Here is a 71,531-nt window from a genome sequence, read left to right on the forward strand (position 1 = left end):
TTGAACCCAGGTCTGCAAGCAGAGGATATATAAAGCAAAAAAGAGAAGGTCAAGGTTTGAAAGCTATGCTTCCACCAGGATTGGAACCCAGTACCTTGAGAGGCTTGTGAAAGGTTTGTGAAATCAACTATGAGTGTGAATTGCAAGTAACTGTGATATGTATGTGTAATAAATAATTGTGACAGGTGAGTAGATGGATGATGGGAGCCAGATGGCATGAGGGAGGAAACAACTGGCAGGAAGAGGACTCCTTATATAGTAAACTGAGAAGGGGTCTAACTTCTAGGGGGTTACATGAGTTTCATATGTATGCAATATCAAAACAGTGGCCAACTTGTGGTTGAGTGGAATAAAAGGAAGGAAATAAAAGAAACAAAGGAATTCAATATGAGGTATTCGGTATCCTATGCAAAGTATCCTAGAGCTGATTTGTGTGTGAAATCATATGTGAAATACTCTGTGAACTGTCCCGGACTAGCATGTGAAAGGTGTGATCCGTGTATCTTCTGATCCAGTAGAGATATGAAGGTGGTTCCAGTTGGTGACTAGGGGTTATTTTGGCCGTAGATTCCATTTCTGCCGTCCATTTGTTCCTATCTTGAGGCGTTTAGAGAGTACCAATAAAAGTTTTAATTTTTCTCCTACAAACACAGGAATAACGACTACAACGTCAACCACGAACAACATATCTAATATGGCCCGCCAGCGGCGCAACAACCCCACATCCTACTCCAACACTGTGGATCATACAGGGACCTCACAAAGACGCCGTGCCCGAAGGCGACGCAGCAGGGAGTCCTCCTTAGAGCAAGTGGAGCGAGAGGTGTACCTCACGGAGGTTTCTGTTGCTCAACAACTTGGATTTATAGATAGACCAACAGCCCAGCAACCAGACAAAAGGCCTCTCAAGAACCAAGATACCCTCTTCGAGCCGCAGATTGGAAGCTACGCAGACCACGAAATTCACGAGAATCCAGAGATACTTCCGAGCGCTGCCCACGCGGCATATTTCCAAAGTCGTTGTTATGCAGAAGATCGTGAACGGATTAGTCAACAATGGAGTGAAATCAAGGAGAAAACAGCCTTGGCTTTCACCGAATCCCAGGAAACTTGTCAGAATTCTGGCTCATCTTCTCCGCTCACAATCTCTTCTCTTTTTCCATCACTTTTAGTGATGTTAAACCCCCCCTTCTTTTTCTCATTATTTCCATCACATTGTGTGATGTCTCTCCTCATTCCATCAATAATATTTGATGTATTCCATTACAGTTATGTAATGTCTTGTCCTTCCATATGATTAGAACTGTTCTACATATGTTACTGTGTTTCCATCTCTTTGAGATGCTTATTTTGTTTGTTTTTGTCACTTAGGCCCCCTTTGGATCTTGCAAGGGGGCTCTCTAGTTGTGACTACTTGTTTCCGCTCTCTTGATTTGAAATTCAGTATCAAGTCAGAGCATTTCAACCCTTGACCCACATCTTAAAGCTCCTTGGTCCAATCCAAGCTCCCCTGTGATTGTCCCTCTCTTTGTCGTACCTTTTTCTTTGAATGAAAATTTGACAAAACTTACCACAACTGGACCACCCTTCCTAATAGCTACAACTTACCCCCCGGCACTTGCAGTTGTGCAGCAACCAATACTCGAAAGCTTGATCTTATTGACATCACCAGTGAGCAAACAAGTAAAGATTTTAGTGACATACATACCCTCATACTTACATCAGTTTTGGTGTAGGCCGAAGTGCCGCTTATGTACCTTTTTGCAAATGCATTCCAGATGTTGTTCGGCTGGTTTACTACGGATACATTGCAAGCTTGCCAAAAAAGCCTTGTACTGCATTTTCAATCCGGCTCATTCAATTTCATCACATGCTTTGGGAGTCAGCTGTCCTATCAGCTTCATCATTTGTGAAGGCACTTTCCAACTTTCTCAATAGTCAAAGCAAGTCCCCCTTATACGCCCGCGGCCTCAAGCACAAAAAACGAGACCTTTGAATACCCTTCTCTTACAGTGTTGATCTATATGCTCAAATCAGTTTGATCCAAAAAACAATCCAGGACGATGGTTTGAATAGCTCCGCATCCGACCGCTGGGCAAGCAAGTGTCCTCGCTATTTTGGACCAAAAGAGGGTGAAATAAAGGCACACCCTCATGAACTGGACATAATTGTGGCCTTGGATGCCAATTTCCAACAGCGCCACTATGCCTATGCCAGCAAGGACAATCCTGCCAAACATCAATACCCAGACAGTTTCATCAGGCCTTCACAGATAGCTGCCGACGCTGTATTGTTCACTGCGACTAACTCAGCAGCTGCCAGGATTGATGTAAGCTCACCGCATTAATTGCTAGTCATCATGATTCATCCATCACTCCCAGCTGAATGAATTGTTTTTTGATATTTATGATTCCACTGCTACTCAGCCGCCATGCTCAGACTCTCACAAAGCAGCCAACAATACACGAAATGAAACTACATGGGAAAAGTGTGATGACAACGGTCTTTTTGCAAGCACGTGCCGTCACGACATTCCCTTAGTCTTTGTCAACATCTATAAAACCGGAGAAAAGTCAGTTAATCCATAACAGACACTCAAAAGAAATATGTGCAACGTATTAAAAAGAATTTGTGCAACATATTAACACTGCATTTCATCAAGGCTTTACTACCCAATTTCTATTATTCAACACCTACTGGCGGAGTTTCCACAAAGTTGCCTTGGAATTCTATATGACCTTGGCTGTCATTTGGAGGCCCACATTCGGAAGGTAAGAGCTCGTCACATTCATTCATAAAAGCTGTTGCTTTACAAATATATTGATCAATCAATGGATGTTTGGATCCCCCCACTACAAAAGAGGGAATTGATGAGGGATTGGATAGGTGACCTGACTTTTGGCACATCCGTATTTCATGCCTATATGCATGAATGGTCATGCCAGGTAAAATACAACCCACGCCTCAATAGCTGGTGAGGCCTCTCTGATGGCGAGGGCCTTGGAAGGATGTGGTCTTTCCACTTCCCCCTCATTTCCACTCTCCATGTTTCTACTCGATTACATCGACTTACTTCCCTGCAGTCTCGAGCAGAATATTACTCTATTCTTTTGAACGAGATGGCAGGCAAGATATTTTTTCTACCATGTGGAATGTATTTTGTATTCAAACAGCTAATCCTGCTAATTGTTTGGCACACTGTAGCTTACTGGCTATCAAAAAAGTTACATCACTCAAAGGATGTTGCTGACACAGCTTTGGCCGCACTTGCAAAGCTCCATGCAACACCAAACCAACATACCCCTGGGCAAAACTATACCAACCAATTCCTCGAAGAACAGTGGCAGCTGGAAAAATCTTACCACCTCAACACTGACACAACGGAGCGACACGAAGTTGAACTTGGCCGTCTGCTCTGCCTTGAAGAGGAACTCAACCTTGCTTGGTATGTGTTCCTGTTCAGACATCCCCAAGTCCATATTCTGATAAAATTCAACTTATCATAACAGGAACACTCTCCTGATGACCCCGGAGCAAGTACTTGTCCAAACCAACACACTTGTCAGAGTACTGAGGTTGCTCGAGGAACAAAGATCTGTTGTAGGTACCGCTGGCGTAGCTGATGACTTGTTGGGTAGGTTGAATTTATATCTTCTTTGAAAATTTATTCCTGACTGATGTTCCCAATTGACACTAGCTGAACAACGCGATGAAATGAAGAAAATCTGGTATCTAAAAACCAAACTCCGCAAGTTATTCTTGGCTCTTGTGGAAGAGAAGAAGCCCTTGCTGCGAGTTTGCCGGGCAGGTGAAAGTTCAACACTAGGTCTGTGATGACTCAGAAGCGCAACACTTCTCTCTTTGCCCAGCTGACAACTTTCATTTCTCAATATCCACTCTTAGGGACGCGTGGACAGCAAAAGCTGCAAGATGCTCTCCGCAAACGGGCTGGAAAACTTTGCACAGTGCTTGAAAGCTACAACAGCCATGTAGCTGCCTTTCAAACAACCAACCCCAATCGACCAGTCCCACCCACTATGGAGTATGGCAAACTACTTGGCTTACAACCAGACGATACGTTCTGGAACGATGGGCTCTTCACCAACGCCAATGAACCGTGGGCAGTGGACCCACTTACCCAGCAAGGGATACAGCACCTGGCTTCTTATCAGCGAGCTAAAGAGGAGAAAAGGCGGCTTGGATGGGAGGTGAGAAGAGCAATGCGATGGGCAATTAATCAGCATAATCTTCACATTACCATTTTGATACACCTGTTTTGGTTTGATCAGAACTTGCAAGCAGAAATTCCGACCTGTTTGCAACCCTTTTTCAACCACCAACATCTTTCTAGTCAATCAACGGTATCTAAGATCAAGTCAATCAAAGTCATGATTCATCGAAGCTTAATTCTGATCTGCAATTTGCAGTTAGACTGGAATCGTAATATCATAGGTGTCTTTGAGGGTACTCAAACCCAAACAGGCGATCAGATTCTTGTATCGGATTGGAACACTCAGATTGAACAAATTAAATCCACAATGGCGCAAGGGTGTCTTTCGCAAATTCCTGGCGACCTTGACGAAACCCACGTTCAATTACTTGCAGGTGGCCAAGTATCCAACCCGCAACAACCGGCTGGCGGACTGCAACAGAACCGAACCAATGTCCTATTCTATGTAAACAATCTAAACACACACCAACCCTTAGATCGTGGAGACATTGATGTGGATGGCGATGAAGATGCGGAAGGGGAAGATTATGTGGAAGGGGAAGATAATCTTGAGGATAACTACCTAGCTGACATCGAGGGTATCCTTGCCAAGACAATGCGTGCTAATCTGGAGCAAGAGCATCACATGGGCCAGAATTCTACTTAAACTGATTTTTTTCACATCACATGTTTTAAATGAAGTAATCTGAAAATGAATGAACATCTAACCAAGGTTGTTTGCTTGCTTAAAATGTTGATTTTGAGTGCCATCATTTCTTTGCAATTGTTTCTTTTTTTCTTGAAGTTGCAGAACAGTTTGCATTTCCACACCAAGCTCTCCTGATTATGCAGGATGTGGTGCACACATATTTCTTTTGACTTTCTGGAAACCACACAGATTATATAGGGGCTTGATTAATTTACCACAGAAATTAAAATTCTGATTCCCAAAAGTAACAGACATTGAGAGGACTTATTTTTTACATCCTAATAGTGCCTCTGGGACTGTTAAAAGTGCCTCTGAGTGCCTCTGGGACTGTTAACAGTGCCTCCGGGACTTCCAGGACTGTTAACAGGGCCTCCGGGACTGTTAACAGGGCCTCCGGGACTGTTAACAGGGCCTCCGGGACTGTTAACAGGGCCTCCGGGACTGTTAACAGGGCCTCCGGGACTGTTAACAGGGCCTCCGGGACTGTTAACAGGGCCTCCGGGACTGTTGACAGGGCCTCCGGGACTGTTGACAGGGCCTCCGGGACTGTTAACAGGGCCTCCGGGACTGTTAACAGGGCCTCCGGGACTGTTAACAGGGCCTCCGGGACTGTTAACAGGGCCTCCGGGACTGTTAACAGGGCCTCCGGGACTGTTAACAGGGCCTCCGGGACTGTTAACAGGGCCTCCGGGACTGTTAACAGGGCCTCCGGGACTGTTAACAGGGCCTCCGGGACTGTTAGCAGTGCCTCCAGGTCTAACAGTGCCTCCGGGACTGTCAGCTATTGACAGTCCTGGATGCACAATTAACAGTCCCGGATGCACTGTTAACAGTCCTGGATGCACAATTAACAGTCCCAGATGCACTGTTAACAGTCCTGGATGCAAAATTAACAGTCCTGGAGGCACTGTTATCAGTCCCGGAGTAAAAGTCCCAGAGGCACTATGAACAGTCATGGAGGGCCAAGGCATTTGTGAAACTGGAGCTCCAAATCCCAAATTTCTTTTCAAAATCCAACTGACAACTCCCATAAAATCCCCAGACCAATTTTTGCTTCAGGGGACTGGGGAAGGAAATCAGAAACAAATCTTCCCAATTTCTACTTCATTTGGGAGTCAGAATTTTAATTTTGATGAGTAAACTAATCAAGCTCCTAATGGGTAACAACACACATGTATATTTTTTGATGTTGTTTGGAAAATAAGGTCAAAGTGAGCAATCATCTTTCTTATCCCACAAAACAATATTGTTAAATATGGAATTTGAATTTCCCAATTGTATCAACACAGATATGTATCTGACATGTAACAGTTGAGCAAAAAAATATATATCTTTTGATATTGTGGGTCAAATTAGGCCCACATGAATAATCAACCATTCATTTTTTTATCCAAAAAATATCTTTCATTGATTCAAGAAAAGGGATTGATTGGTTTGGAATGACTTGATTTGATTACCAACATCAAAACATGTGTGCAACATCAAAACATATGTGCAACATCAAAAAATCAGTGTGTGTATGTGCATATGTGCATATAATACTTTAGCAAACACAGATATATATAACTGGTCAAAGTAGGTCATTCAAAATTGATCCATCATATTTTTTATCCCACAAAGGAGCATTGTTCAATTTTGAATGGCCTAACTTGATCAACAACATCAAAAGATATTTATGTGACAATGTGTGCATATAATGGTTTAGAAAACACACATATATCTTACAATGTTATTGGTACAATTATGCCATCAAAAAAGTGAACATCAATATTTCTGATCCCACAAGAGAACATTGTTCAATTTTGAATGGCCAACTTTACTATTCTACATCCCATGTCTTACAAGAATTTAATGAGATAGAGCAAATGGGTTCAAGTGACTAGCAGGCCTTGTTTTTGGGAAGACATGATATATTGATACCAATCTTTGTGTTTAGCCAGCAGTTGGTTGAGGACCTCATTTGCTTTGACCAACACTTAGTGCAGCCAGAATTGTTTTCCAAAATTCCCTCCCCTGCCCCCTGTTAGACCCACTGTGGAAAAAAGCTGTAGTTTGTAGAACAGAGACTCTTGGAACTATGTGTTCTTTCAAGGTGACATTCAGTAGTATTTTTGGCCAATACATATTTATGTGACAAGTCTTTGAATTCTCCAAGCATCTCGGCTTGCTGAGTCCCTCAATCGGAGGCGCGGGGGGAAGCTCCCCTGACTCATATCGAGGGACTCGGCTTCAAACTCGCTCTACAAACTGATTAAGGAGCCAATTCCTTTAACCTGTCAGGTTTCGGGCTCGGGCTCCCCTGACCCGCCAACAAACGGGTTAACAGGGTCGTCGCCCTGTATCACTGGACTGATCAGCAAGGCAACAACTCCCGCACTCATGCTCAGCGACCAGCCTCAAATCACGCCTCCTCATAAGTAACCTTCTCAAGCCATCACGCTGAAGCCAAACCAGCCAGACCAAACTAACTAGTCCCTTGACAAATACCATCTGTTTCAGACGACGACAACATGGACCAACCGGGCGCGCACACCGTCTCGTAAGAAACCAATTGGACCCTGTGTTTCAACCAGCCCAGCCACACTTGGTACGTGTCATGCAGAGTCTCACCTGTGCGACGCAAGAGCTTAAAAAGCTGACCTTCATTCCCTCTCTTTGTTGTTCTTTAGCTGAATCCCACTACTCGCTCACCTTTGACCACACACTTTCTTCATTCACCCAACATCACCCCTCCGGCTCTATTGTTTTTTCTTTTTTACTTGATTCATCCATTGTTTTCGACGACCTTGTTCCGAACTCAGTCATTCTCAGACTTGTCCTTTTCTTTTATCTCTACTTCTTTGTTCTCATAACGCTCTACCACTGCCCTTAAGGTACATAAGCCTATTCACATGTTTTCTTTTCTCACTTCTTTCTCATGATGGTCACCATGAGCTGACTAAGATGCAATTGAACCTTAAGTCCTCCAATTCTCACATAACCTCCTGCTGGATATTCTGATCACGGTATCAATCAGTTGCGCAATCGATCGTCACAGGATAGATAACGGTACTGATCGCTTTTCTGATCTCAATTGCTGACTGTGGCGATAGGTCATGGGATCGATCGCTCACAAGCCTGTTTGATTGATCACAGGGTTGATTGCACAGGGTATTGCTTGCTCACAGGATCGATCGCTCACAAATCCCACGGTACTGCTTAATCGTTTCTCATCTCAATAGCTCATGGGATCAATCGCTCACAAGCCTGTTTGATCGCTCACAGGGTTGCACAGGGTATTGCTTGCTCACAGGATCGATCGTTCACAGTACTTATTGCTTGCGGAATCGATCGCTCACGGGATAGATTGCTCGCTCATGGTACTATTTAATCGCATCTCAATTGCTTCGCTCCCAAATCAAAACAGAATGATGCTGATTAAGGCCATCTGTCGATCTAGTCAAGAAGAAAATCAGATTGAGAACAATGCCTGCAACCCCAAGTGAATCCAGCCTCTCAGAGTTGGATTCAAGCCTATCTGCACTCAGCCTCCTCTCCGACTCTGATAACGAGCCCCTGATTAACCGGCACCCTGTGCACCCCCAACCTCCAGAAGAACCAATGAAGGCTACCTTGGTTCCACACTCTGACTCAGACGATGAGCCCCTGATTAAATGGCGCACAGCGCAACCCCTACCGCTGGAACCTACGCAGGCCACCCTGGTTGATTCCGACAATGAGCCCCTGATAAACCGGCACCCAGTAGCTGGGAAATCATCTGTTCGGAACATTCCTGCTAAGAAGAAACGGATAAGGAAAAAAACTTTGTATGTCCTCCAATCCTATGCTCAGTTAGCAAAGACCTCAATTTTATGCTTTTGCTAATCCTCATTCCACGCTGTTTCCTTATGATACCTCCCTGACCGCTCTTGCTGGGTCTTTTTTAATGCTTGATCTGCACTCTTGGGCTATACTAAACATGTGATTGAATTGACGTACTATACTATGGCAAATCTTTCCGGTGGACGTAAAGTTATCAGCATAGAAGGTCCCAACAGCAGAGGCCGGGGAGACGTACCAAAAGGAAGCAGCATGGTATAAGCAGCACACTCACTACAAACGTGATCAACGGAACGCTTTGTAAAACAACTCGATTTCCGGAACCATGCGACCTTTTCCCCAAAATCAGTTCCGAATATGTTCAAATGAAGAAAGATAGGCAGCTTGCCAGATATCTATATGAGTGCGGTAAAGGACCGGAACCATCAAAGAAAACAATTTACAAGCAAAAGCCAACTGCAGCAGAAATCGATTTCGCCTACAACTATGTCAACAACCCATCCTTTACACTTTACCATTACGGACACATCCGTGTATTCGAGGGCACTAAAAATGACCAGCTCATAGCCGATATCCACTTCACTAATCTCAATACGCTATCCGAATCTAGAAGGGATGAATTGAACTTCTTGTGTTTGTTTCTCCATATGGCCAAAAAATTCGTCAACCCAGTAAACTCGCCTGGCCGTTCTTGTCAATGGCGGCACTGGAGATTTTGGGGATCTATTGCAATCAGAAGGCCATCGATGACAACCCTGAAGAATACGCTCAGCAAAGAGAGCGGGCCAGATCCTTTGGTCACTTTTTCATCCTTTTGCCAATTTGGCTCTTCAACACAATCAAGATTTCATGATCAAGCACAACATTCCAGCATTTTATGATTCTGCTTTCCCTGGTCAGAATGAATCGACACCTGATTCTTTTTTCTCTTCCAACTTAACCTTCACGGCAAACGGCTTCTTCAACCTTCCACATGTTGACAATAAGGATGAACCATCTCTCCCCTTTGCCTTCCTCCTCTCTCTTCCAACCTGCCGAAAAACTGGGAAACTCACATTCAAGTCTGGGTACGATGTCACCGACGGCCCATTTATTTTTCCAGAGTGCAAGTTTGGAATCAAATTTCAACCTGATGTTATGTGTCAAGCCACTTTTTGACAACGAGAATATCTACATGGAACTCTCCCACCCTTAGACCCTGGGAATGGAAACTTCATGCGAACTAGCATGTCAATGCAGATTGCAGCAAAGGTAACAAAAGTATCCAATAGAGTTACACATGGAGAATTTGAAGAAAAGACCGACATGCATTTCGGGGATGTGGAATTCCTTTCAAATAATGATAAAAAATAGCTTCTCTGCTCACCTAATTGGTTCGTAACAGTTTCATGTTTTCCTTCTTATACACATTACTAACAATTATCATCTCCACTCATTTCATTGTCCAGACCACTCATGTCTTCATCCAGAAATGCCTGTTTTCCTGCTTATGCACTTTGCTAACAATATTCATTTCCACTCAATTGCCGAGAAATGAATGTTTTCCAGTTTTCCTCATTATCTGCTTTTCAAATGACACTAAATAGCTTCGGTCCTTTTACTTGTTTTCTAAATGTCTCGTGATCTGCTCAATGAAACTTGGAAGGTGTGTGCTGCTAGGTGACAAGAGACTGCAAACATTATCATCTCACAGTTTGCTGTTTTGGCGATGTGAACAGCCTGCCAATAATGCAAGTAAAGCAATCAACAATTGTGCAAGGATTGACAATCAATAAGCAATCAAAAAACCACTTGCCTTGCAAAATCAATCATCCAGAAAGCTCGGGACTTGTTCAGAGGCCCTCTTGAATGACATCGACTTGCGAATCCCATCATTGACAGGTGTTTCATCATCGTCTGTCTTGTAATCATCATCTGGTACACCATTTTGATAGGCAGCTTGCGCCTCAGGGTTAGCTTGTTCCACAATAGTGACGCATCCTTCATACTGTTCTTGTTCTTCACACCCTTTCGTGCTGAAACAAGAATCAAGGAAGGATAGATGATCAATTCATACATGTAGTTATGAAAAATGAAGGGAAAAACTTACTGCCACGGAAAACAGCTCTTGCCCGCTTTGTTCTCATGAAGTGGTTAAATCGGTTTGGCTTCTTCACCGGCATCTGTTTACCACTGCAATCAAAGTGAATATATCAATAAGCTGGTTGGTAAATGAAGGGATCAAATTGGAAAAACCCGTACAGATAGGCATCTACCATGGGAAGTGAAACACCTCGCTCAATCGCTTGGACACAGAGCTCCTTTCGCTGCTTGTGATAGAATTCAGCAAAAAAGGCTCTATCGGCGTCGGACATTGCCTTCTTTGAGTATTTCTTGGCATCAATGGCCAGCTGCGCTTCAGTTAGATTCATCAGCTCCTCATGTGAACAAGGTTGGGGTGCTGGCTGATTGCTCTCTTGAATCTTTTTCCGCTTGCGCGATCTGGTTTGGTTGAGGGAAGCAAGGGGAGCAGTAGATGCAGGTTGGTCTTGACGGGTAGTACTATGGGCTGGTAAGGCTGGATGAGTGGTCAAAGATGGTGTGCTACTGGTGCTGGATGAAGCAACACGGGGGGCTCGCTTGGCTCTAGGCTTAGCAATATTGACTTGGGAAGACAAGGGGCTAGCAATGTGAGGAGTGGGGGATAGACGCACAGATGGAGAATAGTAGGTTGAAGGAGTACGAGCATCAGATGGGTTTAATGGGGAGCTGTTGTAGTGGGGCAAGTGGTCGTGACGCTGATGCGCATAATTGGAGGAGTGGAACTCAGAAGGTGAAGCAAGCTGATCAAAAAGCTCAGACAATTGGGGGATGTGAGGCGTAAAGTTAGGATCCATACAATTGAGCTGTGGACCTTGTTGACGTCGAGCGTAAAGGAGTGATTGCTGGGAACCAGAGGTGGGGGGATGATGTGAACGTGAGTGGAGTGGAGACTGATGCTGCAAGTGAGGGTGAAAGCCGGTGGGAAAACCAGAATGCGTGGATTGATGGGGTGAGGATTGATAACCGGATGAATGGGAAGGGGACTGGCCATAACCGTGCGACTGGTCGTAGTTAATATTGTTATATGTACCAGATGGGGTGTTGAGGTTGTAGGACATCTTTGAGGAAGCGGATGGAGAGTTGATGCTGGGATGAACGGAGTGAAGTGGTGTCGCCGTTGGCCGGCCGGGTGGGACATGTCAATAGATTATAGCAGCGTACCCATTCCACAACAAATGTGGTTGCTGCAATGGCTGCGGCACTGCTGCACAGCATGTAGGGTATTGGTAACAAGTGATATGTAAGTACATGAAGGTCTTTACATGTACAAATAGCAGGAGGGGGAGTGAGATGTAGCAAGGGCGCGCGAGAGGCCGAAAACACCTGTCCGCTAGCCTCGGCAACGCAGTCCCATAGACTACACAGTAGTACGTAGGGTACCAACAGGGGTGGCTGGAATAGAACAATACACTGCAAAAAAAAATATGTCAACTGCGTGCAGTTGACATGCAGGGAGTTCATTTCTGACTCTAACTCGAACTCAGGTTGTGGCTTTGGGTAGTGGTACAACCTGCCCCTTGCATCACAATGCCAAGACAAATACATATGTACATATGGCCCTGAGCCTTGAGGCCAATGCTCAACCAGCGGCAAATCCTCAACCTCCCTGAGCCTTGTGATGTATCAAGCAGCTGAGGAGCTCCCATTGAGTCCCTCAACGGCCACTGGTCATTTCAAGTCGGCTACACTTTTGATGACCAGCACTGGTCAATTATAGCTGGATCTGCACAGACAGACACAGTTTCTAACCTTGTTGGTGACAGGCACCGCATTGATCCCTGTCACTGACAGGCACCTCCAGTTCCGGCACTCTCTTGCCCGGGCTCCTCTTTGATAGCGTCTGATTCTGTAGTATGTTAGGGATCCCAGGTGCAGGCGGAGGGATCTTGCCACCTGTCAATGATGGTGGGCGGGACACCCTTGATGTTGAATCGATTCAAATGGGAGGGCCGGGCTCCAAGATGATGAGCTATCCACTCGGATCCCACATGCAGCTGCAGTGGGGGCGGCTGGCGCAACCGAGAGAGCCAGCCAGCTGTTGGTCCAGAACCTCAGTGCCAATCCGTCCAACGACCAGGTCATCAAAACATTCAGGATCTATCTCTCCCGACAGGACCTTAGGAAGATGACCAAACGATCCGACCGCGACGCGCTCAACTATTGGTTCCTGTGAGCCTGAGTCTCTATAGTGACAGCAGGACACAAGAAATGGGGGGGCAATTGTTGGATTTCTTGGGATAAAGAAATTACAACTATAATAGAAAAAGAGAAAGAGAGAGAGAAACCAAGCAGGATAAGAAGGAAGAGAAGTACTAGGTTATTCTAGTGGGAATGCACGTCCACTGGCAATGCTACTCTTCAGAAGAGTGCTGCTAATCTGTGCAAGAAGTGCTACAGCTTCCTCTCAGGAGGGTATCTGGATTAGATAAGTCTTAATCCAGCCACAGTTTTTTAGACTTCTCTCTGGACAGTCAAGGTTCTTAATGGGAAACCTGAGGGACAGCCCTGAACCTAGATTTTGAGGCAAAGGCCTGATGATAAGAAGGGACAGCCCTATGATCAAGATGGAGGCAAAGGCCTATAGATATGGAGGGACAGCCCTGTGATCAAGGAGAAAGCAAAGCAAGAAGAAAAGGCAGATCCAGCAAGACACAGAGTTGTACCTCTGAGATAAACAAGGTTCAGTGAAAGAGGTTACTTACTGTCAATATCCTAGGCGCCTGTGACGGTAGGTATACTGGGAGTATAGTAGGCTCTTTGGTGGTGATCCTGGAGTTATCTGGGTGGTGGTTCTGGTGTGCTGAAGTCTGTGGATCCGCCTCAGGCAAGGGGGATCCTGACTACGAAAATTTTCACAGTTTGCTTATGTAATTTACATATGTACATGTGGTTTGGCGCGCCTAGTAGCGCTGACACGTCACAACTGCGCAAGGGCGCTACAACTCAGTAACTCAGGGAAGGAGTATAGTTACAATGAATTGGTAAGTTGTAACTAGGGTTAAAATTGCATGAGGAAACAGAATATGAAGTCAAAACAGGGATATCTCTTAAGATGAAAAAGATATAAAGTAATTTATATGTAACAAAGGTAGAACAGGCAGCTTTTAGGTCAGCTGTGATGACTCTAAGGCTGACAGTTCCCTTAAGTCCATCTCTTCTCCCACTTTCCCCCACCCAAAAGCTGCTGACGGCTTCACTTACTTCAGTCTTTTTTGTTTTGATCCTCTTTGTTAATCCACCCCCACCTTTCAATCCTATAAAAATCAAGGTAATACAACGGCTAGCGCCCCGGCCGGTTGCTGCAGATCACTCAGAAGCAGCCATGCCTTCTATATTGCCAAATTTGTCCAAGAGTAAATCAAAGATGGAGAAAAGCCCAAAGTCAAACAGTAAATCGAAAAGGGCTCAAAGATTGACTGTTCCTACTAAAACTCATCTGGAAAGTCTCTTGCCCAATTCAGTCGACTCCCCAGGAAAGGCAGTCACCTCATCTTCCCCACCTACCAAGGAGTCAAAAACTAAAAAGTCAATTTTACCCAAGTACATCAACCAAAGCTCAAGAAATTGATCTCCTCCACCCGCGCTGCCCAAAACACCAGACTTAGGTGCTTCCGGGTCCCCTAGTCATATATCAAGAAGTCCATCCGCCTCCACTGCCGCCGGCAGATCAGTCACATTGGCTCATCCGCACATCTATTCTCAGCAAGCCTGTCAAAGCGGCCAGCCCAGTAGTCGATGATCTACTGAACTCAAAGAAAGCCAAAGTGATCATCCGGAAGATGGTGGAACATCTGCAGGGTGTTTGTTTTTGAATTCCAGTGGACCCGATTGCCGTTGGCGCACCAACCTACCTGGACAAAATCAAGAATCCCATGGACCTCTTGACAATGGTCAAGAAGCTCAATAAAGGCATCTACAAACGCCACTCTGAACTGATGGCTGACTTTGAGTTGATCGTCTCGAACTGCGTCCAATTCAATGGCGCTGAGAGTCAGTTGGGATTGGAGGCTAAGGCCCTCAAGAAAGTCTGGGACCTCGAATGGGAAAAGGCCGCTAAAATGTCTTATACCAATAAACAATCGCTCTTGGGTTTATTCAATAAATTAAACCAAGCACCTAGGTAAGCTTTTATTACTCTCTAAGTGTTGAACTTTGTATGTGGCTGCCGGGATCTGATGATGCTTGATGTTATTATTAGTGTTGAGCTGTTTAATGAGCCAGTTGACCCGGTCAAATACCAAATACCAACTTGCTACGCGGTGATTGGAGGCCAACAGAGCGCGCAAGATCTGGGGACAATCAAAGCGAACCTGGTCGCGGATCAATACAACAGCATCGGCGAGTTCGAGGCGGACGTGCGGCTAATGCTGAAGAACTGCTTCACATTCAATGCGCCGACTACCCCGGTGGAGGTGATTGGACGGGACCTTGAGAAGGCCTTTGACATTGCTATGGTCAAGGTTTGCAAAGACGCCGGGTTGCCCCCTACCGCTGGATCATCATCCACCCCTGGAGACAAACGCAAGGGCGTTGAGCCCTCCGCGTCTTCGAAAAGATCTCGCGTCGGGTGATTCAATAACTAACTTTTGCTTGTATGCTTGAACTCAAATCTTGAAATCATGTTTCCAAAAAAAACCCACCCTCCCCTCCCGGATCTGCCACTCTCTTCATTTATTGTCCAAAATAGTAGGTCAAAGAATATCATGATTACTTCTGCCTTCTTGTTAATTCTCCATTTACTCTCCTTCCCAATTTTCTATATTTCTGCAAACACTTGACAAAAGAAACCCAATCTTGTTCTCCATGATCTTCTAATGAATAGTATACATGTACAATGTATCTTTTCTTCTCCTTTTTTGGGTGGTCTTGTGTGTGTATCTGAAGTTCTTTTGGCTTTCTGTGCAACATGTTCAGGCCCCATCTAGAGAGGGGATGAGTTTTCCTCAGGGGGAGGGGATGATTTGCGCTGAGGCACTATTCACTGTGGCAAGGCATCCCACTGTACCTTTTTTTTCTGGGTCAGGACAGTTTTTGGTCAATTTTTTGGTAAAAAAATTTGGCAGTTGAAAAATCGACTTTTATATTGCACAGACCAGGTCACAAAATCCACAATTGGACCCACATGGTTTTTGGGAGTCAGAAAATCAACTCCCCCCTTGGGAATGGGAGCCAAAAAATTAATTTCACAAAAAATCCATGAATTTAAAGAAAAACTAGAGATCAAGGCGGCTGCGCCGCTGTACTTTTAAGGGTACATATATATAGTAATACCACAATGAGGCTGTTTGTTGGGTTAATATGAGGGATCAAACCAGAATACAAAGTGGAAATGAGCCACAATTGTCCTCAATTACATGAATTCAATTAAACCCTCTGGTCAACAATGCCTTTCCCACTATGACATGCCCTGCCAGCCTCCCAAGAGGAACAAGTTCCACCAATAAACAAATAATTTTATTATTATTCACAATTACTCCTATCAGACTTCAAATTCATATTAGCCATTCTTGGTTTTACACTTTGAATTCAGTACAAATATTTGAGATATTTGGATTCAAGTGTTCTAATGATTTTTTTTTCAGTGTCCAATACATTTAGCCCAATCATACTCAATAAAATTTCCTAGGCATGGATATTGGGCGGGCTGGGGCCATCAGCAGGCCAGCCCAAGTTGGACCCCAACATTATTGGGCAGGCCAGGCCGGGCCAATTTCTCTCAAGTAGTTGCCCGGCCAAATATAGCTTTTTCCACAATCATCAAAACTTTATAATCCACTCAAGTCTATTGTAAATACTGTTCACCATGAAATTCAAATAGTACATACCTCACAATATCCAGCAAGCTCAACCAGTAACAAAGCCAACACTTCATCCAAGCTACAATTACAATTTCAAGATGTTCATTTCCCTATACTCTTGCCCCTGTCATCATTTGATGACAGTTGATGATTTTAGTTCAAAGTTCAAACCACCTGCCAAATCACAGGAAGATTGCAGGGTCTAAGATACCTGGCCCCTGTGTACCCCTTTCTGGCGAAATGGCCTGACCTCCACCCTCCCTGATTTGCACTTGCCATCCCGTGATTAAAATCAACCCCAAGTTGTCTACTCTGCTTGCTGCATTCTAATCTTGAGTTTTCAAGGCAGTTGCATTTCATGTCTAATATTGCAGGAAATGTTAAACATACCTTCTCCACAAATTAGTGTCTTTATTCAGAGATTTGAGTCACAATTCAAATTCTTGTGCAGTGTGAACTGTGTTGCAAAGTCAGAATATTAGCTGTTGTGTTTTGGTGTTAACTGTGGTAAAGAACATTGTGATTGATACCTCCTGAGCCTCCAAGGAAGATCAATTCAATTTCACCATTGCACACTATAAATTCCAGGAATTGGAGAACTTTTGCTTGAAAATGACATCACATTTCCCTGTCATTGAATCCCAATTTCACTAAACAGTCCAGATGAGGAATACATACAAGCATTTAATTAATCAGAAAGAAACTGAGAACCCAACCAGTCAAGAGATGTCACAAGCAAAGATTCATGCTGACCAAAAATTAAAAGAAATAATATTTTCCTGCTGTCCTTTTTCTAATTTCTCAGAGCCTGAAGATAATCAAAAATGTACTTGGAGACTCTAAAATAAATGTTCTTCACTCTGATTGTTACCTCAGGCCCATCAGATGTACCACCTTACCTCACATTCATCGTGGTGTCCTGGTCTAGTCAGGGTTTGATAACAACAGATCACAGTTGAAGCCTGTTCAAGGTTGAACAGGCTGAATGGCAAGGGCATGTTCCATCTGCTGAATCACCAGATAAGATAGGTGGGAGGGGGGGAGGCTGGGGGATGAGGAGGCGGGCGGTCGGCGACATCAACAAGGGTGACAAAAACCTTCAAGAGATTGGGTCAGATGGGCAGGTCGTTTTCTATAAGCAACTTCTTTTGGATAATTTTGAGCGCCCCACGTGCTCGCCGGCCAGTTTGCGCGAGAGCTAGAAAGAGTGCAAGTCGAGAGAGAGGGCGGTCTCCGGAGCAGTGGGCCCGCGGCCAACAAAAACACTCGCCGAGCTGGAGAGCAGACTCGGCTGCGAGCTAGTTGTAAACCAGTTGAGTCAACAAACTGAGATGAGGGAGCGGGGATGCAACACCGGTCTGAATGAGTAGCCTGCCAAACATCTTGCAAAGCGCGAGTTTGCCAACACAGTCGTCGAGATTAGAGACGCGGGCGCCGCCGAAAGTGGCTGCATAGACGAGTTTGTCAATTTTAGCTGTTTGGGAGGCGTATCATTGGCTGGAGTGAAATGTGGTAGGGAAAGCCAAGCGGCGGCGGACGCTGCGTCCCCGATCCTGCTCAGGATCCCTATGTCCTATCCCCCCAAATTGTCGGTGCCGAGGCTGAGCTTTTGGAGCCCGTCGGCGATGAGCCACTGGACCTGGGAGATCATCAAGCTTGGGTTGTAGTTCGATGTGGGACACTCGATTAGGCCGCATCATCTCTGCGCAAGTGACTTCACTTTGCTCCGCTTGAGATGGATGCACTGGGTGAGAATCTTCCGGTCGGTCAACACCCAGAGGTGTCGTAAGTCTCGGAATCTCGCTGTACGTCCAGTTCGCCGGAAAAACTTTCCTGGTATAGCCTATCTCCGAGAGCAGCTTTCTCGAAAGAACCTTCTTGAACAATGTAAGGTATTTTCAATTGCTTGGCGTCGAAGGGGTTGTCGGTCTCTGCAAAAGCGCCGCTGAAAGATCTGGAAAAGAAAACACCCAGAGAGAAAGTTTGTGAACGATGCTTGCTGGACTACATGCCAACCTCACTCGAGCAGAATCTATCGGTCATGATTAGTTGCCGTTTGAAAGACCTATATTCAAATCCCCCTGTGATTGGCGTACGTCTTGGATCCGGGTCGGTGAAGGTCACAGAGCTAACAGAGTGGAAAGCAAGGGGGAGCAGATTCATTCAGTTGGATGGTAGATCAGGGTATGGACAGTCTGGACTTACAATGTGAGTCATACCAGCCTCGTAGCCAAGCATTGTGGTGAGGTGGACGGGCTAGTCAGTCAGCACTTTGGGTAAACCAACCGTGAGCCAGGAAGGTGTGTCGTTGTTAGTTATCTGTGGCGGTGGCATTTTTATGCGGCGGTGGCGTTTTTTGCCATGGCGGTGTTGGTGGCGCTGTTGCTGTGGAGTTGGTTGTGAACCCAGAGGTAAGTTGAACTCAAAGCATATAACCCGCGGGTGGGACTCGGATATATAAACACCAGCTGGCCAAGCTGCTTTCCCCCCCAGGCGCATCCGTTTTTGTTGTACTTCCAGCTGGCGGTGCGTCCTCAAGACCCCCCCCGCTGTTGCAATTGCATATGCGCGGGGGGTAAAGTACTGGGCCCCATGATGCATTCTGCCTTTGGCGCTGCAGGGGGCCCTTGATTACATATTGTTTGTCCCTTCCGGTGAGTTGGGCGGCAATGTGAGCCTGGGTGCAGCAGCTTTGGCTGGTGTTGGGCTGGGTTGCTGGTTGTGATTTTTTCTCATCTTGAATGGAAAAAAAAAACATTTTTTTCTTTTGTATTTTGTGAGCTTAGTATAATAGCATAAGTTTGATGTTCTTTTCTATTTTTTTGAGCTTGTGGGGTAAATCATGTATTTTTTTTCTTAAATGGGTCTATTATATGGGGAAACCCTTGAATTTTTTTTCTACAAATCTCTGGTTTTAATAAACTTGGATTCATATCTCCTCACTTTGGCACCTCAGCCCCCAAAGATTTTACAGTGGGCAGAAATATATCTTTAAAGCACCTGGTTAGCTGCTTGGCAGTAGCAAACCCCAGGAAAGAGGTGGGCTACCGTGGGTGCAATTTGGTGAATTTCCTTAGCAGGAAAGCTACCAAATTGTTAGCCATGGTGCCCCAAAGTGCACCAAAATTTTGTATCATGAATTTAAATACTCTGTAAACAAATGTCTAGCTGCAAGGCAGTGACCCATCAAAAGAAAATGATTTTGAGGCATCCCTTCACCACAGTTAATAGCACCTCCACCACAGTCATTAGTCCCTCCACCACAGTTCTTAGTCCCTCTGCCAAAATTATTATTCCCTCCACAACAGTTATTATTCCCTAAAAAACAATTATTAGTCCCTCAGCTACAGTTATTAGTCCTCAGCTACAGTTATTAGTCCTCAGCTACAGTTATTAGTGCCAGCTGCAGTTATTAGTCCCTCCCCCACGGTTAATAGTGCCCCTGCCACAGGTATTGGTCCCTCCGCCACTGTTATTAGTCCGCCAACATATAAACTGTAGCTCAGGCACTATTAACTTTGGCTGAGGGACTAATGACTGTGGTGGAGGCACTATTAACTGTAGCAGAGGCACTAATAACTTGGGCGGAGGCATGCCTCAAAATCATTTTCTGTTGGTGTTTTACTGCCTTGCAGCTAGACATTTGGTTACAGAGTATTTAAATTCATGATACAAAATTTTGATGCACTTTGGGGCACTGTGCCTAAGGATTTGGCAGCTTCCCTCAGAAGAATATTCACCAAATTGCACCCATGGTAGCCCACCTCTTTCCTGGGGTTTTCTACTGCCAACCAGCTCACCAGGTGCTTTCCACAAGTCTTTCTGCCCACTGTAAAACTTTTGGGCGCTTTGGGGCACTGTAGCTAGGGCTTTGGTGGATTTCCTTAGTAGGAAATCCGTCAAATTAGACCCCCAGTTGCACATGACTTTCCTGGTGTGTGCTACTGCCAAGAAGCTCAACAGGTGCTTTAAAGACATCTTTGTTCCCACTGTAAAAACTTTGGGGGTTTGGGTGCCCCAGCAAGGAGATATGATTCTTTCTTTAAATTCATGGATTTTTTTGCGAAATTGAATCTTCCACTCCCATTCCCAAGGGCGGAATTAATTTTCTGACTCCCAAAATCCACGAGGGTAAAATTTTGGTCCTCCAGACTGGGGGTGGAAGTTGTGACTGGGTCTGCGTGACGTAAACACATTTTGGGAGTCAATTTTTCAACTCCCAAAAATTTCAAGGGCAGGCTTTTTTGGGTGAGGATACCCCTCAACCAACACTTTTTGATTGGATTATGGGTTTTCCAACAGCATCTGTTATTGTGTAGTGGTTAGGTTTTCCCTTTGGTCAGTTTGAGTGGTCACGAGTTTGACCCTGTGTGTTGATGTCTGGGTTTAGAACATCCATCTATGGGTTGATGGCAATTTATACAGGCCACATGCCAACCAATAAGTCTATAACTATGGGTATACACAGGTGGGTCCAATCAGACCAGGTGAAATTTCAAAAAAACAGAACCACTGGGCAGAAACCTTTGCCACAATATTTCTGGACTGCCCTCCATCTGAAAAGCACAAAAATGTGTTCATGTTGTGGTTTGAGCCCATGGTCTTGACAGCTTAAGGGCCCGCTTGCAAAATGTAAATCCTTCAGGCGCGCCAGTACAGCTTATTGCCTTGTGCAACTGTAGTGGCAGAGTGATGCAAGGGTGGCATTGCCCCCAGCAGCCATGGGGCACTAGTGTCTTGCACTTTGCTCAAGGAGGGGCCACCTTTCAATTAAGTTAGCCTCCTTTGGAGGCTTGCCCCTTGCCAGGCTTTGCCCAAGTGGGGCCGCATTCCAAATCAGATTAAAGTTTGACATTGGACAAGTCCAGAGCACAACCCTGTTAAAATCAACCCAACCAGACCAATAAGCACCAGCTTTGGGTAAAGAACAGAAACGGGTAAGTAAATATTTCAACTATTTTTCCTTTGGAAAAACTTCTAGTACTCATCGAGAGATCAATTTTCAAGATTTAGCATGGGTGTCAAATACGTGACCTGGACCTGTATTGAACTTGGCTGTAATAAGCTGAACCATCCAGACACTGGAGTCGTCAAAACAGGATTTCAAATGTCCCAGTCGGCGTATACCAACCATCAAAATAAAATCAAGGAAAAATTAAAGCAGACTGGCCCATCAAACACCCTTGACAACTCATTGAAAGAAAGACAGGAAAGTTATTTTTATAATCTGATAAATAGTTCATTTTATTCCTTCTTCTTCAGTCTAATACTCAGTCCAGCCATGATATTGAAGTTTCTTCTGTCATTCTGATCAATCTGTGCCAAAATTAAAATAGGTGTCTCAAAATGAATCCGGATCAACAGACCAGGTGATTTTTTCAATATGGGGACTTGGGAGCCAAAGACTTGAATAATAAGTTAATTTTGCTTGATTTAGGTCAGTACATCCACGGCTGCGGTTCCCCCAAGAAAGGATGATAGGATTCCTTTGGCACTTCTCCAATCATCAAGCTCTAGCAACAAACATGCAAATACCGTCCCCGCTGTGTCTGTTAAATCATTCGATTTCTACAAAACTCATGCTCTGGTTGTGATGATTCAAGCAGCCAAACTTTCGCTAGTGGAACGTCTTAGTGAGGATGCTGTCAACCGCTTTTTAAGGATGGAAATTGAAAAATGGCTATTGAGCAATCCCAATACTCCAAACTACCACATCACCTTTGACCAAATACCAAAAAAAATTGACACAGTTTTTAACCGTCTTGGCCTATTGCAAATCATTATACATGCCACCTGTTGCCCGTCTTTTTTTTCAATCTATCCAGCACCAGTCCGCCCCACAGCCCACTCGCTTCGCAAAAAAAAACAATTCAACCCACCATCAATCACGCATTGCACCTCAAAATTTTGCTTGACTAGCAAGCATTTTGTGAATTCTTTGGGTGGGAACTGCCCTTCTTGCGGTGAAGCGTTGTTCAAGAGCCCTCCACCCATTTGCAATTATCCTTACAGACCTGTCAAGACATTCCCGTACCACACACTAGCCAACTGGATTGCAATCAAGATTCTCTGGCACTATTCATAGTGCCAGAGGCACTATTCATAGTGCCAGAGGCACTATTCATAGTGCCAGAGGCACTATTCATAGTGCCAGAGGCACTATTCATAGTGCCAGAGGCACTATTCATAGTGCCAGAGGCACTATTCATAGTGCCAGAGGCACTATTCATAGTGCCAGAGGCACTATTCATAGTGCCAGAGGCACTATTCATAGTGCCAGAGGCACTATTCATAGTGCCAGAGGCACTATTCATAGTGCCAGAGGCACTATTCAGAGTGCCAGAGGCACTATTCAGAGTGCCGATTTGGTCAGCAAATGTCATTTCTGCAAGAAGCACTGCGGAAACTTAGCCGGTGCCTGCCCGTGGCCCCAAGAACAACGAATCGTTGTTCCGCCCTCATTCGTAGTCCCGCCAAAGCCGGCAAACTATGTCACACCTTGAGCTTGGAAGAATTCCCAGGGACCATTGACCTCGTCCGCTGGCAAAGCAACAGGGCAACCAGCAGGAGTGGCTGCAACAAGCGTGCAGGCCCCAGCCTTTGATGAAGCTGGCATATCCACCGTCGCTGTGATTGAAGGTCACATGGAGGCCAAAGCGCTTAACTATGGCAATGATCCATTAACCTTTATCGAACGAGACAGGGAAGATTCGGAACCCTCAGACACCGAAGACATCCCAGTCAAGGCCAAAACTCTTTCACTGGCCAACATACAGATGGCCGACGCCTCGCAGTTGGAATTTCGAGAAGAGCTCCTTGACTTCATAGATGACTCCTCCACAACGGGGACAGACGATAAGTACGTCTCAGCCGGTCACACACTCCCTTCCCCCGGCGCCATCCATTTCTTTCACGCAGGGAGACGCTTACGCGCCCCCTTCCCTGTAGTTTGTAAACCACGGTCCCTTTATCGCCGTCCTCCATTGCCAACCCCGTACCAGCAATCCCACTCAGAATCCCCAATATTCATTCCCTTACATTCCTCGGTTCCTACATACTTAGTCTGTTTCAACTCGCCAACCCCGACTCAGCTGACCCCTGTTCCACAAGCCTGCAAACGGCCTATCGACTGCAACCCTGCCGGGGACGTAGGCATCTACGACAAGCCAGCACCTCATCAATCTTCAGCCTCGACTTCCTATAAATACACATTTCTCTCAACACACCCCCCCCCCCCCCCCAACATCCCCCTGTTCCGTATTCTCGACCGCCCCACTCGCACTCGACCTCAGCCGACCGCTCCCTCCCTCTTATAGGGGGGGAGACTGTGAAGACCCCCGCGACATTGGGTCTTCACACAAGGGGTTACGGGATCACCTAACCCTAAACCCCCTGCGAGACTCATACATAGACTCGACCCCGCTCTCCCCTAGTCAAGCAGAGATCTGATCTCTCTCGACTAGGTGAGCACCCTTTCTTTCTTCTGCTTTTTCTATGTATCTAGCCAGAGAGATCTGATCTCTCTCGACTAGTCTTTGAAATACTAGCTACACCGTTTGGAACTAGAACTCAAACGGCTCTCGCCTCGTCATCTGCGCTTCTTCTTTGTCGTTGTCAGTGAGGGTTCATAGAACCCTTACAGGTTGTGCCCACTGAAGTCCCCTCTATAAATAGAGGCCTATTTGGCCCTCAGGAAAAGATCCCCCAGACCTTTCACCACCCATAAACCGTGAGTTTACCGTGAATATTCTCCCCAGCTACTACTGTAGCCCCCTTTCCTTTTAAACCATCCCCAGCACGCAAAATCCACTGGATTAAACCCTTCAAATCATCAAAAATCCCTTATTAGCATATTTAAAGATTTATCCTTATAAGTAGTTGCCGCAAGACCTCTGCCTCTGTCAAGCAGCCAATCAGTTTAAGCGCTTACCACCTACTATTACGCCAACTGTAATTAATAATTTCATATTATTAATTTCATATTATTAATTTCATAATTAATCCTTCCTCTGTTACAGAGTGTTTAAACCCTTGTAGTGGCCATATTTGCCACGTAACAAGCTTGGTAATTTAAATTACCAGTGTTTACATCAGCATAGTTATAGTGCTAGGGCCCAAAACCCTTATTTTTGATGGGTTTTTGCCCTAAGCTTCATAAACAGCTTCCTGTCCCAGCGCATCACCGAACCGCAGCTCTGAACAAAAGACCAAGCTAAAAGTGAGAGCAAGAGTGCCCCGACCAGAACTCTGGCTTGTCAGATGCTGACTTCAACAAATGTTGTTCATTAGCGCTTTATTTCTTGCCCTTTTCCATCTTTACCTCAACAACTAGCACAGCTGCTCAACAGCTGTTTGCCAACTCTCTCAACCTTTCTATACTTAAACTATAAGGAGCTGGATAACAACTTGCTCCTAGGTACACAATCTATTCTCACTTTTCTTATATCATGGTTGCGTATTTTGTATATATACATGGTTAGCTAATAGGCAATCAATCCTAGTTACTCCATTTCTTTCACAGAGGGCTTGGTAGGAAAATGACTGCTAACAGTATAATTTTTCTTTTACATGTTACATCAGTCTCAAACCTTCAGGTAACTTACATGTATGCATATTATATGTACCATAAAATTTCTGGCCATATTCTAAATTCATGACATGGGATATAAGGTGTGCACAGTAGTCATAGTACCTACTAGTGCAAATCCCCATATATCTCATGTCCTGATGCCACCACATTGCTAAGAATTACATGGCATGAAGAGTTTGCAACATTAAAGTATTCCTGAAATTATTGGACTTCTTTGGTATCTAACCAATAAGTTATATAGTTGACAGTCATTTTCCCACTAATTCCGCCACACACCCCTTATATCTCATGTTCTCATGAAACCCTGTTGCCAAAATTTTCATAGCACAGATAATTATATGCAAAATTAAAGATTAGATGAAGTTTTTATACTTTTTGGGTGTGTCATAATAATGATGCACGGTTAGCAGTAACTTTCCCACTAAACCCATCACACACCCCTGATCTTTCTCATGTTCTGATGACAAAATATTTCCAAAAAAGTGATAGCACAGATAATAATCAACTTGGAAAGTTCCCTGAAAGTTTTATACTGTTTAGCTGTGTAGTAAAAAAGCAGGCAAAACCGCGGGTCTCGCGGACCACCGCCAGATGGGGCTGCCTCTCTGCGCCTGTTCGACAGGACCATACCATATCTGGAGCGCGGCCATCATGGGGCATGGCGTGGATTCTGGGCCGCAATCCCGCTGCACGTGGCTCCTTGTCCTCTTGGGTGGCACTGGACTTGATCTACAGACAAAAAAGGCAGGGGCAAGGCGGTGGAGTTGTTTCTTTTTGGGGGGGAAAGCAGACCTGAGAATGCACATGATGGAGCACCCACAACCGGGCGAGTATGTAAGCAGTAGAAAAAACAAGCGCAGGGCTTCAGGAGGGCTTGAGGCGGTCGAGGGCCAGCAACAGGCCGTCGATGCGTTGGTTGACGAGGGCGTGGTTAGCATTCGCGTTATTTTAGATAGTACTGAGGAGCTTGGAGAGGTGAGCAGTGCGGTCGGAGGTAGCGCGGAGGCCATTGAGGGCGTTGTCGAGTCTAGCGCGGAAGGAGTCGGCGCTGGCGTGGAGGTGGGCGAGGGAGCGGAGTCTGCTGAGGAGGTGGGGGACGAGCGGGAGCAGGGGGTCAAGCCGGGGCAGGAGGCTGTAAAGCCGGTCGAGCTTGTGCAGGGCGTCTGGGGGCAGAAGCGGGGCGCGGTCGGGAGAAGGCGCGGGGGTGATGACGCCGGGGACGTTGGTGAGGGCGGGGGAGAGGGCGGAGAAGCTTGGTTGCTGGTGACAACGGTGATACCGCTGGCGAGGGCGATGGAGAGGGGCTGGGAGTCGGTGAGCTTGCGGCGGTCACGATCAACTTCACTCGGCGGGAGATCGAGTCCAGATGGCGCGGCTGGGTGAGCAGCGAGAGCTGGTGCTCGAGCTTGGCGATGGTCACCAGCAGAGGCGGGGGAAGACTAACCTCTCCGCCACCGGCTGTCGACGCCGCCTGCAGGAGACTGCGCGAGCCCAGGAGGTCCTCCAGCACGCTTAGCCGGCCGTCCAGCTGGACCACCCGTTGTCTCCCTCAACACCGTCGGCTCGAAAGGCGTCGAGGACGCGGCGGCCTCTGTTCGGACCATCGGAGGCAGATCAGTGGCGGGCAGCATTGTATCTGAGCCAGGTTTGCCTTCGATACTCCGGATCGGACCACGTTTGGCGTGTTGAGGGTGTGTAGATTATAGAAGGAGGGAAAAACGGGGGAAACAATCAGATCCAGAGCAAACTACAGGTTAGATTGAAGGGGTAGAGAGACGAACTGAATCAGATTTAAAGCAGCCAGACAAGCTTTTCGTAGATTCCCTATCCCATCAAGACCGGGTCGGATGATGGGCAGGCGGGTGAAGCGTGGCTTTCGAGACAATCACAATCCAGTAGATGATTGGGCTGTGCTTGAGGCCTGGCGCCGACGGGTGTAGATGTTTGATCAGCTGGCCGCTGGCAATTGACACGGCGAGTTGGAGAGGTTGGCGGCCAAGGTGAGTTAGGATGGCCGCAGGGGTAGCGCGGAGAGAAGGGTACAGATGATGAGTCGACCTGCAGATGTGACTCGGGATTGGGTTAGGCCGGTGTGATGGGGGATGTGATGTGAGCCGGTAGTCAGTGATGTAGCAGTCAAACAAACATCAAGCGAGAATTAATCAAGGGAAACAAGATCACATACGGGAAGGACGGTTACTGCAAACCACCAGAGCTTAAGGATCTCATCAACTTCAGTGAAATGGAAATGAAGGCCGGGGCCCAGGACACATTTGGATACGGAGGCGCCTTTACCAAAGCTAATTGTGTGATGCAAAAGTCACTAGATGCAAAGAAAGGATCTGAACAAGGCAAAATCCTCCGTCAGAAGATGATTTCAGAGAACCCTGCTGGTGCTCTGGAAGAAAAGGTTGAAGATATTGCCAAGGGTATCCTATCTCTAGCCCAGAAACTGGAGAAAATTCCGACAACTGCTGGCAGAGAATTCAATCGAGATGCGGGACCATCCGGAAAAGCCTTATATGAATCTAGGTCTCCTATTTGCTATTACTGTAGCAAAGAAGGGCACACACTTCCCAAATGTTTCTTATTAGCAGAGGATGAAAAACAAGGACTGGTACGGCGAATTGGACGTGATTTCCACTTACCAAATGGGGACAAAATTCCATATGACCCAGCTCGCCCCATCCGAACGGTAGTTGCCTGTGCTTCAGTTGACCCAAAAATGAAGCAATTATCTGCTCAGTTAGCCTCTTTTGGACCAGCCACTTTTCCAAATAACATTCCGGTACCCGAAGCTAAAACAATATTAAAGAAGGAAAAAGAATCCCAACCTTCTCGAGACATTGTTTCCTCTGTTGGGATTATTCACTGGAAAGACTGGAAAGCACCAACCACCGGAGCCGAAAACTTCATAAGCCAGCTTCCTTTAAGTTCAAATGGGGTACAAAGCCGAGGTGGAGGGTTCTCTGGACGGAAGGAGCCTGAAATAATCCCCAAATCTGGTGGACCCTTCGAGATTCTGACAAAGCATATGGAAGATAACCGAATGGATGTGGACCGCATAGAAACTCCGGAAGTGGCCACCAAGAAGCCTAAACCAAGAGCAGGAGCATCAAAAACCGAAAATGCTGTTGCAAATGAAATTGATAATGCTCAGTTTTCAGTCACATTTTCTCAGCTCAGTAATATGGCTCCTAGATTTACAGAGGAAATGATCAAACGGCTATCAGAACGGTTACCACAAAAATCTGGTACTACAACCTATCTATCTTCAGAACCCCAAACAGAAGCAGAAAAAAACCTTTTGTCGGCATCTATGAAGCTAAATGAGGATAAACAGGGACTTGATGGTTCCAGTTTTTACAGTTGCGCCCTGGGCTTTATCAACACTAAATTAGGAAACCAGAATATAAATTTCTTGGTTGACTCGGGGTCTATGGTCAACATGATCCCAGAAGGTTTGGCATTTCATTTAGGTCTAGAAATTACTCACATAGAGATTCCTTTGTCTGGTGTAGGAGGAGAACAGTGCAATATCACTGGAGTTGTGGAATTCTGCCCAATAACCATTGGGAGCTTTTCAGGACCTATCCACCTCTTTACAGCAATCAAGGCAACCTTGCCTATTCTTGGAAGACCTTTTTTGTTTGACAATAAATGTCAGCTGGAGTATTATTCACAAGGAGAGGTACTCACCTTCCAAGGCCATAAGGAAAGAAGAGTGCAAATCACTTTGGCAAAGGCATTTGAAGGATACGGGTGGGAAAAGAGGAAACAGTGTCTTGACGAACCCCTGACCACCGGCTGTCTTTCCAAGTTGGAAAATCCTCAAACTACAGGTGAACTTTCGAGCAAATTTAGTGAGACAGCCTGTGACGCTCTTGAAAAACTCAAGAGTCAGCCTTTTTTATAAATAAGGGTACTCCCTTAAAAGGAGTAACCTCAATACCAACCGTTGAGATTAATTCTGGAGTACCTGCTTGCAAAGGTTGGACACACAATATTTCATCTAAATTATCTTCTCTATATAATTCTACAAAACAAAAATTAACAAAAACAGAAAATAAAACTATTAATCACTTGAGTTGTTTCAGAAGCTTTCTTTCCTTTGGAAATGTACTAACACAAGAAATAAAAGAAGATTTTCAATTCTCTGGATCTGACAAGAGTTTCAAAGACTTACTTGGAAGGGGTTTTGGAGCTAATGCACAGGCGGAAATATGCAAAAACTGGCAGGACGGACGAGTATGGTGTATGACTAAATACAAACCAGTTGGAAAAAAAGTCAAGCCTGTAAACAAACCAATGCCTCAAGCAATAAACCCACCTCTCAAACGCCCACCACTTTCAAGAGACCCGTACAAAACACCACTTACTCCATTTCCACCAGAATTCCAGGAAACCACCAAGATAACAGAAGAAAGACTCAAAGTTGTAAACTTTGGACCAGTAGGATGGCTGTATCCAGAAGAGCTAAAGCTTTTTAAAAATGTTATAGTCATCCGTGAAAAAGCTTTAGCATTCAATGAAGCTGAGCGCGGTCTTCTGAAGCACTCATATGGACTACCTTATGTTATCCCAGTAGTAGAACATATTCCTTGGCAGAAAAAACCTATTCCCATTCCTGCAGCAATAAAAGAAGAGTTCACAGAATTAGTTCGTGAAAGAGTTGAGACGGGTCTATATGAGCAGTCCACTTCCAGTTATTCAAGTCCTGTATTTTGTGTTGCCAAACACGATGGCCGCTTGCGGATTGTCCACGACCTTCAAGAAATGAACCGAGTCACAATACGCGATGCAGGGCTCCCACCAGCTACGGAAGAATTTGTAGAGTCTTTCTCGGGACGTGCATGCTACGGCTTGGGCGACATTATGGGTGGCTATGATGAGCGGGAATTAGCTGAAGAATCTCGACCTCTCACAACTTTTGACACCCCACTAGGACGTTTTCAACTTACACGTCTACCTCAAGGGGCAACAAATTCAGTTGCAGTATACCAAGCTCAGATGATGTGGATCCTCCAAGACGAAATCCCAGAGAGTGTTGGAGTTTTCATTGATGATGGCGGCATCAAAGGCCCACGGACAGACTATGGCGGTGAAGTTCTTAAGGAAAATCCAGGAATACGGCGCTTTATTTGGGAATATGCCATTCTTTTAGAACGTGTATTGTTCAGAATTGAAGAAGCTGGCCTCACAATATCAGGAAAGAAATTTGCCTGTTGCGTACCAGCCTTGGATATTGTTGGTCATGTAGTCTGCAAGGAAGGACGTAAAGTATCTGCAAAAAAGAAAAATAAGGTACTAACCTGGCCAACCCCAGCAAATGTAACTGATCTTAGAGGATTTCTGGGGATTGTCACCTACGTCAGAATGTTCATTCAAAACCTATCCGAAATAGCAGCACCCCTCCGAAAGCTTACACACAAGAGCCAAGAATGGGAATGGACTGACCAATGTGAGGAGGCTTTCCAGAAGCTAAAATGGAAAGTAGGAGAAGATATTGTCCTCAAAAAGCTTGACTACTCAAAAGATGCAGGCATAGTCATTTTGGCGGTGGACTCAAGTTTCATTGCTGCAGGAGCAGTACTCAGCCAACAAGAGTTAGTAACAGGTCTGAACAGACCAGTATTATACGAATCTATTGTATTTTCTCCTGTAGAATCTAGATACTCCCAGCCCAAGTTAGAACTCTGTGGAGTTGCTCGAATTCTCAAAAAGCTACAAACGGTTCTCTGGGGTCAACACTTTGAGCTGCAAGTAGATGCTAAGTCCTTAATTGAGATGATCAACTCACCATCTTTGCCCAATGCTCCAATGACACGATGGGTAGCATTCATTCAATTATTTTCCTTTGAGCTGGTACACAAGCCTGGGAAAACCTTCACAATGCCGGATGGACTTTCTCGCCGACCTTTAGGACCCGATGAGGACAAATACTACAAGGACACAGATGACTTTGATGAGGACGAACCCGTAATCAGGGCCTGCTTTCAAACCTTGACAGCACATTTTGCTACAGAAGAGATCAAAGATTGGGAAAGCCCAGGATACTGGTTAGACATGAAGCGTTACTTACAAACTCTTAGAAAACCAGAATCTATGGAGAAGGACCAGTTTCTGAAACTCCGGAGGAAGTCAATCAATTACTTTGTAAAGGATTCAAAGCTCATGAAAAGAAATTCACCCACAGCTCAAATGGTGATCTTCAACTCTTATTTTCAATCACGCCTTCTGAAGATGGTCCATGAAGATCTAGGTCATAGAGGAGTGGAAGAAACATATCAACGCCTTGTATGCCGGTTTTGGTGGCCCAGCTTAAAGAAGCAAGTTAAGAAATGGGTTAAGAGCTGTGACGCCTGTCAAAAACGTGACCCCACAATACCCCGTGAAGTCAGAAATCCCACTGGAGAAAGTTTCCTTTTTGGAAGAGTTGCCCTGGACGCCTGTCATATCAAAGCCGGAAGATTTAAATACTTAATTGTAGCTCGTGATGATCTTTCTGGTTGGGTAGAGGCAACAGCACTTGTAAACCTTACATCAGCATCTGTTTCCAAGTTCCTCCTGGAGAATTGGGTCTATAAGTTTGGCTCGATAAAGACAGTTACCACTGACAATGGTCCAGAATTCAAAGATGAGTTTATTGAAGCAGTCAAGCAAATTGGGGCAACCCTTCGACCAACTACCCCATATTATCCAGAAGGGAACGGGATGATTGAAAGGGGACACAGACCAATTAAAGATGCCCTTGTCAAAATGTGTGGCGAGTCTGGTGGAAAATGGAAAGATCTTTTACCCTTAGTTTTGTTTGCAGACCGTATTTCCACAAAGCGGTCAACCGGTTATTCACCCTACGAGATAGTCTTTGGCAAGAAAGCAGTTTTACCTGTGGATATAGAAGCGGAAACTTGTCTTGGAGTTGATTGGTCGGAAGTCAACACCACAGCAGAATTACTGGAGGCCAGGACCAGGCAACTAGAACAGCGGGATGAGATGCTTCAAGAAACCCATCAGAAGTTATTGAAGTCACGTGAAGATTCGGTACGGTACTGGGACAGAAGACTGGCATCAAAATTAAGGGATCCTTTGGAGCCAGGCACATTAGTCCTTACCTATAACAAAAGTCTGGAAGATCAGTGGGGAAAATTATTTTCACACCGTTGGAATGGGCCCTATAGGATCATAAGACAGGTTGAAAAAGGTGCTTACGTCTTAGAAGAATTGGATGGTACTGAATTAAAGAGGAAGTATGCGGCATCCCACATCAAAAGATATTTTCCTTGGGGCAGATCGCTACAAGAGCTAGAGGAAGATGCAATGGATGTAGACGAGGAAGAGTCTACAGAAATTTCTGATAATGATGAATAGACCTTTGCTCCTGAGTAGGAGGGTAAACTGCTTACAATTGCATACATTGCTCAGTTTCCATTGGTCTCTCATTTATACATACCTGGCCAAGATTATAAATATTCTATATGCATATTGATCCCCATCACAGTTTTTTTTAAGTTAGGGGAGGTTCCTAGTCATTTCTGAAACACTGTTTTGAGTCAAGATATTTTTTATGACTTACATATGCACTTTTATATATAAAAGACAAAAATTTTGATGCAGAGTAGGCTGCAGTTTCTTTTGTATGCTGAGGGTATGGGTGGGCACATCAAAGTTCAAATTATTTTTTTTCTCTTCAATGACAAGACTTACTTAAGTATATAATTTTATCTCACTTGAAACTCTCACTTGGGTTCAAATTAGGAGAAAAACTAAAACTTAATTGCTTAATAAAAGAAAAAAAAAAAACTCCTTTTTTTTCGTCACCAAAGCTGACAATTGGTTGGGGACAACCAATAAGTTGGGGGAGGGGAGAGAGAAAAAGAGAATACAATTTTTTTTTTTTTTTTTTTTTTTTTTTTGGATTTTTTTGTTTAGTTGATAAGACAGAAGAGAATCATTTTTTTCGTTCAGAGGTCCGTTTCGCGGGTCGTGACAAAGAAGAAAAGAAAAAGTTTTTTGGGCTAAACATTCAGTACATAGTGTCGTATGGGTATTGACTAAAAAATGAGAAGAAAAGACACTGGTGATCAGTCAATAGCAACAAGGGATCAATGAAAGTCAAGAAAATAAACTTACTTGTGTCCATAAAAGACCCAGAACCAATCACCTGCAAAAGCAAGAGCCTCATCGATCTCGTTTGCGGCTTCGAAGTCCGGATGTCCGACCGGGAATGTCGCGAGAAATCGAGTAAGAACCTGACAGAGACGGTTGAATGCGTCCCCAAACGCGTTGAGTGGATCGAGCATCGGAAGTGGAGGTTCTGGACGAAACTGCATCCGGGGAGCATCTGGAATGACTGGAATATCTTCGACTAAAAGTGAAAACGATAAAAAAAAAGGGATGTTAATAAGCATCAGTTGAGTAAAAAGATGTTCATATATGATGTTTAGCAATGGAAAGGGTACGTACCAGGAGGAAGGCGATGGTTCGCATCAATATCCATCAGGATCGACCCTCGATCCTCCGACATTTCTTCATCGGTGTCGTCGATCCCAGATTCACTCCCAAGCAGGTAGACCATGTGCGAAAGAGGGATCCCCTCGTCGCTTCCAACGGAGCCTTCGTTGACAGCCATTGTAGGAAGGTATACAGGAGAACCCCCTCCAAAGATCTCGCGCTCGAGGATGCATGGCGAGCTAGGCGATTGATCTTCAACAGATGCGTCTCCTTCTTCGTAGTCAGGAAGAGAGTACTGAGGAGAGGGGTTCGAGTCAGCTGGCGAAGCGGGAGGATCGGACGAGGATGACGATGAAAGGGATGAAAGAGGAGAAGATAGGATCTCAATACTATCAGTCGGGCTAGCGCTGTTGGACGAAATTGAGATTACGGACTGATGGGCCATGTTTATTCCAGCTCGTAGTGATGAGAACGAGGTGGTTGGCTGAGGGAAAGAGCTGAGAGGCGGGACGGACCTGCTCCTTAAATACTCTGGCTGGGCGGCCGCGATCAAGACCGAGCTGCGCAGATCGAGATCCGATCGGAGGTCAGCGCTCCCTGGGCAGTCAATACAGATCAAACCTTAGCTTCATACAGGCAACAGAGCACCGTATGGATCTTCAAATTAAGAAGATTCGAGAAGAATCGGAGGCTTACTGGCAACCGATGAGCACAGACTCAATCCTTCAGTATCAAGACTCTACATCCCCGTTTTTCAGCGTTCCGACCTACTAAACACCCGTCGCGATAAAATAACTTGAATCAATCATGTTCTTTAGCTCTCAAACATACCTGAAGCTCACAAGACTCACGCGCATGCAGGTTGAGTTTTCTTTTTTGCTTGTAGTAATGCCAGCGCAAGTGGTATGCCGAATGACCTTCGATCGGCACGATGACAGTCAAACGGTGCCTGTATGTTGTACGGTCTGCTTACCTGATGATCGAAGCTTCTTCAGCGATCTGTACACCTACCACGACCCCCATAAGCTGTTTAAACATAATACATAGATGTATAAAAAGAAAAGAAGGAGTACTTGATTCAGTCAGGCCGGTCACAAGAGGACTGCAGATCAAATTAATTGAACCTCAAAAGCAAATACTTACAAAGAGCGAGACCAATTTCCATACGGCAAGGTTGATTGTGATCGAAGCAGAGTTGTATTCGAGGTGTATAGTTGTTCGGCAGAAGGGAGGCCGAGCACGTTACTGTGCTGGCTGAGACCCACCAGGGCCGGACAACTCAAGCCCGAACGCGTGTTTAGGCCCGCGCCCGCACCTGTAATTATGTAAACCCTCAACTTTCAATGCACTAGACCCCCCGCGCGACTTGACCAAGCAAACCGACGCGCGCGAGTCCAAATGAGAGCAACATGGCGCTGCGCGCTCCGCCCTCCGCGATTTTATCAAGATTTCACAGACAAAGAACATGAGGACGTACCGCGGATCTGCGCACCTCTCAGAGACACTGTAAATAACTTCAAGACCACAGTATACATGAAATATCCCGGCCAGTTACATGAAAATAAAAACTTTACACCGGAACCTCACTGCCTACATGATGATGAGAAGGCAGGGGTTGATTTCAGCCAACTCACAGGGATTAAAATGTTTGAATTAAATACAAGCTCAATTATTTTGAGAATAATTTGGAAAGCTAGCCACTTTTGGATTAAATATATCTTGTTTGGATTTCTTTCTCACATACTTTTTATCCCACAGGATATTCTTCACATTGCTATATTTTATTAGGAGTTGTGAGGACTGGAACCCTGAAACAAAGATTCCAGACTGGAATATCAGGCTTAAAAGTCCAAGATAAACACCAACATTATTGATATGAATTTTATCAACCAAGTTTTTTTTTAGGTTTACTTACCATAACAAAACCTATTTTTTATGGCGTTTGGGCGCAAAATTTTTATGGCAGGAGTTGCACAATCTTTTTATCATCTAGCCCTGGCTATTGAAAGCCAGAGAGCAATAAAGAATATAAGGTAAAGGAATGTGTGAACTAGTCATTTCAGATAGTATATATTTATGAAGAAACTGGGCAAGTTGGAAAAAGCATCATCAATAAAAATCACTGTTTGGATATACTTCAACATTTTTGACCAAGTAAAGAGGCGGGAAAATCAGCAGCTCTTCAATCCATTACGCACAACTCTGGCACATTGTCTGGGGACAGACAATAAGTTGGGGGAGGATGTGGTAGACGCTTTAGTTCTGGATGGAAAAATTCAAAAATTTCTAGTTTACATATGTAGTGTTACATTACACCATCTTTTGATACACACACTCCCTTCAGTTTACATACACAGTTTTACAAAACTGCATGTATATAGCTTACATACTACCCTTTTACATATATATGTGGCTGCGTAGCAACCAGCCAGCCTCATATGCAGCTGTGTAGCAACCACAAGCCACTTATTACAGTAACCCAGCAACCACAAGCCACTTATTACAGTAACCCAGCAACCACAAGCCACATTAATAAAGCGGCATAGTAACCATGGGGCTGTGCAAGTCAATCAAGCAGACTACACAGCAATACAGAAAGCTGTGCAGGTCACTTGAGAAGACTCCATAGCAACCAGAGGGCTGTGTAAGCCACACTTGTAACTAGATCACCAGCTAAATTTGCTCATGTATACACTGCCACACTGTACATAGCTGTATTTGCACAGCACTTGTAAAGGCACACCAGCCAAAACCCCTCATGTACATAGACCACCAGCATAAATGCCTCACATTTTCCTATATAAGGAGGGGCTCTCTCTTCCTTTTTCCCCCATCCATCCACGGAAGGAGATCATTCCCCCCACGAGATTCAAATAAATTGTCACCCTCACACTCTCCGCCACATACTAAAATACTAGCTTTATATTTTGAAATACACAGTCCATTGTGAGCCACTTGTGAGAAAATTATTCAACTACACTAGACCACTGTCTTCTTGCTTCCAGCCTAGCTGGGGGTGTTGTCAGTCTTTGTCTTTCAGAGAAGCAGGGGTTTCCCCACACATACTTCTCTAAATTCAGCCATAAGAGGTGCAAACCGCTTTTGGAGTCTCACAGCGGAGTTTTAGTGTTGAGGTTGTTTTGAGATAATTAAGAATGCGTACGGCTGCGTACCAGTGTGAGAGAGATGGATTGCGTAAGTATTGGGACAGTTTGTTGACGGCAAAGGCTATATCTGGGTGAGTGCACTGTGAGATCCAGAGCAATGAGCTTATGATTTGGGGATAAGGCCCAGGTGAGGAGGGGTCAGAGGAGGTTCGATGGGTGAGGTTCTTGAAGTATGAGTCAGTCGGGGTAGAAACTGAGTGGGTAATACCGTCAAGAAATTGAGAGGAGATCTCGTCGATGTAGTGGGATTGATTGAGGAAGACATGCTTGCTGGCTGTGTTGCGGGTGATTTTAATTGACAGGAAGTGATGTAGGTCCTCATCGGCACCAATGGTGAATTGTTTGCCTACGGAGGAGATAATGGAGTCAACAAAGTAGGGTTCGCCGACTATAGCAAGCTCGTCGACGTGTGTGGTGATTGTGCCGATGAGCTTGCCTGATTCCAGTTTAAAATAGAGAGTTGGGTCGTAGGCCGAGATCGAGTAAGGCTTTGTGTAGTTTGATGTTCCACTGTCTGGGAGATTGTTTGAGACCATACAGCAAGCGACTAACTTCTCACACCCAGTCCGGGTGCTGAGAATCTTCGACGCCCGGCGGCTGTTCCATGAATACTGGTTTGTCGAGATGGCCATTAAGGAAGGCTGTCTTGAAGTCAACTTGGCGGCCTTTCCAGTTTTGACTGCCAAGGAGACTGAGGATGAGTCGGAGCGTTTCAAGTTGGAGGGTGGGTGAGAAAACTTCGTCATAGTCTAACCCCTGCACCTGGGAATACCCCATGGCAACTAAACGGGCCTTGAGTTTTTGAATTGTTCGATCTGGGCGGCGTTTGATTTTGAACACCCACTTGGATTTGATGATCTTGCGTTTGGCGGGACGTGGGACCAGCTTCCAGGTGGACATTCCGAGAAGAGAAGCGTACTCTTCGTCGGCTGCTTTCAGCCAGCGGAGATTGTTTGGTGATTTGAGAACTTGACGCCAGGTTTTTGGGGTGTCAAGCTCCTCGTCGGTGTTGGTGGTTTTGGCCCAGTGGCCGAGACAATCTGGAGGATTGTGCTGACGGGTCAAGGTACACTTAGGCGGGGAATTACGAGGGGGTGAAGGGGAAGGGGAAGAGGGACAGGGGGGGAGATCAGGGAGAGAAATGAAAGTGAGATCATCCGTCGATGAGGAGATAGGGGACGGAGATCTTACCTCAATCTCTGTGACTGGAAGAGATGGATTTGGAGATGGAAGAGATGGAACGGATGGGCAGGCAGGTACGGCGATTGGCCAGGAGACTTCTACCAACAGTTGTTTTGGAGAGGGTGTCAGCGGTGCTCCATATGGGAAGGTTCGCTTGTCAAAAACAATGTCGCGGGACTTGATGATTTGACGTTTTTCCAAGTCCCACAGACGGTTTCTGTTGCCGTCTGAGAGGTAGGAAAGTAGGATGGACGATTGGGCTTTGGGGTTGAGTTTCTTTCGATTGGGTTCAGGTACCTTGTACCAGGTCAGGCAGCCGAAGGGGTGGATCGCTGAGAGGTTGACCGGTTGTTGATTCAGAATGGAGGCTGGTGAGTTGAAACCCGCCGGAGTGTGGCATGGGAAATTGTTGTAAGGGAAAAGGGAATGTCGTAGAGCGTCTACCCAGAACGATTTTGGGAGATGAGCGGTGAGCAGAGAAGATTGGACAAAATTGTGGATGGTCCGGTTAGTTCTCTCGGCTACGCCGTTGAGCTGAGGAGAATGAGGTGGGCCGGGGTTGTGCCTTATGCCGGAAATGATGAGATAGGTTGTGAATTCAGCGGAGAGATACTTGCCGCCATTGTCAGTTTGGAGAGGTTGAATTTTGTGAGAACCGGATTTTTCAAAGAAAGCGCGGAAGATCTTGAAGCAGGAAAATGAGTCGGATTTGTTCTTCATTGGGTAGACTGTGAGGAATTTGGAATAGTCGTCCACAAACGTAATGAAGTACCGGTAACCCTTGCGTGAGTTTACTTCATAGGAGGCAACGTCGGAGTGTATGAGTTGGCCGGGGATGGTGGAGCGGTACGGAGCGCGGGAATGGAAACACTACAAACATGGATGAATTTGGGAAGGCATATATTGATCGATATGGCATATATTGATCAAATTATATTGATCTTTTTTTTTTTTTGAAATTTCTCTTAAATTTGTTTCTTTCCTGCAACATCATAACCCTTCTATCATCTCTCTTTCTCTTGATTTCCTCCTTTCTAAGTTTTCAACCATAGTAAAAGCTTCATTTTGTTACCAGATCAAATAGGTCATTTTTACATACTTGTATGAATTATTCCTGAGAAAAAATAGTCTGTTAAGTCAGGCAGGGAGGGGGAGAGGGGAGGAGGAATGGGGAGGCATGAATTATTGTGACTTGAACCTTGCAGAAGTGTTGAAATCTACTTTCCAAAAAAAAAAAAAAAAACAATCAGTCTCAATATATCATGCTACATCAATTTTGTTCAAATTTAATGGCTTTTATATATGACTCATCATATCCAATATCCTAAATTTCTACTAGGCCTGAGATTGATTTAGCATTTGTACTAGATTTGAGTAGGGTGTCTTATATCATGGAAGAACTCCCACGCTGCGCTGAGGTATGGTGGGAGAAACACCAGTAAGCTACCAAATCAGTGATATTTTGCAACTGATCACATTGTGGTTGCTACATTTGGAGGTTTTAAGGTCATTCGAGGTACACCATGATCCGTTGAGGCCATTTGATCATTTTTGTACCAATATCATGGAAGAACTCCCACGCTGCCCTGAGATATAGTGGCGGGAACACCATAAAACTACCAAATTAGTTATATTTGGCAACTGATCACATTGTGGCTGCTACATTTGGGGGTTTTGTGGTAATTAAAGGTACAAGGTGAATCTTTAAGGGCATGTGAACATTTTGGTACCAATATCATGGAAGAACTCCCAGACTGCGCTGAGATATAGTGGGAGAAACAGCAGGATACTACCAAATTAGTGATGTTTGGCAACGGATCACATTGTAGCTGCTACATTTGTGGGTTTTGTGGTCATTCAAGGTACAAATTGCGACTTTGAGGGCATGTGAAAATTTTGGTACCAATATCATGGAAGAACTCCCAAGCTGCCCTGAGATATAGTGGCAGAAACACCAAGAAACTACCAAATTAGTCATATTTGGCTACTGATGACATTGTGGCTGCTACATTTGGGGGTTTTGTGGTTGTTCAAGGTACACAGTGAATCTTTGACCTCATTTGATCATTTTGGTACCAACATCATGGAAGAACTCCCATGCTGCACTCAGATATAGTGGCAGAAACACCAAGAAACTACCAAATTAGTGATATTTGGCAACTGATCACATTGTGGCTGCTACATTTGGGGGTTTTGTGGTCATTCAAGGTACACAATGAGTCTTTAAGGGCATGTGAAAATTTTGGTACCACTATCATGGAAGAACTACCATGCTGCGCTGGGATATAGTGGCAGAACACCAAGAAACTACCAAATTAGTGATATTTGGCAACTGATCACATTGTGGCTGCTACATTTGGAGGTTTTGTGGTCATTCAAGGTACAAAGTGAATTTTTGAGGGCATGTGAACATTGTGGTACCAATATCATGGAAGAACTCCCATGCTTCACTGAGATATAGTGGCAGAAACACCAAGAAACTACCAAATTAGTCATATTTGGCAACTGATCACATTGTGGCTGCTACATTTGGAGGTTTTGAGGTCATTCAAGGTACACCATGATCCCTTGAGGCCATTTGATCATTTTTATACCACTCCCATGCTTTCCTGAGATATAGTGGCAGAATCACCAAGAAACTACCAAATTAGTGATATTTGGCAACTGATCACATTGTGGCTGCTACATTTGGAGGTTTTGTGGTCATTCAACGGACACAATGAATCTTTGAGGTATGTGAACATTGTTTTACCAATATCATGGAAGAACTCCCATGCTGCGCTGAGATATAGTGGCAGAAACACCAAGAAGCTAGCAAATTAGTGATATTTGGCAACTGATGACATTGTGGCTGCTACATTTGGGGGTTTTGTGGTCATTCAAAGTACACCATGATCCCTTGAGGCCATTTGATCATTTTTATACCAATATCATGGAAGAAATCCCATGCTGCACTGAGATATAGTGGCAGAAACACCAAGAAACTACCAAATTAGTCATATTTGGCAACTGATCACATTGTGGCTGCTACATTTGGGGGTTTTGTAGTCATTCAAGGTACACAATGAATCTCTGAGGGAATTTGAACATTTTGGTACCAATATCATGGAAGAACTCCCACACTGCGCTGAGATATAGTGGCAGAAACACCAAGAAACTACCAAATTAGTCATATTTGGCAACTGATCACATTGTGGCTGCTACATTTAACAGTTTTGAGGCCATTCAAGGTACACCATGATTCCTTGAGGCCATTTGATCATTTTTATACCAATATCATGAAAGAACTCCCATGCTGCACTGAAATATAGGCGCAGAAACACCAAGAAACTAACAAATTAGTGATACTTGGCAACTGATCACATTGTGGCTGCTACATTTGGGGGACTTGTGGTCATTCGAGGTACACAATGAATCTTTGAGGGCATGTGAACATTTTGGTACCAATATCATGAAAGAACTCCCATGCTGTGCTGAGATATAGTGGCAAAAACACCAATAAACTACCAAATTGGTGATATTTGGCAACTGATCACATTGTGGCTGCTACATTTGGGGGTTTTGTGATCATTCAAGGTACACAATAAATATTTCAGGGAATGTGAACATTTTGGTACCAATATCATGGAAGAACTCCCACGCTGCGCTGAGATATAGTGGGAGAAACACCTGGAAACTACCAAATTAGTGATATTTGGCAACGGATCACATTGTAGCTGCTATATTTGGGGGTTTTGAGGTCATTCAATGTAAACAGTGAATCTTTGAGGGCATGCGAAAATTTTGGTAGCAATATGATGGAAGAACTCTCTTGCTGCACTGAGATATAGTGGCAGAAACAGGAAGAAACTACCAAATTAGTCATATTTGGCAACTGATCACATTGTGGCTGCTTCATTTGGGAGTTTTGTGATTGTTCAAGGTACACAATGGATTTTTGAGGGCATGTGATCATTTGGGTACCAATATCATGGAAGAACTCCCACGCTGAGTTGAGATATAGGGGCAGAAACACCAAGAAACTACCAAATTAGTGATATTTGGCAACTGATCAAATTGTGGCTGCTACATTTGGGGGTTTTGTGGTCATTCAAGGTACACAGTGAATCTTTGAGGGCATGTGAACATTTTGGTAGCAATACCATGGAAGAACTCCCACGCTGCCCTGAGATATAGTGGGAGAAACACCAGGAAACTACCAAATTAGTAATATTTCACCACAGATCACATTGTAGCTAATAAATTTGGGGGTTTTGTGGTCATTAAAGGTACACAGTGAATCTTTGAGGGACCATTTTGGCACCAATATCATGGAAGAACTCCCTTGCTGCAATGAGATATAGTGGGAGGAACACCAAGAAACTACCAAATTAGTGATATTTGGCAACTGATCACATTGTGGTTGCTACATTTGGAGGTTTTGAGGTCATTCAAGGTACAACATGATCCCTTGAGGCCATTTAATCATTTCAGTATCAATATAATGGAAGAACTCCCACGCAGTGCTGAGATATAGTGGCAGAAACACCAAGAAACTATCAAATTAGTGGTATTTGGCAACGGATCACATTGTAGCTGCTATATTTGGGGTTTTCGTGGTTATTGAAGGTGCAAATTGAGTCTTTGAGGGCAGTTGAACATTTTGGTGCCAATATCATTAAAGAAATCCCAGGTTGGGCTGAGATATAGTTGCAGAAACACCAAGAAAGTACCAAATTAGTCATATTTGGCAACCAATCACATTGTGGCTGCTACATTTGGGGGTTTTGTGGTCATTCAAGGTACACAGTGAATCTTTGAGGTCATGTGAACATTTTGGTACCAACATCATGGAAGAACTCCCACGCTGGGCTGAGATATAGGGGCAGAAACACCAGGAAACTACCAAACTAGTCATATTTGGCAACTGATCACATTGTGGCTGCTACATTTGGGGGTTTTGTGGTCATTCAAGGTAAAAAATGAATCTTTGAGGGCATTTGATCATTTCCATGGCAAATTAGTTTCAAAAGGCCTTGTATGCATGTAGCATATCAAAGATGATATTGAATATCTTGGGGAAATGTAAGGTCACACCAACTTAACAATACGTGAAGGATGTCATTATGAGAGAGGTGAGGGGTCAATGATTTTCCATTTTTGAAATAAAGTACATTGGGAGATTTCTGGGAGACTTCTGATAATATCAATGCGACACACACCATTCTTTTCTTGCTGAAAAAAAGACGTTGCAAGTTTGAGGATTAATCCAGGAGTTCTTCCATGATATTGGTACCGGAATTATACAATGCCCTTACAGATTTGTTGTGTGCCTTGCATTACCACAAAACCTCCAAATGTGGCAGCTACAATGTGATTGGTGGCCAACTATCACTAATTTGGTAGTTTCCTGGTGTTTCTCCCACTATATCTCAGGGCAGCGTGGGAGTTCTTCCATGGTATTGCTACCAAAATGTTCACATGCCCTCAAAGATTCACTGTGTACCTTGAATGACCACAAAACCCCCAAATGTAGCAGCCACAATGTGATCCTTTGCCCAATGTCACTAATTTGGTAGTTTCCTGGTGTTTCTCCCACTATATCTCAGCGCAGCGTGGGAGTTCTTCCATGATATTGGTACCAAAACGTTCAAATGCCCCAAAGATTCACTTTGTACCTTTAGTGACCACAAAACCCCCAAATATAGCAGCTACAATGTGATTGGTTGGCAAATATCACTATTTTGGTAGTTTCTTGGTGTTTCTTCCACTATATCTCAGCGCAGCATGGGAGTTCTTCCATGATTTTGGAATCAAAATTTTCACATGCCCTCAAAGATTCATTATGTACCTTGAATGACGACAAAACCCCCAAACGTAGCAGCCAAAATGTGATCAGTTGCCAAATATGACTAATTTGGTAGTTTCTTGGTGTTTCTGCCACTATATCTCAGCGCAGGATGTGAGTTCTTCCATGATGTTGGTACCAAAATGTTCACATGCCCTCAAAGTCTCAATTTGTTTTTCAAATGACCACAAAACTCCCAAAAGTAGCAGCTACAATGTGATCCGTTGCCAAATATCACTAATTTGGTAGTTTCCTGGTGTTTCTGCCACCATATCTCAGCACAGCATGGAAGTTTTTCCATGATATTGGTACCAAAATGTTGAAATTCCCTCAAAGATTCATTGTGTACCTTGAATGACCACAAAACCCCCAAATGAAGCAGCCATAATGTGATCAGTTGCCAAATACGACTAATTTGGTAGTTTCTTGGTGTTTCTGCCACTATATCCCAGCGCAGGAGGGGACTTCTTCCATGATGTTGGTACCAAAATGTTCACATGCCCTCAAAGTCTCAATTTGTACCTCAAATGACCACAAAACTCCCAAAAGTAGCAGCTACAATGTGATCCGTTGCCAAATATGACTAATTTGGTAGTTTCATGGTGTTTCTGCCACTATATCCCAGCGCAGCATGGGATTTCTTCCATGATATTGGTACAAAAATGATCAAATGCGTCAAAGATTCACTGTTTCCCTTGAATGACCACAAAACCCCCAAACGTAGCAGCTGCAATGGGATCAGTTGCCAAATATCACTAATTTGGTAGAGTTCTTGGTATTTCTGCCACTATATCTCAGCCCAGCATGGGAGTTCTTCCATGATATTGGTACCAAACTGTTCACATTCCCTCAAAGATTCATTGTGTACCTTGAATGACCACAAAACCCCCAAATGAAGCAGCCATAATGTGATCAGTTGCCAAACACGACTAATTTGGTAGTTTCTTGGTGTTTCTGCCACTATATCTCAGCGCAGCATGGGAGTTCTTCCATGATATTGGTACAAAAATGATCAACTGGCCTCAAGGGATCATGGTTTCCCTTGAATGACCTCAAAACCTCCAAATGTAGCAGCCAAAATGTGATCACTTGCCAAATATCACTAATTTGGTAGTTTCTTGGTGTTTCTGCCCCTATATCTCAACCCAGCGTGGGAATTCTTCCATGATATTGGTACCCAAATGATCACATGCCCTCAGAGATTCATTGGGTACCTTAAATGACCACAAAACCCCCAAATGTAGCAGCCACAATGTGATCCTTTGCCAAATATCACTAATTTGGTAGTCTCCTGGTGTTTCTCCCACTATATCTCAGGGCAGCGTGGGAGTTCATCCATGGTATTGCTACCAAAATGTTCACATGCCCTCAAAGATTGACTGTGTACCTTGAATGACCACAAAACCCCCAAATGTAGCAGCCACAATGTGATCCTTTGCCAAATATCACTAAGTTGGTAGTTTCCTGGTGTTTCTCCCACTATATCTCAGCGCAGCGTGGGAGTTCTTCCATGATATTTGTACCAAAATGTTCAAATGCCCTCAAAGATTCACTTTGTACCTTTAGTGACCACAAAACCCCCAAATATATCAGCTACAATGTGATTGGTTGGCAAATATCACTATTTTGGTAGTTTCTTGGTGTTTCTGCCACTATATCTCAGCGCAGCATGGGAGTTCTTCCATGATGTTGGTACCAAAATGTTCACATGCCCTCAAAGTCTCAATTTGTACCTCAAATGACGACAAAACCCCCAAAAGTAGCAGCTACAATGTGATCTGTTGCCAAATATCACTAATTTGGTAGTTTCCTGGTGTTTCTGCCACTATATCTCAGCACAGCATGGAAGTTTTTCCATGATATTGGTACCAAAATTATCACATGCCCCTGAAGATTCATTGTTTACCTTGAATGACCACAAAACACCCAAATGTAGCAGCCACAATGTGATCAGTTGCCAAATATGACTAATTTGGCAGTTTCTTGGTGTTTCTGCCACTATATCTCAGTGCAGCGTGGAAGTTCTTCCATGATATTGGTACCAAAATGTTCACATGCCCTCAAAGTCTCAATTTGTACCTTGAATGACCACAAAACCCCCAAATGTAGCAGCCACAATTTGATCAGTTGCCAAATACCACTAATTTGGTAGTTTCTGTTGTGAGTAGAGCTCATAAATAATGGATACTTTTCAATCTAGTATGGAAAAGTAGACTAAATGCAAGTATGTGACATGTGCCGCAGTCGAGTACTATGACCATGTCGCAACATCCCCCCCCTTGACAAGAAACCAACACTAATATGGAAAATGAAAAACGGAAAAAAAAAAAAAAACAGAAGAGGAACAAAATAAAAGGAATAATAAGGAAAATAAAAATAACAACAAATAACATAAGAGGCAGAATGTGTATGGGATAGCTGAGAGTAAAACAGAGGAGAAGAAATGAAAGAAGAAATTAACCCGCATGACCTTGAACTACCGCTGCAAGATGTTTGTGTGCTGATTTTCCCAAAGCTTTTGTCAGGATGTCGGCCAGTTGTTCTTTCCCAGGGATCCACGTCAGAGAGGTTTTTTGTTGAAAGAGAGCTTGGTTTGTAACATAAAAGTCTTGTTCTACGTGTTGTGCCCTCTTGTTGGAAGCGTCCTCACAACCAATCTTCACAGCTGACTGATTGTCACAGAGGATTTTCACAACACAATCCGCTCCAATAATGTCCGCCAGTAAGTTCCTGATCCACAGTGTGTGTATAGTGGCGTGTCCAAGTGCCATGTACTCCGCCTGGCACGTCGAGCTTGCCACTGTAACCAGTCTGCGTGACACCCACATGATGGGCGCACCGTACAGTCGAATGAGTACACCGTATGATGATCTGGAGTTGGGACCTCCCCAGTTTGCATCGACGTAGCAATCCACCGGTGAATGGCAAATCTTAGACGGTTGGATCTTCAGTGGCATGTCCCTTGATTTTGCTAGGTAGTTGATCAGATGGCGTAGGCCTTTCCAGTGGATCGTTGAGGGTCGGGCTGAGAAACGTGCAAGATAGTTCACACTGTACGTGACATCGGGTCTAGTTCCAACAGCAACATAGCTGAGACTGCCAATAGCAGATAAGTAATCCGTACTGTTCACTCCCGGCTCTTTGTCGTCAGAGTTAGCAGAATACCCTTCCGGGAGCCGAGATGATGCAAGAGAGACACCATCCCATTGTTCATTCAGGATTTTCGAGATCAGACAAGGTTGTCGTAGTTCAAAACCATCTTCCGTACGCGTGATCTTGACTCCCACCATGCTTGAAAGACCTTCTTCCCACTTGATTTCCAAACTTCCTTTTAATTGTGTTTCAAGTAGTTTGAGTGCCTCATCAGAGGAGCCGGTGACAATACCATTGTCAACGTGAACCCAAATTATTGAACGGTTGACCTTGTTGCTGAGAGTGTAAACACTTGAGTCATAATAACTGGATATGTAACCCAGATCAGCTAGAGTACCGCGCAGGTGTTTCCACCAGCATCGAGCAGATTTTTTCATCCCGTAAAGTGCCTTCTTCAGAAGGCACGCTTCCCCTGCTTCGACGTCTAGCCCTTCAGGCGCCTGTACCCATACTTCTCCATTGATGGGCGCATTCAGGTAAGCCGCCACGAAATCAAAGTTGTAGACGGGCCAGTTATTCTTTGCTGCCAGAGTAAGCAGGATGCGCATCAATGTGAAGGTCGCCGTTGGTGCAAACGTGTGCGCAAAATCAGTCCCCTCCTTTTGATTAAATCCTTTGGCTACGTAACGCACCTTGAACTTGATGGAACCATTGGAATTGGTCTTCTTTGCAAAGACCCATCTAGCACCGAGTTTTCAATGTTTGCTCGGTAGGCGGCGTACAACCCAAACTGATTTTCTCTTCAGGTTGGCCAATTTGGTATTGATAGCCTCCTTCCATCGCGCTGCATCTTTGGATCACATAGCTTCTTTGAAAGACAACGGGATCTCGTTGGACTCATCGTGACAATCCTTTAATACCGCATCAACTGCCTCTTCTTGGAGTTCAACTCGACGCTCTTCGGTGAAGTCACCCAGCTCCAGATGTCTTGATTCTGCCGCGGGTTTGGTGATCAATGGTAGCATTTCAGCCTTCTTCAAGTCTCCAGAAGTTGCCACGACCGCGGTCGACGGTAGAGCGTTGCGTCCAAATTCCGCCCAAGCGGAGGATACCAGCTTCTTGGTTGCAGGGAGCCAGAACGTCCAGCCTTTCGACTCCGCCAGGTGTCCTACTACTAGCCCTTCAACTGCTCGGCCGTCCAATTTCTTTTGTTTCTCCAGTGCCACAAGGACGTAGGCTCTGGACCCAAAAACCCGTGTTCTATCAAGCTGAGGTTTGTCTCCGAAGAAACATTCATACGGAATCTTCTCTTTTGTTATCCGATTAGGTATGCGGTTTAGTGTCCATGCTGACCACATAAAGGTGTAACCCCAAAACTCACGTCCCAATTCACTGTCGTAGAGAATGCTTTGTCCCATGTCGGAGACCGTACGGTTGTAGCACTCCGCTGCTCCATTTTGGAAATGGTGATATGGCAAGGACCGTTCAGCCACGACACCTTTCTTACTGAGGAAATCCCCAAGGACTTTTGAGTCAAATTCACCACTGTTGTCAGATTGTAGTATTTTCAATTTGCTGTCGGTCTGAGTTTCCCATCGCGTTACGGTTTGCATCAGTATCGCCGCCGCTTCCCCTTTTGTTTTTAAAATCTTTACTTCACTGTAAGACGTGTAAACATCTCGAATAGTTAGCGCATATTTTCCGCCGCTCAGCGTTGGTGTGTCGAAAGGGCCCATTAGGTTGACACAAACTACAGATAACTTACCAGACACACAATTTGAAGGACCGAGTGCTGACGTCCTAGTTGCTTTGCATATGGCGCACACGGGGCATTTGATGGAGCCTCTGGGCATTGTTGCAGGCAAACCATATCCAAGCTGAAGCTTGACCATTCTCCTTATTTTCCTGAGGCTAGCATGTCCGAACAACCAATGCCAAAAAAGGAGGGTCTTCTCATCTGCAGTGAGATCCTCAGCGTTCCATGTGAACTGGCTATGTTCAACCAGAGTAGGTGACTTGAAAACGGCATGTGCCTCAATTGCAGGTGAGAAACAGTTGGGAAACAAAGTAGATGGGCAGTAGGGAAGGGAAGAGAAAGCGCGCATAGGTCGAATCACCGGCCACGAGTTTTTTGTCGCATCGAATATGCTTCGGAGGAGAACTTTTCCGTCGCTAGATAGCAGATCAATAGAGTCAAAATTAGTGTTTACTTTGAACTGAGCATTTGATTTCTTGAACGCAGCAATGGAAAGTAGAGTGGACCTTGCTCGCTCATAGTAATAGACCTTCTTAACAGCAATAGTCATTTTGTTCATCCCGGCAAATCTCAAAGTACCCGTACCTGTGATGAAATCACACGCCAAGTCAGTGGCAACCTTGACAGCAATCGGTTGTTCTAGCAATGTGAAGTCAAACAGTGCGTACCTGTCCCCAGTGACATTATCTGAGGCACCGGTGTCCCAGATGACTTCTTGACCGTCGCGGTCTACGGTCATTTCCCGGAGATTGAAACGATGGCCAGTGGGTTCAGCTGACAGGTCTTCATTCTCAAAAGTGTATTTGACTTCTTCCTCTTCCTCTGCAAACAAGTCGGGGTTGATTTGTCTTGTTTCCACAGTTTTTGTTGGTGGGACAGGGTTACCGGTCCTGGGGTGCGATACTCCAGTGGGTCGGGAAGAAGGATTTTGTCAAACTTCTGGTTGGGATGGTTTGATGTAGGGAATGCGGCTGTAATTGTAAGTAACCGAGCATGAGGGAAAGCTCAGACAGGGAGGGGGAACGGTGCCGGTGTTACGTTGAGCTTGTGTATTCTTGCGGCTGGTTGGGCAATGTGGAGCGATGTGTCCAACTTGCTTGCATATGTAGCAATCCGGAGGCTTCTGTACTGCCATAGCAGTGATCTTTGAGTCTTCAATTGAACCTGAGACGTTTCCTGAAACGCTTCCTGAAACGGGTCCTGAAAAGCTAGAGTCTGTTTGGCTAGCTAGTGAGACTTTTAAAGCAGACGACTCCGCACGTCCTGTTTCTTCCGCTAGTCGTTGTTCAGAGCGGGCTGCATCCCAAAACCGGAGGATGTCGTTGGAGATCGGATTTTCAGATTCATGGGTCTCCATGAAGAGGTCTACTTTGCGATCCAGGACAGGGCAAAGATTGGTGTTGAGATTCGATTGCATGATGAATCCCATAACGGTGTCCCACGTGAACTCCACACGCTGCTCGATGAACGTTTTCGCGCATCTGTCAAATGCTGCGATTGCCTTGGCCAAACTGCTGTAGTCGGTAAGATTGATTTTCTTGAGGGTCTCCCACGCTTGGAGTTGCTTCGCTCTGTTGATCACACGAAACTTGCTAGTCAAGTGCTGGACGACTTCAGCTGAGTTGTTGAGGTCCAAAAGGTCGTAGGCCAAGTCGCAGTGCACTGAGGAGTGTATGATTTCACGGGCAATCTTCTCGTGATGCGGGTCGGCAACATAGCCTTCAGCGGGCGTGTAGAAGTGTTGGTATTGAAAGCGCTCAAAAGCGACGACGGCCAGGGCAGCTTCCCACTCGGTGATGTTTGATCCATCGATCTTCAGGATGCAATCGGGGTGGATTTTCTTAACCGCCGCTGAAGCTATAGCCGAGAGTTTAGTAGCCTCATCGAGTAACGACCGTTGTCTGATCCTTGCATCCTGATCTGCCCTGCGATTCATCACTTTGTGGTGTCTGGCGCGCTCCTCTTCACGCTGAAGTCTCATTTCTGCTATCAGGCTGGCAATGTCAGCCTGCGATGGCATCTGAGGAGGGGTTGTTGGTTCGGTTTGATTGAGAGGTTGTGGAGAGAGATTCTGGACATGTGGAGGGCCTTCCGTCCGTCGCCAATTCGTGGCAGATGAGCCAATCATTCTGTCCGTGAGCCTTGGTTGGAACGTGGTTTCCTCGGGTAGATCTTCTGAAAACGCGCAAGCCTTCCCTTTATCGGCACGCATGAATGAAGAGGAGTCAGTACCACGATTGACGTCTGTTGCTGCACGACCAACCCGGCAATGGAAGAAATTGTTTGACGTAACCTGAGGCCCAAGGATGTTTTTCAATGTTGGATTCTTTGGTGTGACCCGGTCGATGGTTCGTGTTGAGGGTAACTGAGGTGACACAAGACTAAGAGAGATTTGACGAGGTGTTGAGGACAAAGTCCGAGCACAGTAATTCAAAGTAAAATCATCATTCAGTGAGAAAGGATAACAGTAAGAAGAACAACTAGACTATATACATGTATAATATAGGCTAAGTTGTGGGTGTATAGGTTAGAAGCATACTACATAGGGAAATGCTAATACACTATCTTAACAGTTCGCAGACCTGGAAGCGCCCCCAGTCGGTTTACGGCTCCTGGTATGTTACGTCTGGAAGGGGGTTTGTTGTCGGACATGGTGGGAGTGGGCAAAGGGAAAAAAGTGAAAAACGTGGGGGGGAAAGAAAGAGAGAGAAGATAGAAAAAAAAACGGAGTGGAAGATTCAGAGTTTTGTTGATTGATTGGTCAATTCGATATCTTGAGGGGCAAACTAACTCCTACCGACTTTTCAGTTGATATCGCTAAGCTTTGAGTTTCGGCAAACCTAGTCCCGTCTGTGTGGTTATGGGTAATTACTCCAACCTAAACGCCTGCAGAGCGTTCGCCACACAGTACAGACCCAGGAGATTCTAGCTCTAGCCTTGCTCAGACTCTTAAGCGGTTATTACGGAAAAGTTTGGCGTTGATGATGAAGGTTGACTTGGAAGGCAAAAATGATGAGGTTTGTCAAATTTGAGTGATAACAAAAGAAGAAAGAAAAAAAAGCTTGCTGGCAGACTACTTGTGGCTCGTCCTGAGAGGACTACTTGCTCGTCCAGAATGGACTACTAATTATATACTCATCTATGCGCCGGTTACTTGTATAGAGGAAAAAAAAAAACGAGCTACTCTAGCGAGAGGCTCATAACCTGTTGTGAGTAGAGCTCGTAAATAATGGATACTTTTCAATCTAGTATGGAAAAGTAGACTAAATACAAGTATGTGACATGTGCCGCAGTCGAGTACTATGACCATGTCACAACAGTTTCTTGGTGTTTCTGCCCCTATATCTCAACCCAGCGTGGGAGTTCTTCCATGATATTGGTACCCAAATGATCACATGCCCTCAAAGATTCATTGTGTACCTTGAAAAATCACAAAACCCACAAATGAAGCAGCCACAATGTGATCAGTTGCCAAATATGACTAATTTGGTAGTTTCTTGGTGTTTCTGCCACTATATCTCAGTGCAGCAAGAGATTTCTTCCACAATAATGCTACCAAAATGTTTTCATGCCCTCAAAAATTCATTGTGTACCTTGAATGACCACAAAACTCTCAAATGTAGCAGCCACAATGTGATTAGTTGCCAAATATCACTAATTTGGTAGTTTCTTGGTGTTTCTGCCACTATATCTCAGTCCAGCATGGGAGTTCTGTAAGGGTTTCACCAAGGCTCCACCCTTACATAAGATGTGTTGTAATAGAAGCATTATTATCCATGCTTATACATAGTATTCCCGCTTTATATAGTTTTTGATCCCATCTCTTCTCTTCTCCCCCAAGCTGGTCTTCCCCTTCTTCCTTCTTTCATCGGCCGATCTCAGAAATTCACATTCTTTTTATAGACTTCAGGCCTTTGGCCCTCCGTCCCTCCGTTCCTTCCAGTGAGGGTTCACAGAACCCTTACACTTTTTTTTTCTATAAAAAGTTTTTTTCAATCGCTTACTCTCCACGAAATTTCTCCTTGGACTCTCGGAATCTCCATTGGACTCAGGAGCATCACTGAACCCTTGGGCATTGGAAGTTTTTGTCATAATAGTCTCATCCTCCTTGGGCTCGGAGGCTCTTCAACATCGGAACAACCTCATCCTCGCTGGACTCGGAGGCCCTTCATTTCGGAACGGCCTCATCCTCGTTGGACTCGGAGGCTTCTCATCTTCGGAACAGCCTCACCCTTGCTGGACTCGGAGGCTCTTTTGCCATTCAAAACTTCATCCTCAAATACTCTTCAGTGTCGTCCCAGGCTTGCCCTTGCCCTCAACAATCAGTCCTTTTCCTTGTCAGCTCCAGAAACACCCTCAATCCTCGCTCTCTTGGACACTCGGTCTGCTCTCATCTCATTTGATTGGACACTCGGTCCACGCCTTGGACACTCGATCTGCTCGAAACTCGCTTGCTTGGACTTGGTCCACTCCAGACACTCGTTGCGACCTCTTCAGCCGGCTTTCGCGGCCAGAACCTCTCTGGGCTTTCCTTGCCGTCAGTCTCCGTGATCTTGACGGGACAGTTTGGAATGATCAGCGGCCCACTGTCCGACCTCGCCTCCTCCATCCTGTTCGCCCCCCAACTTTGACGACACCCGACAGGCTCCAACCCGCCCAAGCACAGCCTCGATCTCCGGGAAACACTTCTGAGAACGCTCGGTCCCGCCGAACCCCCTCTGCTTCTCCATTCCGATCTGAAGCACCTGGCCCAGCCTTCATTGGCTTGTGGTCACTTCCCCGAGCTCCCCGGAACCCTCGACATCCGCATTGACACACACACGACGCCCATCCTCGCATTCGACGCGCGCGCCAACAGCCCGCCGATCATCGCCAACTCGCCTCGATCCCTTTCCGTCACCCGTCCTTTCTTCTTCGGAGGGGTCAATGGGGTCCCTCTGAGAAGAAAGGCGCCACACCCCGGACAACCCAAAAGCTACAGACGGTCCTCAACCCTTGCCCTCCCATCGCCCTCGCCCTCCCATCGCCCTCGCCCTCCCATTGCCCTCGCCCTCCCATCGCCCTCGCCCTCTCATCGCCCTCGCCCTCCCATCGCCCTCGCCCTCCCATCGCCCTCGCTCTCTCCACATTGCCCTCGCCATCCTTCGACCGCCACGCGCCCTGGCTACTACTCAACCTCGCCAACAATCCTTCTTGTCTCTCTTTGCTGTCCCCCTGCCCACTTTTCTTTTCTCGATGCCAAAGGACAGACGACCCAAAGGTCCCGGACTCCTCGATTTTCCTCTCAATCACCTCGCACGCCACCGCCTCCTCAACCAGGAGCATCCCCACCAGACACACCAGCTCGCGCCACCCTCGTCGTCATCTCAGTCAACCCAACCCCTGCCATTCGTCTGAACCCTCAGCTACCAGGTCCTCTCTTCCTCAGAGGGGTCAATGGGGTCCCTCTGAGGGGATGGAGACTATCAGCGGCAGCCGCCCGCTCCCCCGTCCGGACCACTCCGGTCCACACACGCTGTCGTCGCCGTCGTCGACGGAAGGCGGCCAGGAACGGCCCTTGGCGCCGCCCGCGCTTCCTCACTTGTCTTCCCCTCGCTCGCGTCACCATGCTTGCCAGACCACTCAAAGCCTGACCTCCTCTGCTACGACCCGCCCTCCAGGACCCCTGCACACTTGAGAGAAGGTCTCCGGCCTCGAAGGCTACATCTTCATCAGCGGCCTCGCCTCCCACCTGCTCACTCTGCTTGTCCGCGCTAGGTGGCCCTCGTCCATGGCTCCTCCAAAGACCTCGCCCCTCTCTCCGCAATCGCGAAGGAACAACGCCCCTCGCCATCGCTCCCCACCTCTTGACATCACTCTTTGCCCTTCCCTATTGACTCCAGCCCCTCGTCGACATCGCCTCAAGCCCCTCATCATCCACTCCCTCGCACCCTTGTCATCGCTTCCAGCCACTCTCCATCGCCACAGGCCCCTCGTCACCATATCTAGCCTTCTGTCATTGTCATCATCGCCTCTAGCTCCTCCTCATCGCCTCAGTTCAATGTTATCAACCTTGTTGCATCTTTGTACCTGGTCAATCATGACTGTTGCTTCAGGACATTCGGTCCATTTGGGACACTCGGTCTACTCGGGACATTCGGTCCATTCGGGACACTCGGTCCACTTGGGACATTTGGTCCATTCGGGACACTCGGTCCACTCGGGACATTCGGTCCATTTGGGACACTCGGTCCACTCGGGACATTCAGTCCATTCGGTCTTCTCACTCTCTCGTCATTGCCCTCACTCTCTCCCCCTTGTCTCCTCTCTCAACCCCATTGTCTTTGTCTCTTGCCCTCGCCATCGCCTCCAACCCCTCTTTGTCGCTCCAGCCCCTCACCATCATCTGTTTTCCTTTTCTTTTATAGGAGGGGAGATTGTAAGGGTTTCACCAAGGCTCCACCCTTACATAAGCTGTGTTGTAATAGAAGCATTATTATCCATGCTTATACATAGTATTCCCGCTTTATATAGTTTTTGATCCCATCTCTTCTCTTCTCCCCCAAGCTGGTCTTCCCCTTCTTCCTTCTTTCATCGGCCGATCTCAGAAATTCACATTCTTTTTATAGACTTCAGGCCTTTGGCCCTCCGTCCCTCCGTTCCTTCCAGTGAGGGTTCACAGAACCCTTACAAGTTCTTCCATGATATTGGTATTAAAATGATCAAATGGCCTCAAGGGATCATGGTGTACCTTGAATGACCTCAAAACCTCCAAATGTAGCAGCCACAATGTGATCAGTTGCCAAATATGACTAATTTGGCAGTTTCTTGGTGTTTCTGCCACTATATCTCAGTGCAGCGAGAGAGTTATTCCATGATATTGCTAACAAAATGTTTGCATGCCCTTAAAGATTCATTGTGTACCTTGAATGACCACAAAACTCTCAAATGTAGCAGCCACAATGTGATTAGTTGCCAAATATCACTGATTTGGTAGTTTCTTGGTGTTTCTGCCACTATATCTCAGTCCAGCATGGGAGTTCTTCCATGATATTGGCATAAAAATGATCAAATGGCCTCAAGGGATCATGGTTTGCCTTGAATGACCTCAAAACCTCCAAATGTAGCAGCCACAATGTGATCAGTTGCCAAATATGACTAATTTGGTAGTTTTCCTGATGTTTCTGCCACTATATCTCAGCGCAGAATGGGAGTTCTTCCATGATATTGGTACCAAAATGATCAAATGCGGTCAAAGATTCACTGTGTACCTTGAACGACCACAAAACCCCCAAATGTAGCAGCCACAATGTGATTAGTTGCCAGATGTGACTAATTTGGTAGTTCCTTGGTGTTTCTGCCACTATATCCCAGCGCAGAATGAGATTTCTTCCATGACATTGGTACCAAAATGTTCACATGCCCTCAAAGTCTCAATTTGTACCTTGAATGACCACAAAACCCCCAAATGTAGCAGCTACAATGCAATCCGTTGCCAAATATCACTAATTTGGTAGTTTCCTGGTGTTTCTCCCACTATATCTCAGCGCAGCATGGGAGTTCTTCCATGACATTGGTACCAAAATTTTCCACATGCCCTTAAAGATTCACTTTGTACCTTTAATGACCACAAAACCCCCAAATGTAGCAGCTACAATGTGATCGGTTGCCAAATATCACTAATTTGGCAGCTTCTTGGTGTTTCTGCCACTATATCTCAGCGCAGCGTGGGAGTTCTTCCATGATATTGGTACAAAAATGATCAAATGGCCTCAACGGATCGTGGTGTACCTTGAATGACCTCAAAACCTCCAAATGTAACAACCACAATGTGATCAGTTACCAAATATCACTGATTTGGTAGTCTCCTGGTGTTTCTCCTACTATATCTCAGCGCAGCGTGGGAGTTCTTCCATGATATAAGACACGCTACTCAAATCTGGTACAAACGTTAAATCAATCTCAGGCCTAGTAGAAATTTAGGATATTGGATATGATGAGTCATATATACAAGCCATTAAATTTGAACAAAATTGTGTAGCATGATATATTGAGACTTTTTGGAAAGTAGATTTCAACCCTTCTGCAAGGTTCAAGTCACAATAATTCATGCCTCCCCATTCCTCCTCCCCCCTTCCCCTCCCTGCCCGACTTAACAGACTATTTTTTCTCAGGAATAATTCATATGAGTATGTAAAAATGACCTATTTGATCTGGCAACAAAATGAAGCTTTTACTATGGTTGAAAACTAAGAAAGGAGGAAATGAAGAGAAATAGAGTTGATAGAAGGGTTATAATGTTGCAGGAAGGAAACAAATTAAAGAGAAATTTCAAAAAAAAAAATGATCAATACAATTTGATCAATATATGCCTTCCCAAATTCATCCATGTTTGTAGTGAAAGGGTAGCAATGCATTTTTGTTTGGACACAGACAGGGCAGTTTTGGACATTGATCTCGTTTGAGGAGGATGGTACGATGTTGTTCATTTTTAGTAGCAGTTTCAGTGCTTTGAGGCCTAAATGGGAGAAGCGAACGTGGTAGCCGAAAAGGGAGGATTCAGAAAAGGAAGAGGAAACAGGAATCGAGGAACATCGGCTCACTGGGTTGGATGGCAAATAGTACAGGTTGCCCCGACGATATCCGCAGCCAACCAGTGGGCCGGTGAGGTTGAGAGAGGACAAAGAGAAGATATCGCATGAGTCTTTCTTGAAAACCACAGTAAGAACTTGGTCGCATAGGTTGGCTATTGACAGAAGCGGTTCGTGGAGGGAGGGAACTACTAGAGTTGTGAGGGATATGGAACCATTGATTGGAAGGCGTAGGGTGCCTTTGTGTGAAGCTTCAACGACGGAGTGATCGGCTAAGTGGACGGGGGTGTTGTTGGTAACCAGATTGTTGACTATCGGGGGTCATTGACATAGAGCATCGGGAGTAAAGATTTGGGTCACCGGAGGCTCGCAATTCAGGCGGCGTAGAGAGTGCCGTGACTGCATTCTTTGCAACTACACCAGAGTCCGATCCGGAATAATCTGAGTCATCTTCATCACCTCGCACTTTGGCATAGCTGTCTAGAGGGGCGGCAGACGTGCGGCCGGCCCGGGTTTGTGGTTTGGAGGACGAGGTTGAGGCGTCTTGTTGTGATGCCTTCCACCGAGCTTTTTGTGCTGCCTTGTGTTTGGTGATGAGGTTCTTGATGTTGTTGCAGGAATTGAAATCATGCCCATTGCGGTTACATAGTAGGCACCTCTGGGTTGGTTTTTCCTCTTGCGGTTTAGATTTAGAAGGAAAATGAGACGACTTGACCGGTTTGGGTTTGGTTGAGGAGACTGATATGATCTCGTTTTGAGATTCTCGACGAACGGCTTTGTTCTTGAGGGCCTTGACGATTGTCTCGGTTTTAACCCCTTCCTGGTTTGTCAACGCGGAAACGCAATGGATCCAGTCGGGGGGAATTGAGCTCAGTAGGGCAGCAACATGGAAGTTGTCAGGGGTGAGTGGCTTGTCCGGGGTGATGAGTGAATTGAGGCGCTCGTGGGATTGAGCAAGAGAGTCAATGTGTGCATTGATATTGTCACCGGTCATTCGTGCGTTGACGAGTTTCTGGATCCAGTAGACTCGGCCTTCAGTGGACGAGTCTTGATGAGATTTTGAGAGTGCTCCCCACATACCTGCGGCATCGTTGGCATGTTCGCGGAAGTATCAAAGATTGCTTCGATCAACTATCTGTACTAGGATTGCACAGACAGTGTCGTTGTTGTCTTCCCAGGTGGCTGGTTGGGCTGACGGTTCCATCGAGGTGAGAACGTAGCAAACCTTAGCCGATTTAAAGACATGATTAACGACCGGCTTCTAGTCTAGGTAGTTTGACTGTGGGCCTGGAGCTTCAAGAACGGGAAGTCGGGCGGTGGAGATTTTGGGAGAGGTCGAGGACATTGAGTTTGGTTTGATGTCAAGAGTTACTTGAGCGGGGATATCTTTTGAGGGGTTGGTTTCAAAAGACACGATACCCGAGACGGAGTGTAAATAGGTGATCCGGCCTAATTTACGAGAGTCCTTGAAGTCGCGTATTAGCTGGGAGCTAATCTGGGCTCATAACCTGATGAGCGAGACAGGGACTGAGGGCGAGTGGAATGTGAGCAGAATGGATTGCATAAGTGAGACATAGACATGATGGGAAACATGAGAGAAGAAGAAGAGAGAAATGAGAAGGGAATATACCTGAGGGCGAGTGGAATGTGAGCAGAATGGATGAGGAATCCATTCTGTCACCGGCAGCTCCTCAGGTATAGTACTCTATGTGTGACACCTGTGCAACAGGTATGTAGCATCTGTGAAAGGGGCTAGAGGCCTAGCTCAACAGATGGCCATCAAAGAAAGGATCAGTCTCAATGTTTCCAATTGTAGAGTGGGAGCAAAAACTTCCTCATAATTGACTCCTTGCACCTGTGTGTAACCCATTGCCACCAGGCGTGCCTTGAGTTTTTGGATAGTTTTATCTGCCTGTCGCTTCAACTTAAACACCCATTTGGATTTGATAATCTTGTGTTTACACCACAAACATGGATGAATTTGGGAAGGCATATATTGATCAATATGGCATGTATTGATCTTTTTTTTTTTTTGAAATTTCTCTTTAATTTTTTTCCTTCCTGCGACATTATAACCCTTCTATCATTTCTCTTTCTCTTGATTTTTGACCATAGTAAAAGCTTCATTTTGTTGCCAGATCAAATAGTTCATTTTTACATACTCATATGAATTATTCCTGAGAAAAAATAGTCTGTTAAGTCAGGCAGGGAGGGGGAGGGAGGAGGAGGAATGGGGAGGCATGAATTATTGTCACTTGAACCTTGCAAAAGTGTTGAAATCTACTTTCCAAAAAAAAAAACCAATCAGTCTCAAGATATCATGCTACATCAATTTTGTTCAAATTTAATGGCTTGTATATACCAATATATTTAATGGGTCAACTGATGTTATCCCAAAATCTGAGGTTCAGAATTTTTTAAACCTAAAGAGATTGATTGAGTCTGGTTGGTTTGAAACTATCCCCTAAAATTATCAGGCAGTGTCTTTTGTGCTTCTGCCACTGTGTCTCAAGCAGGGCTAAAATTTATTTCATGATATTGGTACCATGAGGATCAGCAATATCTGAACAATAATTTGAGAAATATTTGGTCTATGAAAGTCCCAAAATGTTGCAGTTACAGTCTGACCAGTGTGAAATATTGCCTAATTGGTTGGTTTTGTTGTGTTTCTACAACTATATCTCAACTAGCAATGGGGATGAATTCATGATATTGGTACCATAATGATGGGAAAATTTGAAAGATTAATTTAGGAAGGCTTTTTGCCTCTGAACATCTCCCAATGTAGCAGCCCCATTTAATCAGTCAGGAACTATTGCCTCATTTTTTGTGTTTCTGCCATTATATCTCAAACAGGAATGTTGATTATTCAATGATATTGGTACCAGAAAGTTCATCGATTTGCAAAGAGTATTTTGGTGTAGCTTTCATGGATTAAAATCCCAAAACCGAGCGGCTAAAGTCTGATTAGTCTCAAAATATTGCTTAATTGGGTATTTTTTGGTGTTTCTGCCACTGTATCTCAACCCGCAATGGGAATGATTTCATGATATTGATACCATTATGATAAAAGATTTTGAGAGATTGTTTTGGGTCAGCTCTTGCCCACGAAAAACCCAAAATGTGGCAGCTACAGTCTCATGGGTCTCAAAATATCACCAAATTGGGGTTTTCTTTGTGTTTCTGCCACTGTATCTCAACCGGGAATGGTGGTTATTTGATGATATTAGGACCAGAATACTGTTATTTTGGTATAGCTTTCATGGATGGAAATGCCCAAAAGCAGCTGCTATAGTCTGATTAGTCTCAAAATATTGCTTAATTGGGTATTTTTTGGTGTTTCTGCCACTGTATCTCAACCCGCAATGGGAATGATTTCATGATATTGATACCATTATGATAAAAGATTTTGAGAGATTGTTTTGGGTCAGCTCTTGCCCACGAAAAACCCAAAATGTGGCAGCTACAGTCTCATGGGTCTCAAAATATCACCAAATTGGGGTTTTCTTTGTGTTTCTGCCACTGTATCTCAACCGGGAATGGTGGTTATTTGATGATATTAGGACAGGAATATTGTTATTTTGTTATAGCTTTCATGGATGGAAATGCCCAAAAGCAGCTGCTATGAATAGTGCCTCTGGCAGTATGAATAGTGCCTCTGGCACTATAGTCTGATTAGTCTCAAAATATTGCTTAATTGGGTATTTTTTGGTGTTTCTGCCACTGTATCTCAACCTGCAATGGGAATGATTTCATGATATTGATAACACTAGAGGCCAAGGCGGCTGCGCGCCGCTGCGGGGTCTCAAGAAAAATAGTTGTGTTGCTGCAACAGTATATAATTGCCAAAACCACTGGGAAACCCAGAATCAATTCTGCAATCTCCACAATCAATGAAGAAGTTTTCCCCATGTTGTTTGTGTATTTATGTAAAAAGTTATATGGTTTGCTGTCATTAAAAATTATGTCAAGCCTTTCCTTATCACCACTTGCTTCTTCAAACTCAAAGTTGTACAAACATTGAGCACAGCCCACACTCATCTTCATCTCAATCAGGTCACAATGCAAGCACCACCTACGGATCAATGAATTGATTTTGCAAAGGATGGGGGACATAGCTCAATTGTCCACTTGATCCATTCATTCTACGGAAGGCGGGTTGATTTTTTTATTGATTTTCAACAAATCAGTGAACGCAAGTGTTTGAGGATTGGTATAACAAAATTCTAAATTAATTAATTGTTGAGGACAATAGATCATTTTCAGTTAGACGGCAGTAAAAAACAAATTTAATGATGATTGAACATGTGTTGACCAGTTTATTCACCACCGGGATCACAAATCCCAGGCGCAGTTTTTGTAATGAACAAGGACAGCGGAGGACCGAGTGGAGAAGGGAGCAAGCAGTGGGAGAGAGAAGGTCAAGAAGACTTGCGGCCGGGGGAGCGCGATGCTGCGGGAGCAGGAGACGGAGTGGCGACAAGGAAGTGATCCGCGGGTTTGGCGGGCGAGAGGAGGGGCGATTTGGGGCCAACAGCAGCGACGGGGGTCCGAGCGGCGGTTCTGATAGTCTTCGCGGGGCTGGGCGAGGGCGTGCCGGAGGAAGAGGACCACAGGGTGCCAGCGCCGTCGCCTCCCGCCGCCGTAGGAGTCCGGCCCTTGCTGCCCATGCCAACGCCCGACCCGCTGCGCACCAGCGTGCTTCCCCCTGCGCCCGCACTTGTCATCACGTTGCTACTGCTACTGGGCCCCGCGCTGGTCATCGGGGGCAGGCCAACCTCCTCGGCCAGCTTCTTGTACGCTGTCCCAGAACCCACGGGTCAGCCAGAACAACAAAAAAAGAGGGGGGCTGGGAGAGGGAAGCGTACCAGGGATGTGCTGGACGCGCAAGGTGACGAGCATGTCTTTGACCTTCTCGGCCATCGCGGGCCTCCGGGAGCCCTCGAGGGCGGCAGCGGGTCCGGCAAGAGTTTTGGAGATGAGGGCCACGCCATGGGCTTGGTCTGCGAGGATCTCCTCGAGCACTTGTTTCCTGGGGCCGGAGAAGATGGCGTCAAGCAGGATGGTGGAGGCGGCGGGGTCGAAGTTCTGGTTGATGATCCTGAGCACGGTGACGGGGGCAAGTTTGTGGGTGCACAGGTGGGCGAGATGCAGGCGCGGGGCTAGCAGCCGATATCTCCCCGGGAGCCCCCACAAGTCGAGCAGCCAGGTCAGCAGTAAGGTCCCGTTCGGGTTCGTGGCCAGCGGGATCGAGTTTAGGATCACCACGATCGCGACTCGTTTGATTTCGAGCGGCAAGGCGTGCTTGGAGGTGCGGACGGAGCGGGCGCCGAAGCGGGTCTGGGCAACCTCCCAACACCGATGGACGATCGCATTAAACACAAAGTCGTTGTGTGTAGGGCGCGCCGAAGCGCAGACAGCATTGCCTCACGTAGTTGCCAAGAGAGTCGAGCAGGAGCGGGGGGCCGAAGGGACGCAGGTTCTGGGAGATCAGCCGCATCTCCTCGGCGCTGCTCGCACATTTGATCATCTTCTGCGCCGCCCTGGTCCCGTTCTTGTGGCAGCCGATGATCGCCAGATGGGGCGCATAGCGTTCGAGCATGAGCATCTTGATCGGGTGCGAGCATTCTTGAAGAGCTTCTGGGCCAATGTAGTCCGAGGAGAGGTAGATGATCTGCTCGAGCAGCTCGCTCGCGATCTGGCCCAGGCCCATCTCTTCCTGGCTGAGCGTGTTGGAGTCGAACCGTTTGCGGATTTCTCTCAATTGGGCCGGGTCGGAGACCGCACTGACCAGTCTTTGGTGCGGGTCCAGCTGGTTGGTCGGCGGCGGGACGGTGGTGTAGTAGGTCACTGGCGGACGGAACTCGGCCGCCGCCAGCTGCTGGTCCTTCTCCTCGTACTGCTGGTGCTGCTTCTCATCTTCCGTCATCGGCTCAAGAGAGAGCTCTTTCAGCAGGAGTTGCATCTCCGTCATCGGAGGCAGAGGGGCTGTGCATGTTGTCAAGCCGGCTTTGCGGTCGAGCGAGGTGCCGCCGGACTCGTTAGCGACCATTGCGGTGGGGACCAGGGGGAAGCCAGCAGCCGTGTTCGGGATGCTCCCGCCCAGGGGAAGCCCGTTGAGCGCATGGATCCCATTGGGAATGAAGCTCATGGCCAGGTTGGAGCAGTAGTCCTGGATGCTGCCACTCAAGATCTGCTGGTCGAGCGAGACGGCCGAGGCGCCTTTGATCCGGGCAAGGGTCTCGTAGGCAAGCTGTTGCTGGGCCAGCTGCTGGTCTTGTGACAGCCCGTCGAGTTGGCCCGAGGGCAAGAAGGTGCCAGGGGCTTTGACCGGAACGTTGGCGTAACCAATCTTGACTGCGCCCACTTCACTGCCAAGAATCCCTCGTCCACTGAGAGCTTTGCGGGCGCGGACGGCATCATCAAGATGTTCAAAGTTGATGACTGGAAAAACAAGTCAGCACGAGATAGAAACACAGCAGCTGGCAGGTTGGGAGCACTCACATCCGCAATTCTTATGCAACAGAACACGGACTGATTTGATGGCGCCGTAGGGAGAGAAGATGTCCATGAGCAGATTAGTAGTAGTTTGGGAGGGGATGCTGCCGACCCAGAGGGCGCGGGTGGGGCTAGACTGGAGGACGGGGTCGCCGTTAGGGCCGAGCATGACGCCGCCGACGCTAGTGAAGCCTGCAGGGCTGGGACAGAGGTTGTTGATCTGGGTGGAGGAGACGATGCCATTGGGCCCGGGGATGTTGGTGAGGGAGAGCATCATCATTGCTTGCGAGAGCCCGTTCACCAAGCCTCCTCCTGCTCCTGCTCCTCTGCTGCTGCTGCCGGCTCGGGCACTCCCGATCGGCGTCGTCAGAAGGGTTGCGGGCGTTTGCGGGGCTGATTCGGGCTTGCCAAAGCCAATCCGGATGCACGTCGGCCCGTTCTTGAGGTTGATCTGGTCCTCCAATTGGTTCACGATGTGGTCCTTGGCATGCACTGCATCATGGATCGACAGGAAGTTGATGAACCCGCATTCCTGGTGACCCCAAAATAAAGAAGTTAGTATTGGTTGAAGGGGAAAGGGGAAGAAAGCGACTTACTTTGTCCGGCAGCAGATGCAGGCTCTTGATGGGGCTGATACCAGGTCTCCGGTGCCATGAGAGATGAGAATGCTATTGTTGCTGGTGGTGGTGATTATGTTGGAGGAGGAGGAGGCACAAAGGTCTTGCCAAGAGATGTCAGCGCGCATGATAGAGGCAAAGGCGGCGCTGTGGAGCCGGTTGATGATCCGCTGGCCTGTGATGTGCATGAGGATGATTCGGAAACTGTTAGGGCCTGAGCCAACAAGGAACAGGCCGGTGAGCAGGCCGACGACGGTGGGCAGGGAGCTCAAGAAGGCGCTGAGCTGTTTGGGGCTGGTGAACATGTTGATGAACCGGCCCCACAGGAAGGACTTTGACAGAATGACGGTCGATGAGATGGCCAGGAGGCCGCCGGCGATTGACAGCATCTGTGAATCTGGCCTGGCCAGTGGGTTGAGTCGCCGGAGGTCCGAGATCATGGCTTTTTTTGGGTGTTGCTGTCGTTGCTGTTACTGATGGTTTTTGGGGTTGGCTGCTGGTCAGAAGGGTGTGAGTTTTGAATGAGTGGGATGGCCGCGCCGCACTCACATCAAGGAAAAGGTGAAGCTGTTGAGTTGTAGTCAGTGCCGCGTCAGATATACATCAGGGGTGTGGCGGTGGCGTTGTTGTCAAGAAGCATGCAGGGCGGAGTTGAGGCAAGCTTGCTGGTGGAACGCATATAAAAGGGGGTGCCCTTGTGTGTTCGGATAATCCCCCAGGCGTCCTCTGCCGCTGTACTTCCAGCGTGCGGTTTGTCCTCAACCCCCTCCGCTGTTGCACTTGCACAGTTTGAGGGGCTCTACTTGGTGGCCCCCCTTTGCATAATGCCTTCAATGCGGCGCGCTGGGGGCCATCCACCCACTATTTTAACCCCTGCTAGACAGGGATGGATAGTGGGTCCAGTTTGTGATGTTTGGATTTTGTGTTTAGAAGGCTTGTTTTTGTAATTGGTTTTTTTGAAAGAGGGAACCCTTGCATTTTTTTTTTGTAATTTGGTTGATTTGTAGGGGGAACCCTTGATCTTTGTTTCTGTGTTTCTCTGGCTTTAATAAACTTGGATTACTAGAGGCCAAGGCGGCTTTGCCGCTGCAAATTGAAGGCTTAGTTGCTTGTCCAGCAACATTTGACAGCTCCCAGACCTTACCAGCATGGCCTACATCCCAAAATCACTTTCCAATAGCTATTATGTTGCTTGGCCAGGAACTACACCCTCCCAATCAATCAAGATTTCATCCATTCAGAATCAGGTGGAAAGCATGAGGTTGGGAAATTGGCTTTTAAAGCCCCTTTTAAATGAACCTAATTGAATTCTTGGCAAACTTCATTCAACACATTGAGTGCTTTGTGAATAATTTAACGGAAGAGATTAACCCATCAGGACACATGTTGAGTCCTAGACTTGGATGGGATGTTCAGTTTCAATTGATCAGATGCAGATTAAACTTACAATCCATCCTATTATGAAAGAAAAGTAAAATAAAGTTTATTTTTAGCAGTGAAAAGGGATTGATGCCTCAATGTAAACTCTCAAATTATTGCCATGACAGTAGTACTTGTGAAACTCCATAACATATTATGTGTCCTATGGGCCCTCAAAGGAACCAAAATGAATGCTGATGATATCAATTTTGCACTCAAATAAAGCACAAATATTATTGTCCCATTGCAATCCTTTTTTTATTTTCAATTCCAGTCAGGCGTGGGTCATTGGAGCTTGGAGGAATGTTTGCCTGCCGTTCTGTCAGTATTTGCTTGATATAGCATCCATGAGGGCTGATGATAAAATAATAGAAGAGTGTGAGGAAGTAGCATCTGTTTGTTTGAGGTATGTATCACATTAGTTTGGAATAGAACCAATCAAATACACCACAAGGAGAAAGTGAAACATCGCCTTTTCAACATTTTGGTAATCATATGGCAGAAGAATTCCCACACTGGGATGAGATATAGTGGCAGAAACACCAAGAAACTACCAAAGTAGTGATATTTGGAAACTGATCAGACTGTAGCTGCTACATTTGGGGGTTTTGTGGTCAGTAGAGGTACATCATAAATGTTTGGGGGCTTGTAAACATTTTTGTAAACAGATTTCAGAAGAATTCCCATGCTGGGATGAGATACAGTGGCAGGAACACCAAGAAACTACCAAAGTAGTGATATTTGGAAACTGATCAGACTGCAGGCGCTAAATTTGGGGGTTTTGTGGTCAGGAAAGGTACATAATGGAACATTGTGGGCTTGCAAACATTTTAGTATCCATATTGCGGAAGAATTCCCACTCTGGGATGAAATATTGTGGCAGAAACACCAAGAAACTACCAAAGTAGTGATATTTGGAAACTGATCAGACTGTAGCTGCTACATTTGGGTGTTTTGTGGCCAGTGAAGTTACATAATGAAATTTTGGCGGCTTTTTACCATTTTGGTAACCATATGGCAGAAGAATTCCCACCCTGGGATGAGATATAGTGGCAGAAACACCAAGAAACTACCAACGTAGTGATATTTGGAACTGATCAGACTGTAGCTGCTACGTTTGGGGGCTTTGTGGTCAGTAAAGGTACATAATAACACTTTGAGGGCTTTTAAACATTTTGGTAACAATATCTTGGAAGAATTCCCAAGCTGGGATGAGATATAGTGGCAGAAACACCAAGAAACTACCAAAGTAGCAATGTCCGGAAACTGATCACACTGTTGCTGCTAGATTTGGGGTTTTTGTGTCAGTAAAGGTACATAGTGAAACTTTGGAGGCTTTTGAACTTTTCTGTATCAATATCGCAGAAGAACTCCCATGCTGGGATGAGATATAGTGGCAGAAACACCAAGAAACTACCAAAGTAGTGATGTCCGGGCTGATCACACTGTAGCTGCTAGATTTGGGGTTTTTGTGTCAGTAAAGGTACATAGTGAAACTTTGGAGGCTTTTGAACATTTTGGTAACAATATCTTGGAAGAATTCCCACGCAGGGATGAGATATACTGGCAGAAACACCAAGAAACTACCAAAGTAGTGATGTCCGGAAACTGATCACACTGTAGCTGCTACATTCAACGCTGTAACAGATCCGATACGATACAGTATTGGCCTATTTATCTGTATCAATACATGTTCCTAGTGGCTGTCTGTATCGGATCAAAAACCCAATACATTGGCTATGTATCGGATCTGAAAGGTGATACAATCTCACATTTTTTTCTGTATCGGATTGCTAAACCAATATGATACAGATAAATATTGTTATGTATTGGGAAAAAACAAGGCGTGTATTTTGTTTTTTAGAGTATCAGGAGTTGAACACAAATTTTTGGGGGGAGGTGACTATTTAGGGGTTTTATTTTTTTGCGAGGGGAATCAGACCACATATCATTAAGAAAACAAAGGATTTTTTTCATACTCAGCATTGGAAGCAAAAGAATAACTTATTTTGGGTTATTCAGATATTTTTGGGGGAGAGGGGCTGAAGGGTTTCAGGGAAAGTGGAAAAAGACAATAAAACTACTCCGAAGTCAAAGCCAAAGTGGTTTCGGGCACATGAAGAGTCCGGGTGTTCTCCTTGCTGACCTTAACATCAGCAATAATAGCCTGGGCGGCCTTGAACTCCCCACTAGGGTTGACTTCTTGGAGGAGCCACTGATGTGAGCTAACACACCTCTCAATTGTTCGCAATGCCAATGAACCTCGGTCATGTCCACATGTATCCGCTGCGGCAGAGAAACAGCGTTCCACACTAGCTGAGGTCGAGCAGCAAGCCAAATAGTCCCTGGCCAGGAGGGACAAGATCGGGAACTCGCCAGAATGTTCCTGAAGGAGGAATTACAATGTCAGTGCATGTAACAAGGCTAGTTTGAACAATATAAACCAACCTTCCACCACAAGAGCGGATCGTTTGATTGTGATATTGGCCATTTGTATTTACCGCTAAGGTACAGTGCAAGTTCACTGTCCTTTGAGTCCACTGCATTGGGGAAAAAATCAACCTCATCCATTTCTCTGTGGGCTTGTGGCTGTTTGTTGTTATCAATGTTGTTGTTGTTTGATTTAGACTTGGGTGGATGTTTTTCTTCATATTCGGTTTGTTTTTCATTGAACGCAGCTTGTAGTAGGGTCTGGGTGTACGAGTGTTTTTCTGATAACCACATCTGGAACATGGACAGTTGATAACTAGGATTCAAAACCATGGCAAGCAAGATTGCATTGCATTGCAAAGCTTCTTTGAGATACTTGTTAGTCTTTATGATCAATGCCCGGAACATTGAATGGAATTCTGATTCGGTAGGCGACTCCAGCTTCTTGGTGAGGAAAGTCTTGATAAAACAATACTCAGCAAGCATCATTCCAGTGGACGATATGTTCCCCTCCATTCGCTTAGTTATAAAATAGAATTCCCCAAGTAAGTTGTTGAGTCTTTTGACTAAATCTCAGTCGCCTCAAAAGAGCTCCTTGTTGTTGAAAAAGCTTTCACCGCCCTCCACGTCTAGACGATCCTTTTTGTTCTCAATCAACTTGTTGATGATGTTCCGCGCCTGATAGGCCCGGTCCTGACTTTGGAATTTGATATTCCATCAAATTCCATAGCCGGCAATGAGACTGGGTCCATAGTAGTCCAGTTTCTTTGCCCAGGTATTCAATGCAGATCGTTTGGCTGCCAAGGCAGTGATCTTCTGGATCACAAAATCAACCTTCTTGAGAATCGAGTCAATTTGGGGCCTGTTGGACGGTTGACTTTCTGCTGGAAAATCATCTTCCGCCCCGCTGTTGCTGTCACAAGTCACAGAAGATTCCTTGGGTTCTTCATCCACGACATCTTCTTCAAAATCATTGGGATCAGTAATCAACTGGGATTCTTCAACAATGGGCCCCAGGCCAGGCACAAAGCCAAGTGTTGCTTTCTTTGATTTGACCAGGCCTTTGTTGGTCACGGCAATTGATTTGAGGCCGGCGTTGAGGATTAAAGCCACTTTGTGGCAGAAGCATTTGATGTGGTTTCCCGATAAGTCAATATCAGTGCCCGTCTTCTCAAGAATTAATTGGTTGACCTTGGTGGCCATAGTACTGTTGTTAGAACCCAAGTCATTGGACCAAACAAGGAGGAGTCGGTACAATGAAATAAAATCAATCTTGATCAGAGCAGAATTTACAAAACTGCATGTATATAGCTTACATACTACCCTTTTACATATATATGTGGCTGCGTAGCAACCAGCCAGCCTCATATGCAGCTGTGTAGCAACCACAAGCCACTTATTACAGTAACCCAGCAACCACAAGCCACATTAATAAAGGGGCATAGTAACCATGGGGCTGTGCAAGTCAATCAAGCAGACTACACAGCAATACAGAAAGCTGTGCAGGTCACTTGAGAAGACTCCATAGCAACCAGAGGGCTGTGTAAGCCACACTTGTAACTAGATCACCAGCTAAATTTGCTCATGTATACACTGCCACACTGTACATAGCTGTATTTGCACAGCATTTGTAAAGGCACACCAGCCAAAACCCCTCATGTACATAGACCACCAGCATAAATGCCTCACATTTTCCTATATAAGGAGGGGCTCTCTCTTCCTTTTCCCCCCATGGAATCCAATCAAGGAGATCATTCCCCCCACAAGATTCAAATAAATTGTCACCCTCACACTCTCCGCCACATAATAAAATACTAGCTTTATATTTTGAAATACACAGTCCATTGTGAGCCACTTGTGAGAAAAGTATTCAACTACACTAGACCACTGTGTTCTTGCTTCCAGCCTAGCTGGGGGTGTTGTCAGTCTTTGTCTTTCAGAGAAGCAGGGGTTTCCCCACTCATACTTCTCTAAATTCAGCCATAAGAGGTGCAAACCGCTTTTGGAGTCTCACATTGGGTTCTCTCTGAAAACGTCATTGGCAGCTTGGTAAATCATGGCGTATGGATTAATTGTGTGCAGAAGGTCCATTTTCATCTGGACAGTTGATTGTTGCATATGTTGACCCCTCCCAGCGTTTCCGCCCGCACCTTGAGCTTTGACGATGCAGAGCAACAATGGGAAGTTACATACGTTACGATATCCAGAGGGATTTTTGTAACGTAACTTCCCACCGCTACCAGATAACGCGTTACCGTTATCTGGCAACATTGCTCCTTGGGCGGGTGGGTAACGTAACAGAGGGTGTTTTCACCCTCAATACCCAGAAAAATAACAGAGATAACGCGTTAACCGCGTTACCAGAGGTCAAAATGCCACAAAAGTGGGAAAACTCCCCTTTTTTGCGCAGGTTATCCTCCTATAATTGCAAGGGATAACACAACTAAGCTAGGAAGAGAGGGACAAAAATTAAAGAAAACGTAACGGAAGCTTTGCCGCCGTCATGGTAATAATAACGGCAAGGATTCCGTTACGTTTTTCTTACGCTACCATTACGGGTAGCATAACCTCCCATCGTTGTGCCGAGATTTGCTTCATTTGTACCCCTATCCCCTACAGCGAAAATTTGAGAAAATCTGGGGTTTTTGATGTTGACGGGTTTGACACTCGAGATTAGGTGGGCCATTGAGCCACATACACAAAAAACCAATATTTCTCTTTGACCTTGGACGTATAAGTCAACCGTTGCCCCAAGGGATGTGAATGATACCGAATTGTTGTACATCCGGATCAATTCCTTGAAGTTATCAGAGTCTAGGGAGGTAGTCAGTATAAGCTCGTAAGACAAAATTGGAAGCTTACCTGCGCTTGTGCTGTCAAACAACTCCCGGAGCACTCCTGGAAATCCAGGAGCCAACGAACCAAACAATGGCAGCAAAACCTTATTCTTTTGGCAGAACATTGAAAAGCTTATCTTCCCTTTGTTGACGTTGGCGAGTGCCACCTCCTTGATGAAGAGGAGGGCCCCGCAAGAAGCGCATTCGAATTCACAGGGTCCAAGGCGGTGCGGCGTCTTGAAATCTATAGACTCCACAAGCAATTTTTTGTTTGTTTGTAGCGGCGTTCCTAATGGCTTTTCCATACAACTCAACCAACCCACTTGGCATTGTTCTGTTAATCAAGGATGGAACTCAGCAGTGGATTGACAAGCTTTTTGATAAATGAGGGCCATACTTGAAACCAGGGAAATAACATACAAGGAGAGGAAATGTTTAGGGTCCGAAGTTACGGTGCAACATTGCGTACAATA

General features: G+C 45.6%; 8 protein-coding genes across 8 annotated transcripts; 3 read left to right on the forward strand and 5 right to left on the reverse strand.

The window, feature by feature from the left end:
• Positions 1-694: 694 nt before the first annotated feature.
• On the forward strand, positions 695-4,877 carry PtA15_16A226 (uncharacterized protein; the record flags this gene model as incomplete). The annotated part of the gene is made up of 8 exons (XM_053163896.1): positions 695-1,037; positions 3,256-3,445; positions 3,510-3,634; positions 3,698-3,826; positions 3,904-4,042; positions 4,143-4,208; positions 4,290-4,350; positions 4,428-4,877. 8 exons carry the CDS (start codon positions 695-697, stop codon positions 4,875-4,877), a joined length of 1,503 nt encoding a protein of 500 aa, XP_053027875.1.
• Positions 4,878-8,384: 3,507 nt separating this feature from the next.
• On the forward strand, positions 8,385-8,783 carry PtA15_16A227 (uncharacterized protein; the record flags this gene model as incomplete). The annotated part of the gene is made up of 1 exon (XM_053163897.1): positions 8,385-8,783. One exon carries the CDS (start codon positions 8,385-8,387, stop codon positions 8,781-8,783), a length of 399 nt encoding a protein of 132 aa, XP_053027876.1.
• Positions 8,784-10,542: 1,759 nt separating this feature from the next.
• Positions 10,543-11,878, reverse strand: PtA15_16A228 (uncharacterized protein; the record flags this gene model as incomplete). Its single annotated transcript, XM_053163898.1, has 3 exons — positions 10,543-10,745; positions 10,828-10,910; positions 10,980-11,878. The coding sequence occupies 3 exons, from the start codon at positions 11,876-11,878 to the stop codon at positions 10,543-10,545; spliced, it is 1,185 nt and encodes a 394-aa protein (XP_053027877.1).
• A 2,814-nt stretch (positions 11,879-14,692) lies between these two features.
• On the forward strand, positions 14,693-15,391 carry PtA15_16A229 (uncharacterized protein; the record flags this gene model as incomplete). Its single annotated transcript, XM_053163899.1, has 2 exons — positions 14,693-14,940; positions 15,019-15,391. 2 exons carry the CDS (start codon positions 14,693-14,695, stop codon positions 15,389-15,391), a joined length of 621 nt encoding a protein of 206 aa, XP_053027878.1.
• Positions 15,392-18,385: 2,994 nt separating this feature from the next.
• On the reverse strand, positions 18,386-18,856 carry PtA15_16A230 (uncharacterized protein; the record flags this gene model as incomplete). Its single annotated transcript, XM_053163901.1, has 3 exons — positions 18,386-18,572; positions 18,715-18,746; positions 18,824-18,856. 3 exons carry the CDS (start codon positions 18,854-18,856, stop codon positions 18,386-18,388), a joined length of 252 nt encoding a protein of 83 aa, XP_053027879.1.
• A 27,438-nt stretch (positions 18,857-46,294) lies between these two features.
• PtA15_16A231 (uncharacterized protein) lies at positions 46,295-47,539 on the reverse strand (the record flags this gene model as incomplete). Its single annotated transcript, XM_053163902.1, has 1 exon — positions 46,295-47,539. The coding sequence occupies one exon, from the start codon at positions 47,537-47,539 to the stop codon at positions 46,295-46,297; it is 1,245 nt and encodes a 414-aa protein (XP_053027880.1).
• Positions 47,540-47,788: 249 nt separating this feature from the next.
• On the reverse strand, positions 47,789-49,426 carry PtA15_16A232 (uncharacterized protein; the record flags this gene model as incomplete). Its single annotated transcript, XM_053163903.1, has 1 exon — positions 47,789-49,426. One exon carries the CDS (start codon positions 49,424-49,426, stop codon positions 47,789-47,791), a length of 1,638 nt encoding a protein of 545 aa, XP_053027881.1.
• A 192-nt stretch (positions 49,427-49,618) lies between these two features.
• On the reverse strand, positions 49,619-50,899 carry PtA15_16A233 (uncharacterized protein; the record flags this gene model as incomplete). The annotated part of the gene is made up of 1 exon (XM_053163904.1): positions 49,619-50,899. The coding sequence occupies one exon, from the start codon at positions 50,897-50,899 to the stop codon at positions 49,619-49,621; it is 1,281 nt and encodes a 426-aa protein (XP_053027882.1).
• Positions 50,900-71,531: the final 20,632 nt, after the last annotated feature.

This window comes from Puccinia triticina, chromosome 16A, assembly GCF_026914185.1.
Source record: "Puccinia triticina chromosome 16A, complete sequence".
NCBI lineage: Eukaryota > Fungi > Basidiomycota > Pucciniomycetes > Pucciniales > Pucciniaceae > Puccinia > Puccinia triticina.